Source organism: Zea mays, chromosome 3, assembly GCF_902167145.1.
Source record: "Zea mays cultivar B73 chromosome 3, Zm-B73-REFERENCE-NAM-5.0, whole genome shotgun sequence".
NCBI lineage: Eukaryota > Viridiplantae > Streptophyta > Magnoliopsida > Poales > Poaceae > Zea > Zea mays.
This window is the reverse complement of record NC_050098.1, coordinates 215,187,833-215,258,779: the sequence shown is the minus strand read 5'-3', so window position 1 is coordinate 215,258,779 and position 70,947 is coordinate 215,187,833. Positions and strand designations below refer to the sequence as shown.

The 70,947-nt window shown below is 42.9% G+C and overlaps 2 protein-coding genes and 1 long non-coding RNA gene across 3 annotated transcripts; 2 read left to right on the top strand and 1 right to left on the bottom strand.

The window, feature by feature from the left end:
• The first annotated feature begins 15,300 nt into the window (after positions 1–15,300).
• Positions 15,301–16,292, top strand: LOC103651368 (uncharacterized). Its single transcript, XM_008676992.4, has 2 exons — positions 15,301–15,711; positions 15,874–16,292. The coding sequence occupies exons 1-2, from the start codon at positions 15,537–15,539 to the stop codon at positions 15,996–15,998; spliced, it is 300 nt and encodes a 99-aa protein (XP_008675214.1). The 5' UTR covers positions 15,301–15,536; the 3' UTR covers positions 15,999–16,292.
• Positions 16,293–24,061: 7,769 nt separating this feature from the next.
• LOC103651367 (uncharacterized) lies at positions 24,062–25,277 on the top strand. The gene is made up of 2 exons (XR_002750366.1): positions 24,062–24,382; positions 24,855–25,277. It is a non-coding gene; the product is annotated as an uncharacterized lncRNA (long non-coding RNA).
• Positions 25,278–28,104: 2,827 nt separating this feature from the next.
• Positions 28,105–32,510, bottom strand: LOC100284076 (uncharacterized). Its single transcript, NM_001156974.1, is given in 4 exon segments — positions 28,105–28,865; positions 29,727–29,856; positions 30,627–30,711; positions 32,048–32,510. Coding segments are annotated over 4 exon segments (1,074 nt in total). The 5' UTR covers positions 32,348–32,510; the 3' UTR covers positions 28,105–28,306.
• Positions 32,511–70,947: the final 38,437 nt, after the last annotated feature.

Below are 70,947 nucleotides of genomic sequence, written 5' to 3'. Positions count from 1 at the left end.
CAAAACTTGGTCTTTTTATTGGCTGAGTGTGAACCTTTTATACCTGTATAATCTGTACACTTGGGCAAACTAGTTAGTCCAATTATTTGTGTTGGGCAATTCAACCACCAAAATTAAGTAGGGACTAGGTGTAAGCCTAATTCCCTTTCAGCTCTGAACCAGCTTCTCTTTGTCTTCGTCAACTTTGACATAAAACCATTCTGATTTCCAGCCTGCCGGCCATTTGCTTCGGTAGCTGATCACGGGAAACTTCGTGGTTTTCCGATAAGCAAAATTATAGCAACCAAAATTTTCATGCAGTCCATCTTTTCTGGCCTTAGTTTGGTAATGCAGCTCATGAACTCGACAGAAGCTGTCGGCAAACGGCTCCACTGTCTGGCTTCGGAGAGCCCAGATATAGACGCTGAGCCTGACAATCGCGTTGGGAGTCAGTTGGTGAAAATAGATACCAAATCTTTACAGCACATCAGAGATCATCCTATTTAAGGGGAATCTCAACCCAGCTTTTAGAAAGCTCTTGAAAATAACTATTTCATCCTTTTCTGGCTTCGGGGTAGTTTCTTCCCCCCCCCCGAAGCGAAGCAGCTTCTTCTCATTCTCACTGAAATAGCCCGACTTCACCATTTTGGAGAAATTGGCCTTGCAGACAGTCGACTTTCCGAAGTCCAAATGGCTGGGCTTGCTTGGCACGGCAACATGGTAATCATCATCGGAATCAGCTTCCTCAATATCTCCTTCTTCCGCTTCGGCAGCAACTTGTTCTGTATCGGCAACAGTCTGCTCTGTCTCGGCAGTACGGATTCCTTCCGAGGTCACCAGACCGGATCGTTGCATCGCTTTGGAGATAGGAACAGTCTCCGCTCCTTCGGCTTCGCCTCCCTCACGCTCAACTCTAGCGGTAGAGCGCACTCTGGCCATTTAATTCTGAATTTCTTGGGAACTAAAAAACTTTCTCTCCCGAAGCTTTTTCTTCTGACGAAGTAGGCTTTAAACTGGAGCTTCGTCTGATTGCGAGAGTCAAGCTTCGGCTATGATTAAAAATTTTGGCAGCAAAACAGTGCAATAGCAATGAATGTTGTGGTAACTTCACACCTACCCGTCTGTTTATATAGTACTGCAGGTAAGAAGGTGAATCGTCAGGATTTTTACACCGGGAAAACAGCTGCTCACACCCACTGCGCGGTGGACCGCAGAGACCAAATAGTAACCCTACAGGGTGGGACCGCTATCGTTTCTCGACAACGAGCTCAGGGAAGGTGTTTTTCGGACCTTCGGCTTCCTGAAGCCTAAGAGACTTTTTTCACGGATCAAGCTCGTTACGAAAAACGATCTAGCACCGCGAAGAGGCTACTGTTGGGACCATGCTTCGTCGCCGAAGGTCCTGCAGGAAGAAACAGCTTCGGCTGAAGCTGTTTACACGTAATGCCGAAGGGTGCCGTTCATGAAGCTTCGGAATTACAAACCGACTTAAAAGAAGAATGACCTTTTAGTCCATAAGTGTTTGAGTCGTTGTTGTAAACTTTTATGAGGGGTATGATTGTAATTGCTCACAGGCTGTGTCCTGTGCCTATAAATAGTGAACATTATTCCTTTATTGTTCAGGCATTCCTGTAATTGCAATAGCATCACTCGGGAATTATTCTTTTCCAAGGCAGAGGTATAAATGTATCTAATATTTGAATACATCAAGTTGGTATAATATGAAAATGATGTTGTTCATTTATAATTTACTTGTCTTTAATACTTCATATCTCGCATTATCTTATACAATCTATTAGAGTTCAATTACGAAGATTCAATCTTCGTAATTGTACCGTCTTAAACCCTTTGTCCGAAGTTCATTAAATCCTTAAGGAAATAATGCTTCAGCGGACGAAGGACATTAACATTTAACATTTTATGTTGCCTTGTTCTTAATTCATAGCATTTGAGAACGAGTCCCCAACACACCCCCTCTAGACGACTTTCAAGTTGATTTTAGTAAGGATGGATGCATGAAAAATCCATGATCACTCTTCATCAACACCTACTTTTGGTGTGCTTTTGACTAGTACCATGAATTCATACTTTAACTTCCCTTATAGAGTCATTAGGTACATAGTCCTCATCTTGGTCTGCTTTTGAGTGATGCATTTGTCCTAGATCAATGTACAAACCCTCTTCATCAACACCTACATGCTCATTTTATGGTTCAAGTTTTTGTAGGTATTTCTCATCAAAGTCAGTGGATACCTTTGGTTGAGTGAAAGCATCAGACTGTTGGGTATAATCACTAGCAACTTGGCTATGGTCATTAGGAAACACCTTATTTTCTATACCTTTTTGTTGAACCTGTGTTTACTCTGTTGCATACGTTTGGTGTATTGTTCTTTTGTTATTCCCCAAGTATGTTGAATGAATGATTGCTTTGCGTAGACAACGAGTAGTCTGTGATTCCCGAGGGACTTACAGGAGAAGTCCCTGAGCAGCAACTTGGTGAAGGCAAGTGTTCTCTAACCCATTATGCCCTACTTAGTTTATAATTTACTATCCTGCATACCATTATCAACCTAAGGATTGACTAGTTCTCTGTTATCCAGTCCATGAATTACCTTCTTGGGTTGAGCTATTATGATTAGTATCGTGCTAGTGCTTCACTTTAACCAATGAACATGATGAGAATACTTTATGGTACGATGATTGTATTCTGGATATGATGATGAACTTGTGACACTAAAGGGAACTCGAGTTGTTTCCCCAGTGTCTCTCCGTAAGAATCTGTTCGTTGGATTACCACCCGGGAAAACAGTACAACTATGAGGGTGGTATGCGGCGCTCTTAGCTGACTAATTAGAGGAACTTGAGGTGTAGTCTGCTCCGTCATCGTGCTATCAATGGGGTCCGGGCACAATACTTTCTCTACCAAGGTTGGTTGCCGAGGTTTTTTCGTTTTGCTTTTGTTGTCACCCTTCCTATGGGGAGAGGTATTGTGTTTATCAAATTGGAGAAACTTAACGGGCAGCTATGACCTCTAAGAAATCTTTGTAAAAACTACGCAGTGAAACCTTGTCGACTCACCTTGGGAGTGTTTAAGGGTCTGTACAACCCATGACAAAAAGAGATCACAGCTCGTAGATAAAGTGTGCGACCTCTGCAGAGGGTTAGAAACTGGTATATCAGTCGTGCTCATAGTTATGAGTAGCCTTAGGAGCTCCTTTGATTAGAGACATTCTAGACACATTTAGGATGGTGGTTTAATGACGATGATTATAATTATGGATCTTCTTGTACTTCCTCTCTAAGGGAGTACCTTTTGGGATAGTAACTTGGAGTTATTGCTAAAATTTGGTTTCTACTAATAATAAATAAATGACAAACTAAAAGCAACTGATTTGAACCTATCCCCATATACAACTAGTCCACTTTAGCCAAACGGGACATTTGTTGATATATATAGATTAATATTAGATAAAAAGATATATGTGGAGATTAAAATTTATCATATATATATAAATATACTAGGTAAATGCCCGTGCGTTGCAACGACATACAAAATATTCAATAAAATATAGCACCCTTATGATTATTTGTTTTTGTGTTAATGGTACATCCGGAGGAGCATGAAAAGAAGCGAGTGAGAGAGCATGAAATAGAGATAGATACAAGTGCCGTATATATGTACTGTGTACAATAGCTAGGATGTAAATATAATATCTAGCAAGTTTATACAAGAATAGAATACAAACAGTTTAATACATCTATAGCCGTTTTTCTAACGATCATCTTCTACAGACGAATATCAAAACATCATTCTAGCAAACAATTTAATACATCTAAAACAATTACAAGGAATTAGAAAAAAGGAAACATTCTTTTTTTGTTTTCATTCTCGTTCCTCCATTGCAAAAGAAACAAAAGGATCTTTTAGAGCCTCCCCCTTTCTAGCAACCTAATTGAACAGAATGAATCATAATGGATATCCAGATCCTATCAAAAACCTTGTTACTCTTACTTCTAAACACATAATAGACCCTAAACATGTCAGTACTAAAGTTGTATTCATTTACAGAAAACATATTAGAAGGTTAAAGAAGGCAATGACGGTTATGTTCATGTGTATCATAAGATATTATCTACTTTACATTCAGCTTAATAATTCATAAAAGACACGACCTGTGAGTGGTAACCCTGTAATGTTACAAAACAAACTTGTAGCTCCACAAGAATTACACCATACCTACCGAGGGGTTACCCTTCCAGAGATCAGGTTGTTGCTCGCGTCAAGACTCCTAGAGGCCTGTGACGAGACGAAGAGGGTCCCTGTCGTTGATGATGACGACTTAGTGACATCAGTCGAATATGTCTCTGAGGTTTATAGCAGAATCAGGTCCTCTTCAAGCATCATCCTCAAGATGAGCTCAAGTTCTCTAACAATCTCCCACATGGAAGGCCTTCCTCGCAACACTTCGTTGCTAGTGATACGAACCTCTCAAGTTGGTCAAGATTTTTCTTCTTAAATTAACTGGTTTGTTCTTCATTTTGCAAACTGATAGCAATGCTGCAATGGCACCATGAACCAGTAAATTCTCAACCAATATTTGATTTCTAGACTTCTAGTTGTAGATTGTAGCGGCATAAACAATAGAACAAGTGAATAACTCATTCTTAATCATTAAATAATCACTTTCACTGTCAAATGTCCTCACCAGAAGCTCAAAACCACTACAGACCTACCAATGTCGACCTGGAGTCATGGACTCGACTGGTCGCCACCCGCCATCGCCTGGCCCGCCACCTGCCGTACCGGCACATATCTCTACTACTATTAAGAACCTAAGGGGTAGCTTGTCTCTCCGTGGTTCTATCGAAAAGAATAGAAGAACAACCACAAGCCAATAAGTAACGAACCCACACCATAGTTCCATACTTGAAAATATGCTACCACTACTCCTGCCATCGTACTGCACGCGAGTTTTTTCTATTATAGCACTTGTTTTTATAGGCTTCTCTATTATGGTATTCTCAACTCCATCTTCTCCCTAATAGTATTTAAAACTGATCTCATCCTTCTAAATAGTATTATGCTCTTTTCTTAATTATTTCAATTGTATTTTTTATTCTTTCTCTCCTTAGCTGACCATATTACCCCTGTCTAATCTCCATACGTGTGCATGACATTCCCTCACAGCCTTCGCCCTTCTCCTTGCTACTAGTGCAGGTTCGCCTCATCGCCATACTACACAAATACTAACTGCAGTGTGGAGCTGCTATCTGACCGCTGAATCCTCTGAAAGATGCTTGGGTGGTTGAAACCGACATAAGATTTGTTGCTCCTGTAATGTCTAATTGTCTATGCTAGTTTCTAATTGACTATTGTAAGAAACTGAATCCTCTTCATGATTGTAACATCTTCAGTTCTAATTTGAGTTTTGACCCAGCAAGTTCCTGCTAGTGCTAGTGCCCAGCACGACATGCTTCAAGAAGCCAAATTTCATATTCAGTTTCAATTTTGTAACATCTTCAGTTCAATTCTGTAAAATTCATCGGGCAACAAGTAGATTTCAGTTTATTGTGCAGTTTTAGCATTTTGCAACTCGGTTTCAGAATTGTGCAATTTCAGAATGTGTACTTTCAGGCAACAGTTCTGTTATTGTGCAGTTTCAGAATTTTGCAACTCAACAGTGTTCCTATGAACCGGATAATGTCTATTGTCCGTGACAAATAATAACACTTATTGCCAATAATAATTAGTATATATATGATACAAATTGTTAGTTTAGTCTTAATGGGTCTCAAATTAGAAAAATATATCATATATTTACCCTCTATTTTCCTCATTGATGGTCCCCAATTATTTATTCCCGTCCTTAAGCACCATCAGTGTGTCTCGCCCAACAAGTATAGTGTAATCTTCCACCTAAGTATCATCAAGGAAGATGTATAAATAAAAATACCAAGTAAATTCTATAATAATGTATCAGTATTCAGGTCAGAAGCATCATATGATTCTGAATTCATTTTTCAGTATTTCAGGAGGCTATGAAACATGAAACTTTAAATTAGTACGTAATATCTTTCTCGCTTGTATTTCCGTTCTGTGAATGGAAATGGGGTTACCTCGATTAAAAACAGTCAAAACTGAAGGAAGTGTCAAGTTTAGGCATAAAAGATAGACCCCTACCAGGTTAAATTATAAATAAAGAAAAGTATTTACAAACATGGACAAGGAAAAGAAGGTAAAGGAAAAGGAAGATTACATGGACCAGCTATCTAACTAAAGCGGAATAGTATCTTGGAAACAAATTTTGGTACTATGGATGAGCAGGGACATTTTTTTCCTAAACGCCTTGACACAACTAAATCTGAATCATGATATTATTGGCCCTAATTTACACATACCTGTCTTGTGTCAAAAAGATTGCACACATAGATGTGGAACTCCCAATGGAATCTGTACCATGCATTACACGTTTGACCAAGAACGAACAAAAACCAGAAATCTGAGTACATATAGAAGGCATTATTTTGTAGTTCTTCAAAACTCTCTTTGTTGAACCTTTGAAAGGCTCTTGCAATTAGAGACCAATGTATATGTGTAGCTTAAGAGTGTCCACAAGAATGTCTTTTTTTCTTGTTGAAATCTGCATCAAGCAGGTCAAGCCGTGAAATGACCTATATTGATTATGCTCCAGATCGACCTGAAAATGGAGCAAAAACATTACATAGAGCAAAAAAAAAATTACATAAGCTATTCTATTGTATGTCAGATAGCCTAGAACATAAAAGGGCGTAAAAGTCTTCTATAAGATGAAGAAACAAAACATAGGAGGTATCTTGTTTATATAACAACTATAGTTGCACTGTGTTGTTCATCTCAAACAATTACAAAAGTAATATAGACTATGAACTTTTCGACAGTGCTAGTATAAAGACCGTCAAACAGTGCTAGTATAAAACTGTCAAGTCCAATGCACATTCCACAACCACTAACATATATCAGTAACTATAGACACATGTAACTAAAACATTTTTTTGAGAATTGTTGTGATATGTGTGCATGATATGCTAGCAGGGACAAAAAATTGCAGGGACGAAGGCATGCTGACAGTTCTTTCTGATAAAAAAAATGTATGCACCACAGGAATAAATACTTGGCAGACGAACTTCAATATTCAATATCAACATAAGAGGATGTAAGTATCATAGATTCCTTTGATAAAACGAAAACATTAGTTACAAATGCTTACAACAAATTCAGTTGTACTCTTCAACTTTTTAGCTAATTCTGGTAAGCCTTTGTGATCTTGAACCAACGTAAATAGTGTGTCCTCTAAATTAGCTGGCTTCTCTGGTTAACATAAATGTTGTATCCTTTAAATTAGCAGTCAATTTTTCTATATCGGGGACATCTCTGTCAACAAATTGTTCAACAGACAGTTTTTTCTGCAACAAAAAATAAGCTAAAACCCATAAATGACACTGACCAAAATATATAAAGATAAACATAGACTTAGAGCAGTCCTATGTTTTAAAAAGAAAAACACCGCACTGATTTTATTTTCGCATGGTAGTATGGTACATGTCATTATCTATGAGGAGACTACCTTCAGCTCTGAAAATACCAACATGCATACTAATTATCTCATATCAACATGCCTATGATTAACTATTGTTTGTCAAAAGCAGGTAATATCCTTGCAAAAATATGTTTCACATTTTCTCTTTCATTTACACACACGATCACATGCCATCATAAAACAATCTCCCGATGTTTTGCTGAAAAATTACCCCGAAAAAACAACAACCAGATTATTTGCACTCATTCCATGTCTCATAAACTTTGGGCACCATCCACCCAAAACATCCAGTCTAAACACACCAAACGATGGGGAATGGAAAGAGCAGTATTCGATTCAACAATGGCAAACAAATATTACTGAATTAGACCAAGAATAAACCTAATTAGACAACGATCTCCCAACCATCATTCGTCAGGCTGTAAAGAAGATAAGGCACCATCCCTGCTTGCCGTATGCAAGACAAAGCAGCCATGGAGCATGGATCAAGCAGAACACCAGAGATGAATCCCAAAAATCTGAAATTAATATGCCAGTACTTTTTTCTCGTGGAAACCAGAGAGGAGAGGTGGACCACGCCACTGCAGGATGTGGTCCAATCTTCCAATCCAAACTACTACCATCCGATCATCCAATCATATAATCCAAACTATAAAACATTCCTCGTTCCTCCTTCCTCTGCTACTCTGTGTGGAGGATGGAGAGGGATAAATAGGGAGGGCTGAGGCGGGGAGCGTCGTTGTTGCTGCGTACCTCAAAGCGTTCTGTGGGATCATGCCATACCACTGGAACGCTTGTTGCTTTCTGAGATGTTGGTCGATGTAGCAGAGAGGAGGTGGTGCGCCGCAGAGGAGGCGGAGAGGGGCGACGCGCGATTGCGGAGGAGGCGGCCCTAGCGGCGGTGGCCCGGAGGCTTCGCGCAATCGAGGAGGTGCGCGTGGGAGCCTGCGGAGGGACGCCGCGGTGGCCGGCAGAGCCGCGTCGGGGCCGGCGGAGCTGCGCGCTTCAGCGGCGAGAGTTGGGAGGGAGAGGCAGAGGGAGGAAGCGAGGCTGGTCGGGTTGGTGGCGGAGCTCTGCATCAGAGGATAGGGCACAAATCACGGGGAGGTGACAGTGGCGGCTGGGGGAGGGAATCACGGTGTTGTCTCGAACGTGCGCGGCGGGGGCGGCCTGACAACATGAGGGGGCGCGGGGCTGGGACATGGTGAAGGTGTGAACGCCCCCTTTTGTATCTTATAGAGTAGTAGAGATTATATAAAAGATATAATTTTCTTTTGTTCATCATAACCATTAGATTCAGTATTTTATTGGAATCGTACGGCAGAAACGCAGGAACTCTACGAGACAGAATACGTTCTTCTTCTTTCCGATCCTGGCTAGCACAGCGGCGTCCACGGGCGCGCGTCGATGGCCTAGAGAACGAGTTCAACTAGATCGACAAGCACGACTCCCTGCACGTCGTCGAGTCCATGCTCCATGCCCGCGTGAGCCAATTCACCCTGTTCCGCACGCAGACCCTAACCTTGCTGGTGCGTGTTGTGGCTGTCATCAGCTACCATTCAACTTCTGCCATGATGGTTACCTTCCGAATACTATTGAACATTAGTACTATCGATCAACTAACAGACTCTGCTACTTGCAGTGCTAGATACTAAATATCCTGTATGTAATATTTTCTTGTCACGCGTGTGTCGCACATACACTTCCACTACTAGTGGTAAAAAGGCATGGTTAGCATAAAGTCGATGCATGTTGATGGACCGATGACAACCACACCGTAGGTGACAAGGTTATTAGAAAAAGAATAATTGCCTTTAATTAACAAGCCCATAATCCTTAATAGCTTGTTTGGTTTCTAGAGAATGGTCACTTGGAACGATTTCTAGATGAATTACTTGGTTAATTTATATAAGCTTAATTTGATCAGTTGGAACAACTTTTAAGTGAATTTCGGCACGAACAAACAAGCCCTAAGCCGGATCCAACACAGCCACACGAGTTTACATGATCCTATATACGATTCCTCTTTGTCGGTGGCGACTGGCGATGGTCTCCGCCTAGCTAGCTCGGCTTAAGCCAGATCCACACACAAACATTTGGCGCGCGCGCGGGGTCATGCACGAGATGCATGAGTCTTTTGGCCCGATGTGGGAGTGGTCGTGCCTACTCCACCAAAGCATGCAAATAGTCAGCATCCACACAGTACCACGCAACACTCCTTTACCGTCTCCTCTTCACGGTTAAAAGTACTGACGCAGCATCGCCCCCCCACACGCAGCACTTTGTTGACAAGAAAGATGCATGGCACTGTTACTAGTCTACTACCCAACTAGTATATTAAATATATGGTCAAATAAAAGAATATATGTCTAAGAAGCCACCATAATAATAATCTAAAAACTATAGTAGCCTTTTGAAATTAGTAAAACTCTACCGTACACATAGACTAGCATATACAAGAGAGAATTAGTAAAAGTCCCGATTCCAAGAATTAGTATGCTGGAGAGAATCATCGTAACCATCTCACCGTCGTCTCTCTTCCAACAATTGCAGGTGTTTAAGACATTGCCGTTGTTTCTCTCGCTACACACGTGGTGCTAGCACAACGGGCGGCGGCGTGTTGTTGTTGTTGAGTTATTGATCAACAACGAAATTGGTGAGCATGAGTAAAATTAACATGCTCTTCATCTATCAGCAACGAAACATGCTATTGTTGTTTTTGATGCAAAACATGCTACCGTTGTTGGCGGTACGTAAGTAAGGACGTACGACCACTTTCTACATCAACGTATGTTTCTGTCGTTGTGCGCTGCGTGTCCAGTGTATTATACAGTCGCTCGTGCATTATATCGGTTGAATGAATGTGATAATTACTTACTGTAACAGGGTAGCAGCATATATAGTACATGTTTCTCTGTAACAGGGTAGCAGCATATATAGTACATCTGCGTGTCCAGTGTATTATGCTACGTACATGTGTTTATCTGTAACAGCCTAGCTTGATCTGCAGACGCGTCGCGCGCGCCTCACATGCGTCCTGCAGCCATCATTCACGGCCGGACGGACAGGGAGGCTGGGAGGGAGACGATCGATTCGATCGAGCTCGCCCCTCGCCTGCCCACGGAGTCCAGACACCGTCAGAATCCAAAGCAATTCAGCCGGGGCCATGCATGCATGGCGTCGTGTCGAGCGTCGAAGCCCGCCTCGCGGGACGGGAGGCAGGAGGCGGCGGGCGCGGCGTTGTTGCTGCCAACTTTGCCCCCGGCGTGTGATGACGACGTGGTAGTGTATAGTAGACGATGAGATGGGCCAGAAAGCAAAGCAGCGAGCGAGCACACGGGTGCATCCCGCATCCGACGGACCCATACGCATACGCCATCCATATTATCCACTCACCTGTCTCCTCCCCTCCCCCTCAAGCTTTTCTTCCTTTCTCCCCTGTGAGTCATGATGACCAATCGCTGGATTCCCTCGCTTTCGTTCTGCTTACTCACCCTTGTCACGTGCGGACTGACGCGGAAGGGCGCAGGTGGAGTGCGCGCGGGGTGGATCATGGAAACTCACCTGTCGGTGTGCGCTGAGGTGGAAAGGGTGGACGCGCTGCGTGCCCGGGGCGCCGGCCGCCACTCGAGATCACGTGCGCGCGGTCGCCGCCCCTAGCCCCCTACGGTGCCCTTTCCTTTTGGACGTGGCGGCAGATGGTGCGTCGCGGACTCGCGGGGCTAGCTCGCGATCCGGGTATGTTGCACATGATCCGATCGAGTACGATACCAACTAGCCCATCCGTTCTTTTTTAAAAATAAACGAACCAACTATAAATATTCAAGAACCGAAAGAATTCAGCTTCTCGGGCTAGGACCACGACCACCGCGGCTCTAGATGCTCCCTAGCTTGTAGAAGAACCCCGGGCCACCACTGCCACTGCCACTGCCCACTGACCACCGTAGAAGAACCCCGGCTTGCAAGTTGCCAAGTCTCCTAGCTTTAATTCGCAACACCAACCATATACTATATCTCATTGCAGATTGCGATCACAAAAAGGACGAATCGGCCATTGGCGGTGCTGCCAACTGTGGCGTACCTCCCCTGATCTTAACGATACGAAGCATGCGTCGGTGAGTCGAGTGCGTGCAGTACTTGAGCGTACCTCACACACACCGACGGGGCTTCCCTGGTCCTCGTGACGCTCGTGAGGAGCCAGAGCCAGACACCGTGTTTAGAAGCTGGCGTTCGTTCCGTTCAACGCCCAAGGATGCGTGAGTCGTGACTGCCTGCCAAGGAAGGTATCGTGGGTCCGTTGGCCTGCAGCTGTGACATTGGATTTGGGACTCCCCCATGTTCTTCGGTTGGGCTCACCCCCCTAGCTCTTGCAGTTGCAGCCATGTGCGAGACATCGTCTCCCTGGGCTCTCTCTCTTTTCTGGGGCCAGCGGCCCAATATGTCTCGAGCTAGCGTACGGGCTTGCGAGTTGGGACATTGCCACATTGGCGGCCTTTGGCTTTCCATCTGGTGGCGTCCGTCCCCGCCTTAAATAAACAAACGAATGAATTTCTTCTCAACCTACCAAGGGCTTGCTTGACGTACGTGTAAAGGTGATTCTGTATTGCGGTACTGGATGGAGGCCAGCAGCACCCACCTCTTGCATTTTTAGACCTTGTCTAGATCCATCCATCAGTATTGATCCTTAGCTGCTAGCCCTAATAGAGGAAATCACCTAAGCTAACAATAGTTTATTCGCTAGGTAGCTAATCCTAAGCAATTAGTTACATTATTAGCTACTTAGCTAGGGAGTTTGGTCTGACTATCACTGTTTTTAACTATTAGCAATTAGCTCTATGCAGAAGCATATAGCTCGCACTTGCCCATCGACGGGCCTATATAGAATTTGTGGCGGATCTAGAAATTGGTGACCACTAAGGATGCTGAAACTACAACATAGTAACGAGCCTTGGTCCTATGATTTTGGGGTCATTATGATAGACCTTTTATATTGTATATTTTTTATATAAAAATAATATGTGTTAATTTTACTTGCAAAAAACATACACAAAATACATTGATATATATTCAATTTAATATGTCTGATAATTATCGAGAAATAAAGTCGACCAAAATAACAATATATTTAGTGTTAGTTTGGCAAGCCTATTTTTCTAAGAAATTCCTATTTTTCATTTGAAAATAAACTAATTTCTCTTAAGCCCCGTTTGTTTCGTTGGAATTGAATTTCATTCTAATAGTTATAATTTCGATAAAACTAATTAAGCTACGAGCGTGTGGCATGCGATCGGCGACGACAGTAAAAACGAGACTGGTTCGGTGCAGCGGTGTAGAACGAAGGCCTTCAACCGACGCTTTAGTCAGACATGTGCGTCGTCTGTTCCACATCTATGTAATTTAGTAAGACAATAATTTAACATCAATCCTACTATTCTATTAGATATTGGGCCCCTTTCTTTCGTGGGCCCCCCGGCGGTCGCCTCCGCTGCATGACCCTAGGGCCGGCCGTGATAGTAACTAATAATATGAAGGGAAGTCCTCAAATTGACAATACGCATACGATATCTACGAACATATAAGAACATGACAAAAAAACTAGCGAATGATTTGGTACTCTTCACTGTGTACATGGTACAGAAAAAAAAATGCACATCTAAATAACTAAAGCTATAACTCCAGTATATAACTTGACACGAACTTAATCATGATTTAATTCTAGGTGGGGGAATTAGGGAAAAGAGATAAACCACAAATCACATTAGAGAGTAGGGGTAAAAACGGATCGGGTATACCCGTCACGTACCTGGTACCGGATACGAATTGTATAAATACAAGTTTTTTATACAAATTCAGATACTTTTATATTTTTGACGGATACAATTAGTATTTGGATAGTTTAGCTTCGAATTCGAGTCACTCAATGTCCATGGTGTAATAGTCTTACACATGAACTAAATTGTAGTGAATAATAAGCAATTCATGCACTATCCGGCAAGTATTCAGTATCCTCATATATCCAGTCAAATAATATTTGTATTTGTCACTTGTTTACCCGAATAAATAGTTGATCCATGTATCCATATCAATCCCATCTCTAACGATCCGTATCCGATCTAGAACCCGGTTAAAATACTTTAGGGTAGGATATAGAATGACCTACTATCTGTACGTACCCATTGTTTTCATCCCTACCAATAAGTACTAATGTATAACCGATTGAAGCCACCAACCGATACTAATCTATCAAGCATAGATTAGTATAGATTGGTGACTAACTGGTATTAAAGAGTCTACATAGTAATGGTTGGTAACAATAATTGATACTAAAGCTAGAGGAGATTTTAAAATTGATTGGTGACAAAAATTAGTACTAAAAGTTACCCTTTAGTACCGGTTAGTTGCAAAAATCGGTACTAAAGAGCTCTTTAGTCCCATTTTTGTCACTAACGACATTAAAGGCTCTTTCAGATGTAAAGTAAAAGGGAAATATCTTCTTGATAGTCACAAATAGCTCTATAGCAGAGTGGTAAGGAGGGAATACATGAAAGCCCGACCGTATGCTTTACTTTTAGGGTACCGTTTAGTACCATAACAAAAGAATATGATTTTTAGTCCTGTTTACATAGTATCGGTTAGGAATCTAGTACTATAGTCGGTTCCTAAAGGTTTTTTAGTTGTAGTGATAGTTTCATAGACAATCAATTATGTGGCTTATAGAGAGTTGATAATCACGTCAAGAGAGTTTCACTCTCGAAAAACTTATTTCTTCTCACTTTAGTAAAACATTGGCATGTCATAAAAAAATTCATATGTGGCAAGCTATTTTAAATACAAATAAAACTCTTGTGAAACTTTCGTTGAGACTGACTTTATGAGTTTTATGGTTTCACTTCCAAGATAGTCATATCATCCTTTGTGTTTGGTAAGTGGTAACAACAAGAAGTTTAACCAGATGAAACGACCTTTATCTCTTTTAAAGCATTACATATAAATACTTATAATATCCGGGGGTCAACGCAACGGGAGCCGTACGCAAGCAATGACGCAACGGGCTCCCTCCGGTTACGATGGATGCATGCACGTCCACCTCACGGCTTACGTGTTAAGGGACACGACAGTATTCATGCATCGCCATCTCCGAGGCCTCAAGATTTCCTGCCGCTGGATCAGCATGAAATATCGAGAGAGATCTCACACAGCCGCACAAAGGCACATGTGCGAATGGTGACCCATGCTGCCATGCATGTATAGTGTAGATCGGTTGATCCATCGATCGATCGTTTTAGGTCATATTTGCATACCTAGAGCTAATAATTAGCCAGCTAATAAATTATTAGCTGAGATAAACAATCTAATAAACTAATTGTTAGTTGTGTTGTAGATAACAATTAGTTAGGGATTATTTGAGAGCAAAAATATTGAAGGGGATTAATGGGCCTATAATCCCTTACTATTCAAATAGTAAGAGACTATAGTCACTTTAATTCTCTCTAATATATTTGCTTCCAATCAGACCCTTAGGATGATGTTTGAAATCCAACGACTAATTTTTAGTAGCTAACTATTAGTTTTAAAGGTTCCAAACAATACATTAGTTTGAGTTCACCCCTAAACGTCTATCTCATTATCTTTTTTAAAATATTATATACCATATTAGTTTATAGTATGTCTACAGTATCCCCACGTTATTTTGTATAGTATGCTTAGACTTACTAGTGAAGTAGTGAGTTTGGTCTCTCGGCCCGCGCAAGCCAATCTGAGGCCCCAATCCACGAGGTCCGGCGCGGCCCAACCCCTCCCCCAAGTCTCATGTCCACCCTTGCGCGCGCGTGTACAAAAAGCGGCTCGTCCCCACTCCAGCGGACACGTCTCCTGCCTCTAGATCCAAGCTAACGGACCACTGCTGTCATTGCTGCCTGGGACCGGGAGCAAGAGAACGACGACGAAGAGATCGGCTGAACAAGAGGGTCGCGTAGAGCCATGCTTGCGAGCGCGACGAGGGCAGGGACGTCGTCCACCAAGCCCGGCCTCGCGGAGGGCGCCGTCCGCAGAGCCAGAGCCAGAGCCAGAGCCGGAGACGGCGGCAGCGGCACCCCCATCGTCGTCACCGATGCCGGGCAGGAGGTCACCGTCTCGCAGTTCGTCGCGCAGCTAGGTTCGTTTCGTAAATACAGTAGAAGCCAGTAATGACAGCAATGATCGAGCTAGCGGGATCGTTCACACCCCATTATTATTAATTTAATCTGTAGCGATAGTGATATGAATAAACAGATGAGTGATCACCGCTGACTAGTTGCGTTGTTTTTTTTTTTGACAGATGAGGCGGCCCGGCGGAGGCTGGACAGCATGCACCAGAGGCTGAGGCTGCTGGAGCAGCAGATGGAGACGCTGGAGGCCGAGGTCGGCAAAGCCAGCAGCAGTAGAATTGACACCTACGCCTAGTTATTAGTAGTTACTTTGCTAGGCTCCTGGCAACATCGATCCAGCAGCAGACCGCAGTCCACAGATATTTTTTTCTCGATTAAACCTTTCTCATGTACATGTATAAGCGATTATGGATTATGATCCAAATACTTCCTCACAAAGTAGGACTCTAAATAAATTTTAGTTCAAAAATGAATAGAAAAGAGACACGATTTTAATCCGATCCTTAAATTTTATATTGTAAAATTTAAAACGTATTGTCACCCATATGTACATGAGCGATGATTAATAATATATATGATTGACAATATATAAAAAAGAGAAGCACGGTTGCACCTAATAAACTCATGTGCAGAGCAACCCTAGAACCAGGAGTCCAGGTTGAGGTTGAGAACCTCCACAATCTCTACTACTTATTAAGTAAGCAATAGTAGTCTGCCTCCCTGCGTTCTGCCGTTCTGCCGTTCTGCCTCCCATCTATTTGGACCGTCCGTTTCTATTACCTATGCCATCCAGCCGCACGCGCCATCCAGTCGTGCCCGCCCCCTTCCTCTCCCCCACCCCGCACCAACCGCTCGCCTCATCTGCACCACCCCTCCACAGACTCCCAGCCGAAACCCTATCTTGCGGTGGGCGGTAGCGACTGCGCGCGACGTGGAGGAGGCACCCCCACCCTCCACACGGCTCATCGCGCTCCAACCCGCTTGCCGGGCCGCATCGTCTCCGAGACGTTCCGCCTCGGCCTCCCCGGCGTGCGCTGGTTCGTCTTGGGCGACGACGACACCGTCTTCTTCCCGGACAACCTCCTCACCGTGCTCAACAAGTTCGACCACCGCCAGCCCTACTACATCGGCTCCCTCTCCGAGAGCCACCTGCAGAACATCTACTTTTCCGGCGTACGGCGGCGGCGGCTTCGCCATCAGCCGGCCGCTGGCCGAGGCGCTCGCGCGGATGCAGGATGGCTGCCTCCGCCGGTACCCGGCGCTATGCGGCAGCGACGACCGGATCCAGGCGTGCATGGCGGAGCTGGGCGTGCCGCTCACCAAGCACCCGGGGTTCCACCAGTACGAAGCCGCTCCAGATCTGCGCGTCCAGGTTGTGGCGGCGATGATCGAGGACTAGATCCACGTCCAGGCTGCTGCGGCGACGGCGGAGGCCTCAATCCGGGTCTAAACCAAGGTCATGGTGGCGACGAAGGTGGAGGCCGAGGTGGAGGGCGATGCTTCCACTCGCGATGGTTCTACTGCCCCTGCCCCTCTCCCACGCGTACATCTTGGTTCTACTGCCCCTCTCCCACTCCCCCGTCCACGCGGCACTGCCCCTCTCCCACTCCCCCGTCCACGCCTGCCACGGGGGAGAGGGAAGCAATCTCCACGATCATCGCCCCGCCTTGAATCGCGCTTGGATCCCCTTCCATCCTTGGCACCATTGGCCCTTCCATCCTTGGCGCCCTCCGTCCAACGGCAGCGATCCCATTCCATTGGCCGGCCATCTCCGCCTCCCTTCCACAAGAACACCTGCGCGCCTCCCTTCCATCCGCCATCTTCACTCTTGGATCCCCTTCTAGGCGTTAGAGCCCGCCATCTGCCTTAGGTCTACAGCAAGCACAGATTACAGCAAGCCCACCATCTATTTAAGAAATCCTCCTTGTGTAACACCCGTGGAACTTCCACAGGCAAGGCCGCCACCCGCCCACACCAACCTCATGCACAGGCAACCGTGATACGCTTGTAGCAAATAATGGTTATTGATTTTTAGAGATGTACTTTCAATTGAAATAGCTATGAACTTTGATACGCTTGTAGCAAATAATGGTGCCATGGATCCACCCTGTGTTGAAGCTAATTGCATTAGACCAATATTTTAGTCTTGACAACTCACAGGAAAACGATGTGCCCACAAAAGAAGCAAGAGGAACAAATCGAAGGATCCATTTCTCCAACCGAGGTGCCAAGTGATCCTTTACTTTAATCCAACTTTGACTAATAATTTTCTGCCTGCTCGAATTAAAGTCTGAGGTTGCCCGCCTATGATTTTTTTTAGAAAAAATATTGTCTTTAACTTTTCTATACCAAGAATCTAATTAAATCTGAGTTATCATGTTTTCAGTAGAACAATTCAACACATTCAGATTAGGGTCATGGATATGTTCTCAGTCAAGAGTCTCAATAACTACCTTTGGAACTGCATAGAATATCTCGACTCGGTAAATACTTTCTTCAGAGATCAATCTATTAACTTGTTTTTGAGGCTAGCAGATCACTTAACTGATTTTGTTCTGGCACATGTCCAGAGAAGTCGCACGGCGCACGGCGTACCATGAAATCTGAGGATAAGGTGGCTGAGATACTGAATAAGTCTCAGACGGCAGCCACCAGCAGGCATCAAGATCCCTGGTGCAGGTCAAGGTAACTTTGTTTGCTCCTTCTCCTTCCTTCGTCGTTAGTCAGATACATCATGTGTGGATTTTGGCTCGTGAATTCAGCATACCTTTTGCTCGGTGGAGGAATTGATGCCACCATTTTCTAAACTGGGACTTCTGGAGTAAATATTTGGGCTCATGAGAACACTTTATCTCCGTATTTAAGGTAGTCATGAGCTTGAATGCCACCACGGTAAATAATATGGTTCTTTCTTATATTAACTGAATTCATGTCAATGGAGTGCTGTATTGCCCTTCCAAGATGTAGTTTTGGGCTTGTTGTGTGTCTCAAAAACATAATAGCAGAGAGAACAAACTTTTTCGTTCTTTAGAGTGATCAAAATAAACAAATTGAAGATAGAGGAATCCTGAGACCTGATAGTGTAAAGGTGGAATGCAAAGTTCATTTCCTTTGGGAAGGATGATACTCTGCCTGTTTTCCTCATCATGAATTGAATGGTTATTAGAATTTGGACCTGCAAATTATTAGACTCTTGTGGCAGTGTCCACAATGGGGCTTGCGATTTATCTTAGGCAACCGGTCTTGTAAGTGCAAGTTTCTGTCCTTTTTTCTAGAGATGGCGCCCGTGGAGCCCCTTCCGGAGGCTCCCAACGACGGCAGGCCCATCGTGTGCCCCATGTCAGACTTCTGCCCTCTCACGGTGAGCGATTCAATCCCCGTCCACCTAGATTCGATTCGAATCCGACACCGCGATTTTCTTCCTCTCTCGGCTATGTCAGACTTCTGCCCTGTGGGCTATGGGGGTCTGGAGGCCCATCGGCAACCGGATAGGAAAACAGCAAGGCAGAAGGGCATTGCTCGGCCGCTGGTCCGATGAGTGGCACTGTGAGGGAGCGTGACAGGGGCGACAAATCTAGACCTCCACGCATGTATTTTTTTCTTGTGTTTATGTGATGCTAATTACTAGGATTGAGCTAAGATTGTGTGCACTTCGGTTTGCACATTCACATTATCATATAGGATGAGCAGAGCAATTGAAAGAAATTTAACCAATTTCTCCCTTGGAACATAGTAATGCATCTTTGGATTTCCTGGAGTCAACAACGTACTATGTTTTGTTGTTGTATATTTATGTTAAGTCACCACTTCCTCTTATGATAAATACATTCTTTTAAGATTTTTGTGTCCACATTTACTGTGATCTTTTTTGGACCCTGAAGCACGATCTACGTGCAGTTTCTTGAATCCTAGAATAACAAACTACATTATACTTGAACAGATGCAATTATAAGTGAGAATGATGATGCATTGCTCCAGCAGATGAATAGGAGGATGGTTGGCTATGCTTCTATGAGATTATTGCTAATCATTTCGTTAGAGTGCCTGAAAGTGGCAGGCTTATACTTGAGTTGATAGTGCAACTCTGGAGCAAGTCCTTCGCGACCAACATATTTGCACTTCTTTTTCACGAATGGGTATGCTGTGTTAGTAAGTTAACAAATGGTCTGAGGATGTATTAAATACATGCCATGTACATTATCAAGATATCATGGTTTCCGTTTCAAGTTCACGTCTTTTAAAAGTATCCATTTAAGTTATCAAAAAAAATCATGTAGTTTAGGTTGACATGTAACATAAATCATTGGTAAAAAAAGTTAATCTCAGGATGCAGTATAATTTAGTTTGATTTTTGATTGATTATTCCTTCACAAGACATGATTCTCTCAATTATAGATACATTCATATTTAAACTTAGTTTACTGATTACATTTTTGTTATGCAGTTGTTTGAAGCCCTCTTGACGAAAAAGAAATATTGCTACGATATAGCTCTGCTCTTGTTCAAGGTGCTACAAAAGTATTTTGGTACGGTTGCAAATATAAAAAACCATCATTATTTATTGTTAATTATTTTGAAACCTCAACTGTTTTCTGCTAATAGTTGAGAACAGATCGTTCTCAGTCTTCTTGGCCTATATTTGACGCAAACTTCAGGCGCATCGTTGTGGACCTATAGGCGGATCCCTCCGCCGCGAGCTCCGTATAGACAGGTCCGCATAATGGATCTCTCTTCTTCTTCCACATTTTTCATTTTGCTTGGAGCCAATGGCGGTGAGAGCAGCGAGATCTTCCCGGGCGGGTGGTTCTCGTCTCGATCTGATGCGGCCCCTACGATCCACACAGACCTCATTTTGATGAGATGAGGACTAGCGGCGCTTCTTGGCAGTTCGCTTGGGAATGAGACAAATCTTTGTTTGTTCAGTTGCTACTACTGTCCCTGCTTGTGTGCTGAGAATGTTTGGGATTTGATCTGTCCCTTCTTGTGGCCACTGATAAACTAAAATTGGATCGAAAATATGCACTGAGATTTTGTCTTCACCAACACATAATGAAATAGCTAGGGAATTTTGTTTAACATTGGTTTGGTTTAAACTTTGCACGGTTTGGCCCACAACAAATGCCATGGGTTTTCTATTTGCCCAGAGAAAACTTCCAGCGCACAAGTACTCTTGGTTTCTGCTTTGCTTCCAATCAGAACTGCAGTGTTTGAGACGACAGTACCATAATTTCAACTAAAATGTACATCTTCAATCTTCTTTGCAAGGCTATATATAAACACATGTACCATCATATATAGATTCGGTTGGTGGTTGCATCCAAAGTAGCACTTCTCATCCTATGAGTAGTATTCCCGTGTACAACCAACAGGATTGGTTCACCTGGGAAATTATCTCGAGACAATTAAGAATTGTGTTGCACTATAGTTATTACATATGTTGCTTTAAAATTACAAGCTTCTTTTGCAGTGTATAGGCTTTGTTTAAGTGAACTAAAAATAACTTGAAAGGAATTAACACAACCAGAGAAACGATTTGTTCAGTAGCAATGCCTTTTCAGTTATGATATTGTTTCAGCTATATTGAACTATATTCAACAGGCAACTACAAAGTAGTGAACTTATCAGGTGCTAATCCATCCCTTGTTCATTTCTTTGCCTAACCGTATTCAAATTTATTAATAAACTTGTAATCACGTCATTTGGGTACTCCACAGAAGACAATTGCTTTTGGCGTGCCAGCGTTGATGCACATAAGGAAGAAAGTAGGAGGAAAGCAGGGAAGTAAGCTAATGAGTACTGTTTTTTATTTATAATATTTAAGCAAGTCATTTTAAAGTATTGTCCTAAATACTGATGTGTTCTCTTCCAGTATTGATGTTATCTGTCTTCTTGGCCTATATTTGACGCAAACTTCAGTTCTCACAGAAACAAATGGTAGTGTGCTCTATTTGATCTTGTCAATTTGTTAGTTACTTGTTGCACAGGTCAGTGTGAGGTTTTCTCAATTCTTTTTATAGTTCTCATTTTTAATTGTAATTCCACCTAAATGATTATGATTCTGGGCTATTTTTATTTATTCTGACTGTTTTCTTTACTACTGTCTAATTTAGTTCTCAATTTCTTGTGCAGTGTCCATGTACTATCTTGTGCGGATTTCGCGCACCATATCACCTCCTACCGGATCTTTTCAGCTCTTCATCAGGTTACACTTTTTACCCTTGCTTTAGGTTGACTCATGCTACTTATGTTTCAGATTTTCATACAGTCATCGGGTGCTGTTTTTGGCTGAGTTAGAAGCCATGTTTAGGTCGGCAGAGCCTGCTTATCTTGCACATTTTCCTGCACTCACAAGGTACTATGCAATTTCACCATGGTTTAACCATTTGATTAACAACCTGCTTATGGATTATACATGTGTTACTCTGTTAATGCAGCATTCAACTATCTTTCACATGTCCATTTTAGTATATTTCTCATTCCATTGCAAATTCTGCTAATTGTAATAGCTTCAACCATTGAGATACCTTGTGAGGTTAATCCATAAATATGACACGATAGGAATGTGCCTGGATTCCAGTGCCTCGCCGGAGCATGGGGTCATCGACCCCATCGACGGCGGTTGTGGAGGAATGGAGGAAGATGATAAACAGCGGCGACGGCCAGAAGAGGCGCAACCCAAATATCATTCGCTTTCAACACCACATTGAGTTCGACCCCAAGTTCTTCGACAAGTCGTGGCGTAAGCTCCATGACGCCATCCACGAGATCTGCAACCACAATTGCATCGGCCTCTCCTTCGAGGAGCTCTACAGGTTAACATTGCATGCTTGCCCCTGGTCCCTTGGCTTTTTTGGTTGTCGCCCTGTTCCATCAGATTCTGTTCCAGACACTTAGGTCGCGCTATATGATCGCAGATGATTCGGATAGATAGCGGTCGTGAATGGATTGATTGTTGTGCTGATTGGTGATCTGTAATTTTCATGTTTTAATTTATAACCAATCCCTGTGTGGGCTTGTCAGCTTCTATGCATGTGAATAGATTAGTGTAGTAGGGCTTGTCCTGTTACCATAATTTATCAACATGATATTAGGATATTTTATTATTGGTAGTTGCTCGAAGCCTTTAGTTTAGGCCATTTGCGGTGTCATTTTCTCGGTCTCGTCATTAAATGCTTAAACGGTTGGAGATCTTCTTTCGATTCCATGTTATGCATACACCAGAGCTGAACTAACGAGAACTGCCATCTAGACATGCTTAAACATTATTTATTATCTAGAGAACTCCCTTAATAATCTTGTGCTCGTGTTCCTGTACTTCATAATATGTCTTGGCATCGATACTCCCTGCATAGTTTGCACTTAGCAGTCCAAGTAAATGGGTTGTACCATTCCCTTGTCTAATGATACGAGGAGATTCGACTATGGTGCTCCACCACTCTCCCTGCATAGTTGGCCCCTGCATTTCCTACCCCACCTACTACCACTCCTTCAAATTTGGCTCCATTGTTTACCCTAATTGCTGCTGGTGGTGGTTCGTTGCGAGCAAGGAGGGCTGGGAGAGCAGGACGTCACCACCATTACTTCCTGGTAAGCAATTCCACTACCACGACCGCTTTTCTGTTCTTTGCGTCATCTCATTCTCATGACTGAGTTGGATAGAATCGTGAGATGTGTGGTAGTACATTTGGTTAAAGTCTGTATTTGTGAGGTGACTATCTATTTGTTCCTTCGAAATGTCAGGGTGGCATTCAAAGAGTTCATATTATAAAAGGATGTGTAGATGGATCACTTCTATTAGAATTGTTTACAGGAGATGGAGAAGGAACAATGATCGCTAGGTATTTTGAAGCTCTTGTGTTTATAAACATTTTGCTCAAATTTGTTGTTTTAGTGCTCATTTCAATAATTCAGTGCTTGTATTATCTTTTATCAACATGGATGCATATCCTAGATTGCTAGGTATCTGGTGCTTATGCATTTGTTTGTCACTAAAGAAAGTGCTTCAGGAAGATGGCTTTTATACAATTAGGCTGCCATCTAATGTGTTGGACACTACAAAGAAACATAATGTTGTTTCTTCAATTAAAGTACCGGATCGCATGCGGTGGTGCATGTTTTTTACCTGTCATGTTTCTTTACGGTACAACATACATGACTGTCATAATGTTGTGTTTCAGCTTGGCACTCTCTCGTTTAATTGTTTGATGTTCTGTGCTTGCAGACTGGAATTGAAGGTTTGCAGGCAATAAAACCTCGTCTGAGAGATCAGTGCAATAAAAAAGGACCATCAAACAATCATGAGATGGGCAGAGATTTTAATAGTTCAAGTTATGTTGGTGACCATGGAGTTGATGTTGAAGCTACCATGGTCATTGGCGAAGTCGAGATTGAGGGTGCCAAATGGACAATGGATAATGTCAAATTTTCTATCAAAGAACCAGAATGAGCTCATTTTAGTCAATTGTCTAAACCTGTCGATTTGAATCTGCTTTCTGAACTATTTATCCATTTGAGCTTTGCAGATCGAGGCGGTTGCAACAAAAGAAGAACTAGAGCACCTTGTGATGCTTTGCAGATCTGAGGCTGATGCAATGGGGAGGATCACTGCTGGAATTCTTCGTCTCCTTAAACTTGACAAATCTCTTGGGCAAGGAACTATAGAACAACTACGTAACCTAGGTATGGAGCTCCCCTAAAGTAATCTAGATGATACGATTGTACATTCTCTGGGATCTAGAATTTTCTTTTCAGCTTAGTTTTGTCCTCTGTAGTTGTTCGCTATTTATTCGAGGTTTGGCATGTAGCACTGTTGCATTTTATGTTGGTCTCTACTCTTCTCACCAAAAGAAAAACGATGCTCAGTATGGTTTTTGCAAGCATGTCAAAAATCTATGTTTTCAGAACATTGGCATGACATGTTTTTTATGCTGAAAAGAACATACATACTGCAAATCAAAAGGTTTCTACTGAATTTCCGTAGCAAAGGTCAAGGACTTTTTTTTCGTTGTTCTCAGTGCTATAGCTTTATCGATGCTTATTGTTTCTATTCTATCGCTCCCCTTACACCGGAAACATTTTACCGAGAAAAAAAGGCTCAACAACTATCCTTTCCTAGAGGATTCAAATTTCGTTATGAATTGTGCTATTACAGGAAGTGGAGGCATGGACAATATCTTTTCACCCAGGAGGCTCAGCAGGCTGAACAGTTTTGGTAGCATAGGCACTCCTCGGACTCCAACTATGCAAGCCATTGCAGACGTCATGAGTTCGAAAACCACACTGGAAGCAACTATTTCCTCATTACAAGGCGAGATTTCCGAATCCAAGGCCAAATGTATGGCACTGATTTCTCAGGCAAGCAGCACTGAGGATCAAAACCGTGCCGAGGACATCAGGCAGCTTAGCGAAAAGCTCGAGAGCATGCAATCGTTGGTGACACAATTAAAGAACTTTGATCTGACTATCTGAGTTGTGCATGTTTTTTGTGTGTACAGTACACAAGGTCGTTCTGTTCAAACTCGGAAGTGGCAAATGCTGCTTCCTGGTGGCTGGTTGAGTTATTCTTTTGTGTACATTTAAGGGGGTGTGTAAAGATTGGGTGGAATAATCGGTTGATAGGCAGCTCGAGGAAATTTTGTAGGCAGCTGGTACCAGCAATATGCTTTGTAGCACGACATCATGATCAAACAGGTCACTAAGAAGAGTGCAGTGCCATTTATATCATTGTATGTATAAAATGTGCACAGAACGTTGCTTTTCGCGCACAAAAACTTTGTTCCTCCTGAGTCACTGAAGTGTTTCTTGCCATTGTGTCAACTATCGAAGTGTTTCTTGCCATGCCGTATTGTCAAATATTCAGTTTAGCCTCGTTCGCTTTATCAGGTAGTAAGGCGGCCCTGTTTGAATCTGTGTTTGAATCTCACGGGATAAACTTTAGTTTTTTACTGAACAATTTAGCCATATGAATTCAAGTGCTAAAGTTTAGCTCTTTGGAGTGTTTGTACTACTCTAATAAAGTTTAGCATATTAGAATAAAAAGACACACATGCCCCTAATGCGGAGACAGAGAGAACGGGGTTGGAGGGTATGGGGTGGAAAATAGGGTTCTCTGGCCCACGTTTAACTCCTTTTAGCACCCATTGAGCAGCTTATGTGATAATGGGTGCTAAATTTTATCACAACACCATTAGACCTCCTGTTTAGATCATCAAATGACTAAAAGTAGCTAAAAAGTTGCTAAAGTTTATCTCGTGGAATTGAAACAGAGCCTAAGCCGTTTTTGTCAGCAGTAGTGTCTTAGTGACTGCATAACTTAGATATTTTCATTTATGCGGTTCGTCCGTGATATATCGATATAATTAATGAGCACCCTAACCCTACAATATATTAGCATTTTTAGAAGTCTTTACAATATATTAGCAAATGCAAGAAAAAAATTAAGAGTCTGTTTTGGAACACGATATTTTCTTAGGGTATATTTGGGAACACAATATTTTCTTAGTTCCAAGACAATAATATGTTATTTGATCATACCATGGTATTTTATACCAAAAATTGTTTGGGAACATATACAATAATTTTGTATTTTAAATCATGATTTTGACAATACTATGGTCGTGGTATTTTTTAGGGTCAGGCCAAAAATTTTTTTTGCTTGCACGTAGCTATAGTCTTCTCTTCTCCAAACAAGTCTTGGATTGGACTGATATAAATATACCATAGTTATATCATAACATTAATTAAAAACTATAGTATTATAAATTGTTGTTTTGAGAAATAAAGTTCTCAAACAAGCTCTAAAAAGCCAAGAAACAGTGAAAAGGCCCGCCTAATATGAGCCAAAGCCCACATAGCAGGTTAGGTACTTGAACTGGACCCGAGGCCAGTGAAAACCCTATCCAGATCGAATCAGCCCGATACCCGGCCCAATCTAACGGATGGGTTACCCTTGCCCGCCCGCCCGCTGACCCAGCTCGATGTCCTAAGGCTCTCTTCAGCAAGACCCTGTAAAAGCTCTTGTACTCTAAATTTACCGGTTCATTCTCTCCTCTTTCCCTCCAGCAATGTTCGGTATAGGCTGTGATAAATTTTACCGGGAGTCGATGATCCGCTAAATGCAGCGGCTTTCTGGCGCACACTATACGCCTATGTGCGTTGTCTTCTTCGGCTTCTAATGTTTGTTTATTTGGTCAATAGTCATTCTGGCTCGTTTTTTTGTTTTTTTCTTGAATGAGCATCGTAAAAGGTTGCATAACTTTGGTTTTATCCATTATTCTCATAATCAAAATATCGTATTGTGGAAGTTCATTATTCTCATAATCAAAATATGATTTAGGAAATATCATTTTTTTGTAAAAACATTTCAATTGCGTACTAATACGATATTCAAATTTATCAAATTCGAAAATAAAAATTACTTCATTTTTGCATTGCTTATGTAAGTATAAATTGTATGAATATGAATATTACAAAAAAAATATAGTATATGAATTCTGTTAACACTATAGATTTAGAAGATCGAATTTAGAGGACGTTGCTGGTGATGAAGAAAATATAGAGGATGAAATCTTTTAGAGTGTTTTGCAGAAGACAAAGAATATTCATTTAAAAGATAAAATTTAAAGTACGCAACAGTCTCGTTCCCCTCCGACTGTGGACCCAAGCCTCAAGGTTCTCCATCTCCAGGTGACCCCTCCACCTCGATCCCGTAGGATTTTCCAGCTGATTTCTTCACCAAGCGGCATGTATACCCGTGTTTGTGAACGATTTGTGCTTGCCGCCCGCCGCTTGTGATGCGATCCGGTACTTTTTGGTGAATATTGCGGAGTGCTATGCGTACAAAGAAACATCACACGGAGAGCACAATGGAGCCACATTCAGTTATATTTTACATAGCTTCTTTTAAAGGGTAAAGGGTAGATGGATGATAATTCTGCATGTTTTTGTTCTGCTCTTTATGTTACATTCAACGACTTCTCCATACTTCACGCTTGTATTTGTTGGGGGACAAACAGTAGGTGGCTACTTTTGCCTCTCTTTTCTTATTTTCTTGCTTCTTGGCTGCAATACCAGTCTCCCTCTACCTATCCAACTCCATGTTTAAGAAAGTATTGTCAATGTAAATTGTCTGTTTTCATCCTAACATATTGTCACAAAACATTGTAATCGTTGTGAACTAACATTTTATCAAATAATTGACATGCCGTAGCAACGCACGGTCACTATACTAGTGAAATCATAAGAAGATTTCCCTAAGATGCGCTCAGCATCCCAGCACTAGTAGCAGTAGTTACCCAAACAAAACAAAAATAATATTTATCAAGAAGGGGAAAATATCACTTCACCATGAGCATATATGAGCACCGGAATGCCTTTTGCATGGAATCAGAGCAAAAAGTTTATGACACAGTATTTCCTTCTTGAACAAGTCCTTTTGACAAGACAGCAGTAATGCAGTATAGTGCATCTCTTGTACAACAGCATGGTACAAATAGTACGTCGATACTCAACTAAAAAAAAAGAACAGATCACATTGTAACAACGGCGAGCAAGCACCCACCACCGCAAACCATATAGCCACGCGACGAGCATCGAACCGTATCGCTATTCACAGGCTAGCTTGTTCCCAAAGCTGCTAAGGCTGATGGCAAAAGCTTGGAACGCAGAGAGCGGTTGCCGGTAATCCATTGTGAAAATATCATCGTCGACCTTACCAAACTGCAGCAGAACCGTTTCCTCGTCCACGTTGCTAGTAGGGTCACTGGGGCCGGCAGCAGTCACAAGCTGGAAATTCTTGACCGATGCAACTGTTACCCGCCCATGGAAGTTTAAGCACCAGCACTGCAGCTGCTCATGCCAGCGGGGCGCTTTGTTTCGTAAAGTTGTGGGACCCAAGGGCCTCCTGAACTTTGTCTTGAGTGAGTTTTCCCAGGTCTCTTGCGCTGAAGGGCATTCAAGAGTGCAATTCATTCTCCTGGGGCCTCTGGATTTGAGCAAGTTGTATTTGTATGAAACCTGTCCAACTTCATAGTTACCAGACGATACTTGGGGACTAATCCTTCTGCTTCCGAAACGACGACTAGATCGACTACTTGATGCTTTAGCGCCGTCATATGGTGGCTTGCTATCATATATTTTGAAGTTTGTCCCCCAGAAATCAGATCTAAACAGGGTGCAGAATTAGAATTGTATATTAAGGTGGGGAAACAGGTTTCAATACAAGCATTAAAACATAACAGGAGAACAATAATCTACTCCCTCCGTCCTGAAATGTAATGGATTTTGAGTTGTCCTCTAGTCAAAACTGTCCAAAGTTTGACCAAGTTTATAGAGAAGAGTATTAACATCTACCATATCAAAGAGGTAAATTAAGAAAATATATTCATAATGTATCTAATGATTCTAATTTTGTGTCATAAATATTGTTCTGTGTAAACTCGTTCAAACTTATGACAGTACTTAGGAGTTAGGACAACTCAAACTCCCTTATATTCAGGAGGGAGAGAGTATGTTGTCTGCACAGAGAATTTAAACAAGGGAAAGTGACATATAAACCAACCTAAGACAATGAAGTGCTGACTTTTCCAACTAGACGGTCAATGAATTTTTGCAATATCAAATACATCGGCAGTGCAAAGACACAACCAGTCAATTGCAAAGTTGCAACGGTTTCCATGTACTGCAAGCCCTAAGGCCAAGTAATGTACTAGGCATGCTAGCAGGTTCTGGGAGTTTGTTCTTCGATAGGAGTACATAAACACTTAAACAGTGTACCATGTAAACTATGAACTATCAGAAAATATTACCAGGTAGTTGAAGAGCAAGGCATATCAAAACACAGGTACCAGTTAGAACTCACAAATCTTGCAATTTTATTCATTTTGTGTATCTTAAGTTATGCTTTCAAAAATCTTTTGTCATGTGCCACCTAATTGCACCAGAACACATCACTTTCAGAACCAATTCATAAGTAGAGCTAATACAAGAAGATTCAGGAGAACTCTGGAATCCTATTGAACCTCACCTCAGTTTTCCCATGTATGAATTGCTCCCTTGTGATAAGTCCTCTGCATCAAGAGATATAATGTACTCAGTATGGGGACCACGCCTTAATCTTCTAGCAGCCATGAGAAACTTCCCTTTATACACAGGTGCTATCAGATGCCCAAGAAAAGAGAAAGAAAAAGGTCTTAGTCATAGTATATCTGATGGTGAAGAGGCTGAAGAAAAAAATACATCTGATGTAAAAAGAAGTTACAAAGGGACATCTATGTAGACATAAAAGTACAAATCCACACCCAGCTTGGAATGTGTAGCTGTGCACTTCAAAAGAATTCTACATAAAAAACATGTAGCATTTGATGGAATATGCACACAAGCATAAATTATACAAAAATATGATCATTATGTGTATTATGAGACTTCTTTTAGCCTAAACTTAGGTGTAAATGCACCTCAGTTCACAAGATACAGTCAGAAAATCTAAGATAATAACAGGGAGTCTCGTAAGAAAACAATTAGCCAGGTCATCCCTGAGCTCTTGAGGGTAAGAGCTTGTAAGAGATAATGTGAAGAACTGTCACTACCCATGATTACATGTATGTCACAGGACTACAAGGGCTACAAGTAACTATCCTAGTATTGTGTTCAAGTAAACTGCTTGTTCTGTTTCATTATTCAATCTACCATGTTTCCCCATGATCACAAATGAGCTAAACCCAAATGCATCCTATTGTCCAGCAAATTTAATCTATCATGTTGGTCCAATAAATATCCTGATGACAGGAAGCAATTAGGTAGGGAAGTGAAATTGCCAGAGTTACATAAGAAAGAATATATCATGCATTATTTAACAATGAAAAAAGGTGCTAGATTCTCTTAAAGTGGATTTCAAATGAACGTGCACATCATATCTTGTACTTACAACTTGTGAAGCCAAGGTAGAGGTAGAATGTAGAGTTCTTATTCCGCATGATAAAGCATTGCATTGGGTTCTCCCTAGGCCCTGGCTGTGTTTTGAGAAATGGTGTAAGATTTAGGAACACAGATGTCAAATAAGAAACACTATGACACTGAATTTGCAAAGAAACTTCTCAAACTATGTCCTAAATATCTGAATGGCTGATCGTATAAAAAATACTGATGTCGCCATATAACGCAAACCATGCAATCGACCTGCCTGGTTATTTATCTCATTAGAATCTTAAATAACCAAAGTAACTGAAGCTAACAAAAATATGCAAACGAGCACTACCACAAGCCCCCAGAAAATGCTAACCCCCGCATTTCCATCTGCTAGGTTAATTTGTAGCAAAAACTAGACACTTCTGGATTCTGATTGTGGAATATTTTTGTAAACCCATGGCCAGTATCAAACGTCACCCAATGCATTAGATAAACTAATGAACCAGATTGATTCACCTCCAAAAGCAAATTCTGAGACAGATTGTTGTGCCCAAAGTACGTCAGATTTGGACCTTTATGACGGACATCCAGTGACCTGTTTTCTTTTCCATATTGCTACTGCAATGATACCTGTACACCAGATTCAATGGGCCAAATGAAGCACCCCGCCTGCCGCCTTCCTGTCATCTGCGTGTCATGGTGTCGCACACCATGAGCACCAAGCCGTACGACTCCTTTCGCTTCTCCCATAGTTTTCCTCCTGGCTCTAGCACCCCCACTGTGCCTGCCTCCTCTGTCTCTAGCGGCTCCTGCCACTGCATCTGTCATCACTGCTAGTCCCTCGCTAACTAGAATGAAACATACCTCCCCCATCATCAATTCCCACCACCACAATGAGCGGTGCCATTGTCAAGAACAAATTCCTCCCCACCAAAACCCCCAGCCCCTAACCCTAAACTCCTCCGCAGTTCATGGACTTCATGAGTTTTCCTGAGAATGAGATCAGCTCGAATTATTTTGCATAATCGTGAGGTCAGTAATTTGATCGATCTTGCATTCTAGAACTGTTAACAGATATGTAGCAATTATCGTATATAAAACAATACAAATCTATTAACCCCACCAGTGCTCCAATTTCTCGAACTCGCAAGAGTAAGCGACCACATGGTTTCATGGCCAGAACTGACGGTCCAAAAGCATGCAGAGGCGAGATTCGCCCTCAATTTTTACAGGACTACCTATTCCGATGCGTGGATATCATCATCCATCACGGAGGCTTCGCCAATAAGGACCAAAGTCGCATATCGCGTCTCTCCTCAAAGACGACATGGATATACACAGACCAACGCCGCCGCACACGCTGAATCGGCAGGTAAGTGCCTAAGACACTCTACTGACCATGTGCGAGCGAACAGCTGAAACCGAAGCTTTCGTCATCACCTGCTTGAGCGAGGAGGGGAAGGTGATCTTGGCGGACTCCGCCGGAGGACGCACAACGGAGACTGCGGCCTTCCGCCACCAGCGGCACACGCAGGCGAAAGAGACGATGTCCTTCCGCGCCGGCCACTGCTCGGCGCCGGAGGCCTCGACGCGCAGCAACACGTCGGAGAGCAACTCTGGTAGCAGCGTCGCCCACCTCTCCTCCTGATCCTCCGCCTCCGTGTCCGGATCCGCCTCTACCACCTCGTCCATCTCGCCGCGCTCCGATGGCGGCGCCGCGGGCGCAGTATGCCGAGGCATCTCCCCACTACAGTCGCGGCCCTCCCCTTCTTTTCTTTTCTTTTCTTTCTCTCTCTCCCTCTCTTTGCTCGCTTGTGCAAAACCGCGTTCAGCCGAAGAGAGAAAGAAACGCTCGACCACCCTCGATCTACTTGTATGGACCGTAGAATTGTAGCTGACGAGTACCTACTCAGCTAGTCCGTCGTATTTTTTTTATAAAAACGGCTTGTCGTGTACGGTATACTCATATTGTTTAACTAGGTGTGTGGCCGTGCGTTGCAACGAGAATACGCTGGTGGGCATCGACACATATCTAATCGGATCTTATGGGCCTGTTTGGTTCAGTTTTTTTCTGACCAGCTTTTCCAAGAATCTAGTTGTGTGGAGAATCTGGCTGTGGTGAGAATCTGAGTATCATTAGGATTACGTGTGCGGAGGAAGATAAAGTTGATCATGGGTCAGGATCTATAAAATGATGGATTACTATTATTGTGATGATTCAACCGATTATATGTTTATGTTGATTTTGAATGATTTTTACCCAAACGAATTTTATAGAAGTTGACTGAAAAGCTGAGTGTTTGGCAGTCCGCAGCAGTTTTTTGTGGCCAAAAGCTACGAAAAGTCGAAACAAACAGGGGCTATATTTCCTTGGGGGTCTAGAGAAAGTTTACTCGAAAACCAAATATGTTAAGACCTGAGCATGTGTTACCCTTATGCCCCATCAGCACACTGTCCCGCGCTTGTATGAGTCTTGTTAATTTACATGTCTCGTGCATAGTCTCTCATGTCTCGGTAGCAGTATCAGATTCCTTCAACCGTGGTCAAACCAACTGAAAGATTACAGAACAGTGGGAAAACGAACTCACTATAAGTCGAGACCTTTTTGTTTTACACTTCTCCTTTACATAAGCAACATATATATTTTCTTATCATCAGTTGCTCTTACCACAGCATGCTATCCAGAGTTCCAGACAACAACTCCAACAGAAATTTCAAATCCAAGAACAACAACCAGTGTAATGAGATATCTGTAATGAGATATCTACTCTTGTAAAACTGACAATATAAACTATTAAGGACAAATATTCAAGACCTCCTCCTTTAATTCTCAAGAAATTAATAGATAAGTAGTCCAGATGCGCTGCCATCTCACGAACAACGTCGTCGCCCCACACAACTGCTCGCCCACAAACCTGGTCGTGAATCTGATGTCAAATGGTTTTGCTTCACACTTGATCCGCAAACTGTCTCAACTGAACCATAAAACCCTCCCTTAACCACGGGAAATGATGTGTTTTACCTGCTTGTAACCTTGCCCAACGAACCGGGCTCGCCACGAGACAGCTGATGGAGTAGATGTAGAATTCTCACTACTACTGACAATAACAACATCGCCTCCATCTGAAGGAGTGTCAACTGCGAGGATCTCATCAGAAGCAGCTGCAGAGTTCCCCAGAAGAGGAGCACCTTGAATGTACCTGCGGTACGATCAATAAATGGTATGATGCATGAACCGTGAAGGTATGTGGTCACAAAAAACGAGGACATGCTGGAACCTGCACCTATCTCATCTGTTAAAACATTAAAAAAATAAGAAAACCCTTAAATCCTAGCCTGAAGAAAGGTACCTTCCAGCAATGCACACTTATCTTAATTCTGGTGTATAAACTGCTGGAGCACAATTCTCCTCGACGTAGTTCAGTAGTTCCTTGTAGTGTTGAAGGAAACATGATCTGAAAGCACCTTCAAATCAATAAGCATTTCACAAAAAAGAGTGCTTGCAAGAAATGAGAGTTCGCAAGCGCCACAAACATAGTATTGAAATAATAGTATTGAAATATTACTGTTCAAATCAGTGATGTTGCTGATAATGCATTTAGTGGGGGCATATTTTCTGGTATAGGCTTTTCAGTTACTCTGAGCCAGCTGTATGTTCAGAACAACAACTTCATCGTGTGCTGAGGGTGGCGAAGCAACAACAGAAATTACTGACTGCCGAGGCTCTGCTACTCGCTTCAAAAACCTTGCCACAACGATTATGTGCAGTTACCACTCCCTTAGCACCTGCTCCCCTCCTTCACTCCCTTTCCTATCTCTTACCACTGTCCATTGTAATCCTATAGTTCACACTTCACAGGATGTCTGTAGACTGCATAGTTCAGTGAAGTGTGAACTATAGGCGCCTGGTTGGTCCTATAGCACGACCAGCTGGTCGCCCGACTTGTAATCACTTCTATCAATGCTGACGCATTCGAGAAATGTATCAATGCTTAAAGGCAAACAAAAGGTTGGATGGGCATCGCGGATACATACCTATGATAGCACCACAATGCATATTTGCATACGGTTCCTCACCAGTCAAGATCTTCCATAAAATTATCCCAAAAGAGAACACATCCACCTGCATGTGTAAAACCAAATATTTGCCCCTGGAACCGAAGCGCCTGCCGCCCACTCCAAGTCCAAGCCTTGCATCCCTAGAAAGAGAATAGAAATGTTCAGAAACAACGTGGCGAGAAACACTGCTCAGATTTCTGAAAAGAATGCAGAGAGTGGACACACAAAAAAGGAAGGTACTTGCCACCGCCGCCGCTGCTGGCCGCAGGGACGACCACACTGGGGCTGCTCCAGCCGATGGAACCGTGATGGGCGACGGCGTCGAGCTCGACCAGACCTGGCATGGCGACCGGCGCGCAAGTAGGTTGCCGGCCGTGCAGCAGCGGCATGGCGGCCGCGCTGCTACCACCGGCCACCGAGCTCTGCTGCTGCTGCTGCATGGCGAAGTGGCGCCTCGGGTACATCGGCGGCAGCCCAACAGCCAGCCCAAGCTTCTGGACCTTGAGGAAGTATTTCTGGGCGTGGCTCCGTATCTGTGGTGCGCATTGTGTCGTGTTGATTCAGAGCTGAGTTTCAGCTGAGATCAAAAGGTCATACTGTTCAGGGCACGTGAGCTTGTACTGATGAGTAGGAAATGGGCATGTGGCAAACCTCGTTTATGAAATTCCACGACGTAGACGTAGGCTCGGACTTTACCGAGAATATCCAGTTTAGTCAACCTATGCTTTAGCTCCTGTAGTTTCGCATGAAAGACACGCACTATAAGATCCGGACGATCTTGCGATGTCTGTCCAGGTAGAAGCTCTCTCCTTATCTCATCCCAGTTAGGGTTACATGTCATGGTAAGAAAGATGTCTGGTTTACCAAACTTCCGCACCAGAGCCATAGCATCCATATATCGACGTCTCATGTCACGAGGACCGCCAATAAATGACGGTGACAACACAGTTCGCTTTCCAACCTTCTCTCCTCTAACATCTCCATCTAACATGCTATCCACCAAGCCCTGGTATAGGTCTGCCCTTAACCGATCCTGGTTCTTACGTATGAAATCTAAACGGGAGCTCTCAATCTTAATGTATGTGTCGACCGCGAACTGCTGGAAAAGTCATTTACCATGAAGTATTGGATTGAATACACCTAGACATATCTGAAATTTGTAGCAGTAGTAATCACGCACGGACACACATAGATGGGTAGGAGGTTCTGCATACGCAAGAATTGATTATTTAGTGATGCCGAAAACATATTTAATAATGCGAACAACTTAGAAATTACAAAGAAACAACTAACATATTTAATAATGTTGTAGGGTGTACAACCTCAGAGGTATATGTTGGGACCTCCATGGCGATGGACCCCTGATTCGAAGTGCTAGCTTGCAGTGCTCTACGTTTTCTTATGTACTCTAACTTTCCCTCTTTCCGCCTTGGTGTCTGATTATACAACATAAGTTGTTCATTTTGGTCACCTATAAAATATGAACACAATTACTTTCCAATTGTAGGTTTATGCGCAGATTTATTAATTAAAATTGGACGTTTTTCATCACCTCCTGACACATTGGGCATGACATTGTGTCCCTTGTTTCGTTGACGTGCTTCACGACGCTTCCTATTCTTCTCGTTTTTTTGTTCAACGGACATCGCTGCATATCTTTCCCTATCCCTTTTCCTCTTACGCTCCTTAGCATCGACCATTGGTCCGAGCAATTCATTTTGATAACCTATAATGTAAGTTTGTGTATTAGTGTTCCCTACATACTACGTTTCGATGATGTATGGTCAGTTTGTGTATTGACCTTTACCTCTAATGATATTGCTAGAGATGTCTATGAATGGTTTGCGACCGGCATTATGTCCCATCTGATCTATAACAAGAACAGTACCCGAGAAAACATGAGCATAAAAAATAATACTGCAAGAACCAAGGGTGCAATGATATGACTGCAATAAACCAAGCGAATAGAAGATAAAAAAAGATGCCCTTGGTAATAGAGGTTGTAGAAACAAGCATCATAACCGAGAGTACAGAGATAAAACCTAGAGAGAGGTGATAGGAGAACGATTTTGGTGTCCGTATAAGATATTTTATTATATTACAAGTTTGAACTGCATAGATGGATATGGGTGACACGCTAAGTAATTGTTTTCAAAACTCTGGTGATGTGGAATATCTTCCTAGAGCACGCCTAGCTCCTATAGATGGGCTTCGGTATACCGAATGTACATTAAATTTGTTCCAGATTTGATCTGTATATTTGACGTAATTTCACGAGCGAAGTTACGATTTTAATGTCAAACATGACACAACATGAAACCAATATAGTGTTCTAAATGGAAAACGTACGGACTAAACAATTTGATGTTCCACTTATTCATTGATATTTCCCAGTAGAACAAAATGTTTTACAAATCTTGACACATGTAAGTTGCATCAATAACAGTACATGTATTCCATCATAAAATTCAGATTTGCAAAAGTTACAGACTCTATCTACGCCTTTGGTCGTCAAGATATCTAACGGCAAACCGACGATCGTTCCGTGCCACCAAAGCCTTTTGAATTGCTGCAATGAGTGCAACATTTAATCACATGTATACTCAGTTCACAATATAATGAAAACAAGTACATAATTTTGATGTAGGTAATCTTATAAAATACTTACGTTCAAAATAATGGGTGTTGTGATGAAACAGTTTGAAGTGTATTGTTGTATGGTCAGTTGATTCGAGACACTCTAGAATAGCATATTTAAATATTCAATATGAATCATTATAAAAGAAAAATTAGTGAATAATGTGTTTGCAAGGCGTAAACATATGTTGTACCTTGTTTTCGAAACCGCTGAAACATGGTCCCAATTATGATACTATAATTCTCACTAGCCAACGCCCAACGGAGTGCATTTTTGTTTAGTAAATCGCCCCAAACTTTAATGGTATGTAAAGACCACCTTGTGACATTGATTTTGTGAATAATAGATTAGTACTAATAGATTTAACATCATATCAGTAATATTAATGCAATATACCTAGCATCCATTATAACAATCTTCCTTAATGTACCTTACATTGTGCGATGTATTGTATCCAAGTGGACTACAATAGCCATAATATCTAAAAAAGCACAATTAAATATGGATTAATACTCAATTTTGTGTAAAGGAATTTTTAATAGAGTTAGTAGATCGATATATTCTTACCAACTAAAGTCCTGTTTGGCAGCTCGGCAATATCATCAAGGTTCAAGAATATATCTTTTGGAAATGGCGGCATTTGAACTGGGACAGGGTATGGCTCTACGACAGTTTGTTGGGTGAAATACAACTCCATGGTACCATTTAGATGTCGAAAATTAAATGCACCCGGATTAAGACCAAACCATACGTTGTGCATCTTGTAGACATGCTTTTCATGGAGCAAACTGTTGAAGTATTTGACTATCTCATACCGAGTTGCAATGGCCTCGATCTTGGCTCCCTAAATTGATTTCAGCACAAAATAGATTGTGGTACGGACATTATATATAGTTATGTAAATGAAACCTAAAGAGGGGTTGTCTTACATTGATGTCAGACAAAATGTAATGTTGCCTGTCACGATAACGTGGTTCAATCGGGAATTTAACTTCAACTCGAGCGACAATACTATACTTCCGTTGTACCCCATAAAAATCTTCATCGCTATAGTCGTCGAACAACCTGAAGCTATATTAAACATGCGACTAAATAACGTTCATATAAATTTGATAGCGAAATATTGTGTTAATTGTGTTTATAATATAACTTACATAGGCATCCTGTTTTTCTGTCCAATGCAACTCTTTCACGGTTCAATACGGCTGGCTCCATCAAAACCTTTTATCATTTGAAAATATTTTAAATAAATTGTAAAATGGTCTAATGCATTGATATAACACGACATCAATAAGTTGAATGATGGGATTGGATGTGCCCAATAAGGTAGTTGATGATTTCTGTGTGATAAAGCTACAATGTCCAAAGCAAGGGCTGATAGAAATTCAGTTGGTATAACGTCTACTAATGACACACGGTCGTCTTGTGCAGCCCCATTAATGCACGATAAGGAAGACATTTCCTCAACAATATCAGACCCAGGACCTATTTGGGACTGTGAACCAAAGTGGGACATAGGTCCAAAATAGGATGGAGATCATTGCTATAGCTGGGTATATAACTGATGAGAAGATGCATATTGCTCGGGACTATCTAGATAAGAATACAAGACAGGTTTGTGGCATTAAGCCTGATCAGGTATCTTGAACAGTTTTCTTCCTTTAATTCAATATTATGTGCATAAGAATAGAACATTTGTTTTAAAAGCAACCTTGGAATTTGTTGTGAACTCTGTGCTTTTATAATGTATGTATGCTTAAACCACCTGATCATACTAACACAGTTTCAGCAGTACGTGAAGTGTCCCAATAGGCCAGTGCACTTGCTTCTTGTTTCTGGTTCCACATTATTACCAATTTTGGACTTAACTGATCAACCGTGCACATCTACAGGTTGAAGTTACAGATACTGCTCTTCTTGCTCTCATTGAAAACTATTGTCGAGAAGCTGGAGTGAGGAACCTTCAAAAGTAGATTGAGAAAATTTATCGTAAGGTGTGTAAAATAACTGCTTCATACTGATCTAACCCCTCTATCAGGGAAGGGGAAAATGTTGGCTGATTGTTGATAATGGTTAAGCAACCCCAAGGCATTGGTATGGTATAAAAGGTTACTGTTAGTTTTAGAGCCAATGCCTCCATTGATATCTTATGCTCGCCAATATAATGATGCCATACAGCCTTTGCTGGTCGATATTATCATACTGACTTTTAAAATGCCTTGCAAACTTTTTACCTCTACAGATAGTTCTGCAGATTGTTCGCCAAAGAGTATCGAATGAGCCAGACCATGAGTCTGTCGGTGCCACTGTAACTGAGGAATCTGGTAGTGGTGAATTCTATTGAAGCAGAAATTTGATAGTTAGATGGTGTTTTCTATTTGAGCAGTAAATGGTGTTTGTTCTTGTACTTAATGGCAGATCCAAAATCGAAGGAAGAGAAGCATGCGAGAAAAAAAATTGTGAACGGATGCAACTCACCGTACACAAATCATACTATTAGCTAAGCCTTACCACTATCATTAGATAAATAGCATCAACCTCTATATACAGGAAGTATGCATATAAACTTCACACTACCCCAATAAATACCCAAAATACACACAAGTTTGGAATATTATATTATAGAAAAGCCAAAGTGACCAATAATTAGGAACACAGGGAGTAGATAATAACGTAAATAACAAAAATCACCTCCCATGGTGCAGGATAGGTACAATAGTTTTACATGTTATAGTAGTAAGAAAAATCTTTTTAAGAAATAAATGGAATCCAAAATAAAATTAACAATAGCATAATATTGTGTGAACTGCGAGCACTTTAATGCTTAACACATGTATAAATTAGTGAATAGTGAACAGATCAATGTATTACGTATTCCTATTAATGAAAGCACTAAAAACTCAATCAGTAAAATTAAACAAATCCAACCAGCAGACAGCTTGATACCTTCACCGCAAGGGGACACGAGAGTGGTGATGTGGAGAACCTTAGTAGGGATCCTGGCATGTCCCTTAACCCTCAAATGCTTGTCCTTGGCTCCCTTTACCAAATCCGCACAATCTGAAATGCACCAGAAATCACACAAATTTGTCACTTCAATAATTCATTGAAAATAACTCTGCAATGACAGTCCAATACTATGGTGTAGCATGCATCATAGCCAATGAACAAATGCAGAATAATCAGCCTAATGACACTGTTTTGGTTAATAATCACACGCCAAAATCAGTGCACCCATCAACTGCAAGCAAACAGCTATGAGAAACAATTTTATCATCTGCAAGAGAAAAAACATTATATGGAGGAGGTGCTTCAACAGGAAGACGGAGACCTAGCATGGACAGTCGTCTGAAATTTGACCGTGGCAGTAACAAAGAACATGATAAAGCTGAGAGAGATGGATGCACATATGGTAGAGGCGATCACTCTCCAAGCTGTGATGGGCCTGATGATCAGATGTTTGATGGCAGTAATTAAAAATTCAGTAGTGATTTTTTATTACTTCAATGTGGCCATAAATTCTGTTTTTTGTCCCCCCCCCCTCAGTTTCGTCTGTAATCAGTTGCAGTTGTTGCTGGCACTTCTTTTTCTGTCAAAAATATATAGCACCAAAAAATTAAAAGCCAGCATGATAGGTATTCTTTCATGCTCCAATTGGTGGTTTTAAACAAGTGTATGGAAATGAATTGGGAAATGATTGACTCCTTTTGCTTATGTAGAATTGCAGATATAAGTGCATTATCATTTGGTTTTCTGTAGCATAGTTGACTTTTGTAGCCTTAGTTACATCTAACATTATGTATCCAAAATATTCCACCTAGACACACTAAACATTTCAGTTACATTTTGTATCCTAAATATTTGTTGCTCTGAATCCAATACATCGTGGGTTGACATTTTTTAAATATTGCAATGTGCTTTACATGCTAGCAGTTTGAAGTTGACTTGATTTTTCATTCAAGTTCTGCGAGCTTTATCTTTTTCAATGGTGGACTTTGAGTTTTGAACTAACACAATGATGATTTGATATTGCAGGAGTATAGCAGCTACTTAGCAGTCAATACTACCACATCTGTGATCGATGATAGGAGTTCAGATGGGGAGTTTTTACGGATAGATGTCAATATGAGGTAAGCCCTATGGCATCCCTCAAGTGTTGTTCAGTTTGGTGTTAAATATAGCAATATGTTATCTACTTATGTGCCCGTATGGCCGTATGGTTGGATGTATTACATTGCAAACCCAACTAACTTGTAAATTACATAGTAAGCTTGGTCACAGATAACTTGTAACTTGTAATTTACAAGTTAGTTGGGTTGGACCAAGCTTACTATGTAGGTATACTTATGTCTGCTCTGCTGATAATAATTATTCGATGTCATAATTATAATAAGCTAATGCAAATGCCGGCTTAAGACAAATGAGTTCATGATTCTGAGTAGCATACATCACTCTAAAGAGAATCATGTAACCTTAGACTTAGAGAATAACTTCTAGTTTTTAGTGGCTATTATTCTTCAGGATCAGATCAGCCGGGGAGTGGCAACAACTGTTTTGGTGCTATTATTCTTCAGGATCAGATCAGCCGGGGTTGGGAGGATGCAATAAATCTGCTTGGTAAGCTGGTTGAGGAACTGCTGCTGTTCAGGTGACAGGGCAATTCCAGCAGACTGCGGAGCTGGTCTTCCAACATCAACGCAGTTTGTCGGTTTAAATAGGATTTGTCCTGCGCTCATTACAGTCCTCTCCACTGCATCCCCTACCTCTTCTACTAATGTCTGAATAATCTGATGGGTCGATTCCTCCTCTCTTTCCTTGTCTTCCACCAACCTTGTCTTCTGTAATTGTCTTCTTGAGTATACCATCAGCTGCGGGGTAGCCTGGAATGAACTAAAATGAGGCGGCTTTAGTGAATCAAGGTCTGGAAGGCCTTTTTCAATTAAGCCATCAGATCCATAGACCAGCTCCACAGACTGGGATGCATCAACTCCACATAGATGAATTTAGGAAATGATTCACCATGACTCTTGTGTGTCCATAGATGAATTTAGGAACTTCCTTCAGCTGATAGATTTTAAACTTAAGGATGAAGAACCTAAAGAAAGGATGGATGAGATATGTAATTGGGCGTCTTATAGGGGTCAAACTCTCACCAGCACAGGTAAAATGAGTAGTGCAATCATGTGATTCATCAAAAAATAACTTGTTCTCTGACTATTTTCATAGTAAGAGGAATGATGTAATACAGAAAGGCACTTGAAATCCAATGCCTTCAAGATCTGATAGATCCTGGTAAGATCAATGTGTCTCATGTCAAGTTTATGGCATGCAAAAGACATCAAAGTATTTAAATGAAAAAAGGCGCTATCAGAATATCCTCAGTCTCATGATAATGTACAGAAGCTAATGCTCTATACGAGTATACCTACATAGTAAGCTTGGTCCAACCCAACTAACTTGTAAATTACACAGGAACCCATCACTACGAGTTGCTTTCATTGTTCTATTTCTCATAGCTTTATCAAGTATATACAATTATCAAGTTAGTTTCATGCCACTAATCTGTAATTTACATATGTCAGCTATGTACAGTATAGCTGTTGTCAGCTATGTACAGTAAATCTGTAACTTGGAAATAAAGATTCACATATGTCATAGAATTTTTGGATTTGGTAAATCCAGTTATATGAAAAATCCAGTTATTATAACAGATAGACAGGGTTAAATTGGATCCCTGACTACCAACCTTTAACGGCAACAACTTGTAGAAGTGAAATGACCATTATTTTGCTTTATTTGATTATAGACCACTCGTATGTTGTAGAAGGCAACCTCCAACAAACCTGACTCAAATTTAGATTCTATTAAAGGATGCTAGCACACCACAGATAACAAAATTTAAGGTCTATTCAAGGACAAAATATCACCTGGCTAACTCTGCATGCTCTTCAACAAGTATTAACTGATGATGTTGATTTCAATGTGATGCTTTCTTTTCTAGAATTCTATGAGGTAAACAAATATGGACCACTATTTAGTTCTTGTGTGTTTCATGTTTGTGCAACTGTCAGTAAATTTCAGGCCAAGACTTAATGATATGGCAATATATTTTTATCTAATTTTAAATTAGTGGTTATTTGTTTTGTTTTTCATCAAAGATGAGCTTGTTATAGACAAAAGCTTGCTGTGGTTTTCCTTGGTGCATAAGCCTTCTTTAGTCCTTTAACCCCTAATCATGGAATCCTGTAGGCTCTTGATCAAGACACAGTGTTGATATTGTAGTGCTTGCATTTCCATTGTAGGGTTGCTGATCAATTCATTGTCAATCAAGATACCGTATTTGATAGTCGCCTAGAGGGGGGGGTGAATAGGGCGAAACTGAAATTTACAAATATAAACACAACTACAAGTCGGGTTAGCGTTAGAAATATAAACGAGTCCGCGAGAGAGGGTGCAAAACAAATCGTAGGCAAATAAAGAGTGTGACACGCGGATTTGTTTTACCGAGGTTCGGTTCTCGCAAACCTACTCCCCGTTGAGGAGGCCACAAAGGCCGGGTCTCTTTCAACCCTTCCCTCTCTCAAACGGTCCCTCGGACCGAGTGAGCTTCTCTTCTCAAATCAAAGCCGGGAACAAAACTTCCCCGCAAGGGCCACCACACAATTGGTGCCTCTTGCCTTGATTACAATTGAGTGTTGATCACAAGAGCAAGTGAGAAAGAAAAGAAGCAATCCAAGCGCAAGAGCTCAAAAGAACACGGCAAATCTCTCTCGCTAATCACTAAAGACTTGTGTGGAGTTGGAGAAGATTTGATCTCTTTGGGTGTGTCTAGAATTGAATGCCTAGCTCTTGTAAGTGGTTGAGAGGTGGAAAACTTGGATGCAATGAATGGTGGGGTGGTTGGGGTATTTATAGCCCCAACCACCAACTTGACCGTTGGTGGAGGTCGTCTGTTCGATGGCGCACCGGACAATCCGGTGCACACCGGACAGTCCGGTGCCCCAGCCACGTCATTAGTACCGTTGGAAATTGACCGTTGGAGTTCTGACTTCTGGGCCCGCCTTGATGTCCGGTGGCGCACCGGACATGCACTGTTCACTGTCCGGTGCGCCGGCATGGGCGACTCTGACTTCTGCGCGCGCTGCGCGCGCATTAAATGCCGTCGCAGGTAGCCGTTGGCGCGAAGTAGCCGTTGCCCCGAGGATGCACCGGACAGTCCGGTGAATTTTAGCGGAGCAGCTGAAGTGAAAACCCGAGGCTGGCAAGTTCCGGAGGCCGCCCTTCCTTGGAGCACCGGACATGTCCGGTGTACACCGGACAGTCCGGTGAATTATAGCGGAGTTGCCTCTGGAAATTCCCGAATGTAGCGAGTTTGTGTTGAAGTCCTCTGGTGCACCGGACATGTCCGGTGGTGCACCGGACACTGTCCGGTGTACACCGGACAGTCCGGTGCCCCCAGACCAAAGGTGCCTTCGGTTGCCTTTAGCTCTCTATTTGAACCCAACTTTGGTCTTTTTAATTGGCTTGATGTGAACCTTTTGCACCTGTATAACTTATACACTAGAACAAATTAGTTAGTCCAATATTTGTGTTGGGCAATTCAACCACCAAAATTATATAGGAACTAGGTGTAAGCCTAATTCCCTTTCAATCTCCCCCTTTTTGGTGATTGATGCCAACACAAACCAAAGCAAATATAAAAGTGCATAATTGAACTAGTTTGTATGATGTAAGTGCAAAGGTTGCTTGGAATTGAGCCAATATAAATACTTACAAGATATGCATGGATTGTTTCTTCATTTTTAACATTTTGGACCACGTTTGCACCACATGTTTTGTTTTTGCAAAAAATCTTTTGTAAATCTTTTCTAAGTTCTTTTGCAAATGGTCAAGGGTAAATGAATAATAGTTTGCAAAGCATTTTCAAGTTTTGAAATTTTCTCCCCCTGTTTCAAATGCCTTTCCTTTGACTAAACAAAACTCCCCCTAAATGAAATCATCCTCTTAGTGTTCAAGAGGGTTTTGATGATTAAGGTTGAAAAACTATTTTCTCCCCCTTTTGAACTCAATAAGATACCAATTGAAAAATACTCTTGGAAAACACTAATTTTTTTGAAATTGGTGGTGGTGCGGTCCTTTTGCTTTGGGCTCAACCTTTCTCCCCCTTTGGCATGAATCGCCAAAAACGGAATCATTAGAGCCCTTTAAGTAATTTCTTCCCCTTTGGTCATAAACAAATGAGTTAAGATTATACCAAAGATGAAGTCCTTTTTGCTCTCTCCCCCAAAGATGGAGAGTGGCTTGGAGCGACGACGAAGGATGAGTTACGGAGTGGAAGCCTTTGTCTTTGCCGAAGACTCCAATTCCCTTTCAATACACCTACGACTTGGTTTAAAATAGACTTGAAAACACATTAGTCATAGCATATGAAAGAGATATGATCAAAAGTATATAAATGAGCTATGTGTGCAATCTAGCAAAAGAAGTTGCGAGAATCAAGAATATTGAGCTCATGCCTAAGTTTGGTAAAAGTTTGTTCGTCAAGAGGCTTGGTAAAGATATCGGCTAATTGATCTTTAGTATTAATGTATGCAATCTCGATATCTCCCTTTTGTTGGTGATCCCTAAGAAAATGATACCGAATGGCTATGTGTTTAGTGCGGCTATGCTCGACGGGATTGTCGGCCATTTTAATTGCACTCTCATTATCACATAGCAAAGGGACTTTGGTTAATTTGTAACCGTAGTCCCGCAGGGTTTGCCTCATCCAAAGCAATTGCGCGCAACAATGACCTGCGGCGATATATTCGGCTTCGGCGGTAGAAAGAGCGACCGAATTTTGCTTCTTTGAAGCCCAAGACACCAAGGATCTTCCCAAGAACTGGCAAGTCCCCGATGTGCTCTTTCTATTAATCTTACACCCTGCCCAATCGGCATCCGAATAACCAATCAAATCAAATGTGGATCCCCGAGGGTAGGCCTGGGCGTTCGGGTTACCCGAAAATTTCGGGTCGGGTAATCCGGGTAAATAAAATTTCGGGTTTTAGAAAGTGTTACCCGAATTTACAGTGGGTATTATAGTACCCGACAGTTCGGGTACCCGATACTTCGGGTTCGGGTATCGGGTACTCCCGAAGTAACCTGGATGGCAGGAGCAGGATGGCGTGGCGTCCCGGGATCCCTGTGATGCGAGCCCTGTACCGTTGTACGGGTACGGCTGTGGCATGGCTGCCTGGCTCGGCTGGACCTGGACGTTGGAGGCTTGGCTGCCGCATGGAGATGTCGCGGCGCCGGCGGAGAAGTGGAGTGGAGATGAGATGGAACGTGACTGCATGAGCGTCACTGAGGAAGCATGGAGAGGAGGTACTGGACGAGGCAATTTCCTTCGCTAGACGACGTTGCCTTGAAGCAGGCATCGTCCCGCTTGAACACACGGAATCGCCATTTGCAAGGGAGCTGGTGTCTTCTTCCCTTGGCAGTGCTAGGCCTGGGCCCTGGAGATGTCGTGTGGCGCCGCTGTGCGCCAGTGCCAGTGCCTGTGCGGTGTGCGGCTGTGTGCGCAGCGCTAGCCGCTAGGGTTTGCATCTTTGCCTAGGTGGGCCTGGGCCGTTGCCAGCCGTTGTGTTTCGTGTGGTTGTGAACAGTGGGCCGCGGGCAGCCGTTGTAAATTTCGGGTATGGGTTGTTCGAGTACCGGTAGGTGCTACCCGAATTACCCAGAATAATTTCGGGTTTCACAAGTTAGTACCCGAAATTCCCAAACAAATTTCGGGTACCCGACATTACGGGTTCGGGTTCGGGTATTCCGGGTTCGGGTAACGGGTAACGGGTTTTTTGCCCAGTCCTACCCGAGGGTACCAAAGCCCAAACTTAGGTGTATAAGCCAAATATCTCAAGATTCGTTTTACGGCCGTAAGGTGTGATTCCTTAGGGTCGGCTTGGAATCTTGCACACATGCAAACGGAAAGCATAATGTCCGGTCGAGATGCACATAAATAAAGTAATGAACCAATCATCGACCGGTATACCTTTTGATCCACGGACTTACCTCCCGTGTCGAGGTCGAGATGCCCATTGGTTCCCATGGGTGTCTTGATGGGCTTGGCATCCTTCATCCCAAACTTGTTTAGAATGTCTTGAGTGTACTTCGTTTGGCTAATGAAGGTGCCCTCTTGGAGTTGCTTTACTTGGAATCCTAAGAAATACTTCAACTCCCCCATCATAGACATCTCGAATTTCTGTGTCATAATCCTACTAAACTCTTCACATGTAGACTCGTTAGTAGACCCAAATATAATATCATCAACATAAATTTGGCATACAAACAAGTCATTTTTAAGAGTTTTAGTAAAAAGTGTAGGATCGGCTTTTCCGACTTTGAAGTCATTAGCAATAAGGAAATCTCTAAGGCATTCATACCATGCTCTTGGGGCTTGCTTTAGCCCATAAAGCGCCTTAGAGAGCCTGTAGACATGGTTAGGATACTTACTATCTTCAAAGCCGGGAGGTTGCTCAACATAGACCTCTTCTTTGATTGGTCCATTGAGGAAGGCACTTTTCACGTCCATTTGATAAAGCTTAAAGCCATGGTAAGTAGCATAGGCCAATAATATGCGAATTGACTCAAGCCTAGCTACGGGTGCATAGGTTTCACCGAAATCCAAACCTTCGACTTGGGAGTATCCCTTGGCCACAAGTCGAGCTTTGTTCCTTGTCACCACACCATGCTCATCTTGCTTGTTGCGGAAGACCCATTTGGTTCCTACAACATTTTGGTTAGGACGTGGAACTAAATGCCATACCTCATTTCTAGTGAAGTTGTTGAGCTCCTCTTGCATCGCCACTACCCAATCCAAATCTTGTAGTGCTTCCTCTACCCTGTGTGGCTCAATAGAGGAAACAAACGAGTAATGTTCACAAAAATGTGCAATACGAGATCTAGTGGTTACCCCCTTATGAATGTCGCCGAGGATGGTGTCGACGGGGTGATCTCGTTGGATTGCTTGGTGGACTCTTGGGTGTGGCGGCCTTTGCTCTTCATCCTCCTTGTCTTGATCATTTGCATCTTCCCCTTGATTATTGCCGTCATCTTGAGGTGGCTCATTTGCTTGATCTTCTACTTCATCAACTTGAGCTTCATCCTCATTTTGAGTCGGTGGAGATGCTAGCGTGGAGGAGGATGGTTGATCTTGTGCATGTGGAGGCTCTTCGGATTCCTTAGGACACACATCCCCAATGGACATGTTCCTTAGCGCTATGCATGGAGCCTGTTCTTCACCTATCTCATCAAGATCAACTTGCTCTACTTGAGAGCCGTTAGTCTCATCAAACACAACGTCACAAGAAACTTCAACAAGTCCTGAGGACTTGTTAAAGACTCTATATGCCCTTGTGTTTGAGTCATATCCTAGTAAAAAGCCTTCTACAGTTTTAGGAGCAAATTTAGATTTTCTACCTCTTTTAACAAGAATAAAACATTTGCTACCAAAAACTCTAAAATATGAAATATTTGGCTTTTTACCGGTTAGGAGTTCATAGGATGTCTTCTTGAGGATTCGGTGTAGATATAACCGATTGATGGCGTAGCAGGCGGTGTTGACCGCCTCGGCCCAAAACCGATCCGGAGTCTTGTACTCATCAAGCATGGTTCTTGCCATGTCCAATAGAGTTCGATTCTTCCTCTCTACTACACCATTTTGTTGTGGAGTGTAGGGAGAAGAGAACTCATGCTTGATGCCCTCCTCCTCAAGGAAGCCTTCAATTTGAGAGTTCTTGAACTCCGTCCCGTTGTCGCTTCTAATTTTCTTGATCCTTAAGCCGAACTCATTTTGAGCCCGTCTCAAGAATCCCTTTAAGGTCTCTTGGGTTTGAGATTTTTCCTGCAAAAAGAACACCCAAGTGAAGCGAGAATAATCATCCACTATTACAAGACAATACTTACTCCCGCCGATGCTTATGTAAGCAATCGGGCCGAATAGATCCATGTGGAGTAGCTCAAGCGGCCTGTCGGTCGTCATGATGTTCTTGTGTGGATGTTGGGTTCCAACTTGCTTCCCGGCTTGACATGCGCTACAAATCCTGTCTTTCTCAAAATGAACATTTGTTAATCCTAAAATGTGTTCTCCCTTTAGAAGCTTATGAAGATTCTTCATCCCAACATGGGCTAGTCGGCGGTGCCAGAGCCAACCCATGTTAGTCTTAGCAATTAAGCAGGCGTCGAGTTCAGCTCTATCAAAATTTACCAAGTATAGCTGACCCTCTAACACTCCCTTAAATGCTATTGAATCATCACTTCTTCTAAAGACAGTGACACCTACATTAGTGAATAGATAATTGTAGCCCATTTGACATAATTGAGAAACGGAAAGCAAATTGTAATCTAATGAATCAACAAGAAAAACATTGGAAATGGAATGGTCAGGTGAAATAGCAATTTTACCCAAACCTTTGACCAAACCTTGATTTCCATCCCCGAATGTGATCGCTCTTTGGGGATCTTGGTTTTTCTCATATGAGGAGAACATCTTCTTCTCCCCTGTCATGTGGTTTGTGCACCCGCTGTCGAGTATCCAAGTTGAGCCCCCGGATGCATAAACCTGCAAAACAATTTTAGTTCTTGACTTTAGGTACCCAAACGGTTTTGGGTCCTTTGGCATTAGACACAAGAACTTTGGGTACCCAAACACAAGTCTTTGACCCCTTGTGTTTGCCCCCAACAAATTTGGCAACTACCTTGCCGGATTTGCTAGTAAGCACATAAGAAGCATCAAAAGTTTTAAATGAAATAGCATGATCATTTGATGCATTAGGAGTTTTCTTTCTAGGCAACTTGGCATGGGTTGGTTGCCTAGAGCTAGATGTCTCACCCTTATACATAAAAGCATGGTTAGGGCCAGAGTGAGACTTCCTAGAATGAGTTCTCCTAATTTTGTTCTCAGGATAGCCGGCAGGGTATAAAATGTAACCCTCGTTATCCTGAGGCATGGGAGCCTTGCCCTTAACAAAGTTGGATAAGTTCTTTGGAGGGGCATTAAGTTTGACATTGTCTCCCCTTTGGAAGCCAATGCCATCCTTGATGCCAGGGCGTCTCCCATTATAGAGCATACTTCTAGCAAATTTAAACTTTTCATTTTCCAAGTTATGCTCGGCAATTTTTGCATCTAATAATGCTATATGATCATTTTGTTGTTTAATTAAAGACATGTGATCATGAATAGCATTGATATCAACATCTCTACATCTAGTACAAATAGAAACATGCTCAATATTAGATGTAGAGGGTTTGCATGAATTAAGTTCAACGATCTTAGCACGCAAGATATCATTATTATCTCTAAGATCGGAAATTGTAACATTGCAAACATCAAAGTTCTTAGCCTTAGCAATCAAATTTTCATTTTCTACTTTAAGGCTAGCAAGAGAAATGTTTAATTCTTCAATCCTAGCAAGCAAATTATCATTATTATCTCTAGGATTGGGAATTGAAACATCACAAACATGAGAATCAACCTTAGCATTTAATCTAGCATTTTCATTTCTAAGGTTGTCAATGGTGTCATGGCAAGTGCTTAGCTCACTAGATAGTTTTTGACATTTTTCTACTTCTAGAGCATAAGCATTTTTAACCTTAACATGTTTCTTGTTTTCTTTAATTAGAAAATCCTCTTGGGAATCCAAAAGGTCATCTTTTTCATGAATAGCACTAATCAATTCATTTAACTTTTCTTTTTGTTCCATGTTAAGGTTGGCAAAAAGAATGCGCAAGTTATCCTCCTCATTGCTAGCATCATCCTCATCACTAGAGGTTTCATATTTAGTGGAGGATCTTGATTTTACCTTCTTCCTTTTGCCGTCCTTTGCCATGAGGCACTTGTGGCCGATGTTGGGGAAGAGAAGTCCCTTGGTGACGGCGATGTTGGCGGCGTCCTCGTCGGAGGAGGAGTCGGTGGAGCTCTCGTCCGAGTCCCACTCCCGGCAAACATGGGCATTGCCGCCCTTCTTCTTGTGGTACCTCTTCTTTTCTCTCCTCTTTCCCTTCTTGTCGTTATCCCTGTCACTGTCACTTGATAATGGACATTTAGCGATAAAGTGACCGGGCTTACCACACTTGTAGCAAACCTTCTTGGAACGGGATTTGTAGTCCTTCCCCTTCCGTTGCTTGAGGATTTGGCAAAAGCTTTTGATGATTAAAGCCATCTCCTCATTGTCGAGCTTGGAGGCGTCAATTGGTTGTCTACTTGGTGTAGACTCCTCCTTCTTTTCCTCCGTCGCCTTAAATGCCACCGGTTGTGCTTCGGACGTGGAGGTTTCATCAAGCTCGTTGATCTTCTTGGAGCTTTTGATCATGCATTCAAAGCTCACAAAATTTCCGATAACTTCCTCGGGGGTCATTTGAGTATATCTAGGATTACCACAAATTAATTGAACTTGAGTAGGGTTAAGGAAAATGAGTGATCTAAGAATAACCTTAACCACCTCGTGGTCATCCCACTTTTGCTCCCGAGGTTGCGTACTTGGTTCACCAAAGTCTTGAGCCGGTTGTACATGTCTTGTGGCTCTTCCCCTTGGCGAAGTCGAAAGCGACCGAGCTCCCCCTCGATCGTTTCCCGCTTGGTGATCTTTGTTAGTTCATCACCCTCGTGCGCGGTCTTGAGGAGGTCCCAAATTTCCTTTGCATTCTTCAACCCTTGCACCTTGTTGTATTCCTCTCTATTTAGAGAGGCCAAGAGTATGGTTGTGGCTTGTGAGTTGAAGTGCTCGATTTGGGCCACCTCGTCCTCATCATAATCCTCATCCCCTACGGATGGTACCTGTGCTCCAAACTCAACAACGTTCCATATACTTTTGTGGAGTGAGGTTAGATGAAATTTCATTAAATCACTCCACCTAGCATAATCTTCACCGTCAAAGGTTGGCGGTTTGCCTAATGGGACGAAAAGTAATGGAGTATGTCTAGATGTACGAGGATAGTGTAAGGGGATCTTACTAAACTTCTTGCGCTCTTGGCGCTTAGAAGTTACGGACGATGCATCGGAGTCGGAGGTAGATGTTGATGAAGTGTCGGTCTCGTAGTAGACCACCTTCCTCATCCTTTTGTGCTTGTCTCCTTTCCGATGCGACTTGTGAGAAGAAGATTTCTCCTTCTTCTCCTTGTGGTGTGAGGAAGAAGATCTTTTCTCCATCCGTTTGGAGGAGTCCTTCTTCTTCTCCTTCTTCTTGGTGCGGGACTCTTCCGATGAAGTGCTCCCTTGGCTTGTAGTGGGCTTTTCGCTGGTCTCCATCTCCTTCTTGGCGTGATCTCCCGACATCACTTCGAGCGGTTAGGCTCTAATGAAGCACCGGGCTCTGATACCAATTGATAGTCGCCTAGAGGGGGGGTGAATAGGGCGAAACTGAAATTTACAAATATAAACACAACTACAAGCCGGGTTAGCGTTAGAAATATAAACGAGTCCGCGAGAGAGGATGCAAAACAAATCGTAGGCAAATAAAGAGTGTGACACGCGGATTTGTTTTACCGAGGTTCGGTTCTCGCAAACCTACTCCCCGTTGAGGAGGCCACAAAGGCCGGGTCTCTTTCAACCCTTCCCTCTCTCAAACGGTCCCTCGGACCGAGTGAGCTTCTCTTCTCAAATCAAAGCCGGGAACAAAACTTCCCCGCAAGGGCCACCACACAATTGGTGCCTCTTGCCTTGATTACAATTGAGTGTTGATCACAAGAGCAAGTGAGAAAGAAAAGAAGCAATCCAAGCGCAAGAGCTCAAAAGAACACGGCAAATCTCTCTCGCTAATCACTAAAGACTTGTGTGGAGTTGGAGAAGATTTGATCTCTTTGGGTGTGTCTAGAATTGAATGCCTAGCTCTTGTAAGTGGTTGAGAGGTGGAAAACTTGGATGCAATGAATGGTGGGGTGGTTGGGGTATTTATAGCCCCAACCACCAACTTGACCGTTGGTGGAGGCCGTCTGTTCGATGGCGCACCGGACAGTCCGGTGCACACCGGACAGTCCGGTGCACACCGGACAGTCCGGTGCCCCAGCCATGTCATCAGTACCGTTGGAAATTGACCGTTGGAGTTCTGACTTCTGGGCCCACCTTGATGTCCGGTGGCGCACCGGACATGCACTGTTCACTGTCCGGTGCGCCGGCATGGGCGACTCTGACTTCTGCGCGCGCTGCGCGCGCATTAAATGCCGTCGCAGGTAGCCGTTGGCGCGAAGTAGTCGTTGCCCCGAGGATGCACCGGACAGTCCGGTGTACACCGGACAGTCCGGTGAATTTTAGCGGAGCAGCTGAAGTGAAAACCCGAGGCTGGCGAGTTCTGGAGGCCGCCCTTCCTTGGAGCACCGGACATGTCCGGTGTACACCGGACAGTCCGGTGAATTATAGCGGAGTTGCCTCTGGAAATTCCCGAAGGTAGCGAGTTTGTGTTGAAGTCCTCTGGTGCACCGGACATGTCCGGTGGTGCACCGGACACTGTCCGGTGTACACCGGACAGTCCGGTGCCCCCAGACCAGAGGTGCCTTCGGTTGCCTTTAGCTCTCTATTTGAACCCAACTTTGGTCTTTTTAATTGGCTTGATGTGAACCTTTTGCACCTGTATAACTTATACACTAGAACAAATTAGTTAGTCCAATATTTGTGTTGGGCAATTCAACCACCAAAATTATATAGGAACTAGGTGTAAGCCTAATTCCCTTTCAATCTCCCCCTTTTTGGTGATTGATGCCAACACAAACCAAAGCAAATATAAAAGTGCATAATTGAACTAGTTTGTATGATGTAAGTGCAAAGGTTGCTTGGAATTGAGCCAATATAAATACTTACAAGATATGCATGGATTGTTTCTTCATTTTTAACATTTTGGACCACGTTTGCACCACATGTTTTGTTTTTGCAAAAAATCTTTTGTAAATCTTTTCTAAGTTCTTTTGCAAATGGTCAAGGGTAAATGAATAATAGTTTGCAAAGCATTTTCAAGTTTTGAAATTTTCTCCCCCTGTTTCAAATGCCTTTCCTTTGACTAAACAAAACTCCCCCTAAATGAAATCATCCTCTTAGTGTTCAAGAGGGTTTTGATGATTAAGGTTGAAAAACTATTTTCTCCCCCTTTTGAACTCAATAAGATACCAATTGAAAAATACTCTTGGAAAACACTAATTTTTTTGAAATTGGTGGTGGTGCGGTCCTTTTGCTTTGGGCTCAACCTTTCTCCCCCTTTGGCATGAATCGCCAAAAACGGAATCATTAGAGCCCTTTAAGTAATTTCTTCCCCTTTGGTCATAAACAAATGAGTTAAGATTATACCAAAGATGAAGTCCTTTTTGCTCTCTCCCCCAAAGATGGAGAGTGGCTTGGAGCGACGGCGAAGGATGAGTTACAGAGTGGAAGCCTTTGTCTTTGCCGAAGACTCCAATTCCCTTTCAATACACCTACGACTTGGTTTGAAATAGACTTGAAAACACATTAGTCATAGCATATGAAAGAGATATGATCAAAAGTATATAAATGAGCTATGTGTGCAATCTAGCAAAAGAAGTTGCGAGAATCAAGAATATTGAGCTCATGCCTAAGTTTGGTAAAAGTTTGTTCGTCAAGAGGCTTGGTAAAGATATCGGCTAATTGATCTTTAGTATTAATGTATGCAATCTCGATATCTCCCTTTTGTTGGTGATCCCTAAGAAAATGATACCGAATGGCTATGTGTTTAGTGCGGCTATGCTCGACGGGATTGTCGGCCATTTTAATTGCACTCTCATTATCACATAGCAAAGGGACTTTGGTTAATTTGTAACCGTAGTCCCGCAGGGTTTGCCTCATCCAAAGCAATTGCGCGCAACAATGACCTGCGGCGATAATTCGGCTTCGGCGGTAGAAAGAGCGACCGAATTTTGCTTCTTTGAAGCCCAAGACACCAAGGATCTTCCCAAGAACTGGCAAGTCCCCGATGTGCTCTTTCTATTAATCTTACACCCTGCCCAATCGGCATCCGAATAACCAATCAAATCAAATGTGGATCCCCGAGGGTACCAAAGCCCAAACTTAGGTGTATAAGCCAAATATCTCAAGATTCGTTTTACGGCCGTAAGGTGTGATTCCTTAGGGTCGGCTTGAAATCTTGCACACATGCAAACGGAAAGCATAATGTCCGGTCGAGATGCACATAAATAAAGTAATGAACCAATCATCGACCGGTATACCTTTTGATCCACGGACTTACCTCCCGTGTCGAGGTCGAGATGCCCATTGGTTCCCATGGGTGTCTTGATGGGCTTGGCATCCTTCATCCCAAACTTGTTTAGAATGTCTTGAGTGTACTTCGTTTGGCTAATGAAGGTGCCCTCTTGGAGTTGCTTTACTTGGAATCCTAAGAAATACTTCAACTCCCCCATCATAGACATCTCGAATTTCTGTGTCATAATCCTACTAAACTCTTCACATGTAGACTCGTTAGTAGACCCAAATATAATTTCATCAACATAAATTTGGCATACAAACAAGTCATTTTTAAGAGTTTTAGTAAAAAGTGTAGGATCGGCTTTTCCGACTTTGAAGTCATTAGCAATAAGGAAATCTCTAAGGCATTCATACCATGCTCTTGGGGCTTGCTTTAGCCCATAAAGCGCCTTAGAGAGCCTGTAGACATGGTTAGGATACTTACTATCTTCAAAGCCGGGAGGTTGCTCAACATAGACCTCTTCTTTGATTGGTCCATTGAGGAAGGCACTTTTCACGTCCATTTGATAAAGCTTAAAGCCATGGTAAGTAGCATAGGCCAATAATATGCGAATTGACTCAAGCCTAGCTACGGGTGCATAGGTTTCACCGAAATCCAAACCTTCGACTTGGGAGTATCCCTTGGCCACAAGTCGAGCTTTGTTCCTTGTCACCACACCATGCTCATCTTGCTTGTTGCGGAAGACCCATTTGGTTCCTACAACATTTTGGTTAGGACGTGGAACTAAATGCCATACCTAATTTCTAGTGAAGTTGTTGAGCTCCTCTTGCATCGCCACTACCCAATCCGAATCTTGTAGTGCTTCCTCTACCCTGTGTGGCTCAATAGAGGAAACAAACGAGTAATGTTCACAAAAATGTGCAATACGAGATCTAGTGGTTACCCCCTTATGAATGTCGCCGAGGATGGTGTCGACGGGGTGATCTCGTTGGATTGCTTGGTGGACTCTTGGGTGTGGCGGCCTTTGCTCTTCATCCTCCTTGTCTTGATCATTTGCATCTTCCCCTTGATTATTGCCGTCATCTTGAGGTGGCTCATTTGCTTGATCTTCTACTTCATCAACTTGAGCTTCATCCTCATTTTGAGTCGGTGGAGATGCTAGCGTGGAGGAGGATGGTTGATCTTGTGCATGTGGAGGCTCTTCGGATTCCTTAGGACACACATCCCCAATGGACATGTTCCTTAGCGCTATGCATGGAGCCTGTTCTTCACCTATCTCATCAAGATCAACTTGCTCTACTTGAGAGCCGTTAGTCTCATCAAACACAACGTCACAAGAAACTTCAACAAGTCCTGAGGACTTGTTAAAGACTCTATATGCCCTTGTGTTTGAGTCATATCCTAGTAAAAAGCCTTCTACAGTTTTAGGAGCAAATTTAGATTTTCTACCTCTTTTAACAAGAATAAAACATTTGCTACCAAAAACTCTAAAATATGAAATATTTGGCTTTTTACCGGTTAGGAGTTCATAGGATGTCTTCTTGAGGATTCGGTGTAGATATAACCGATTGATGGCGTAGCAGGCGGTGTTGACCGCCTCGGCCCAAAACCGATCCGGAGTCTTGTACTCATCAAGCATGGTTCTTGCCATGTCCAATAGAGTTCGATTCTTCCTCTCTACTACACCATTTTGTTGTGGAGTGTAGGGAGAAGAGAACTCATGCTTGATGCCCTCCTCCTCAAGGAAGCCTTCAATTTGAGAGTTCTTGAACTCCGTCCCGTTGTCGCTTCTAATTTTCTTGATCCTTAAGCCGAACTCATTTTGAGCCCGTCTCAAGAATCCCTTTAAGGTCTCTTGGGTTTGAGATTTTTCCTGCAAAAAGAACACCCAAGTGAAGCGAGAATAATCATCCACTATTACAAGACAATACTTACTCCCGCCGATGCTTATGTAAGCAATCGGGCCGAATAGATCCATGTGGAGTAGCTCAAGCGGCCTGTCGGTCGTCATGATGTTCTTGTGTGGATGTTGGGTTCCAACTTGCTTCCCGGCTTGACATGCGCTACAAATCCTGTCTTTCTCAAAATGAACATTTGTTAATCCTAAAATGTGTTCTCCCTTTAGAAGCTTATGAAGATTCTTCATCCCAACATGGGCTAGTCGGCGGTGCCAGAGCCAACCCATGTTAGTCTTAGCAATTAAGCAGGCGTCGAGTTCAGCTCTATCAAAATTTACCAAGTATAGCTGACCCTCTAACACTCCCTTAAATGCTATTGAATCATCACTTCTTCTAAAGACAGTGACACCTACATTAGTGAATAGACAGTTGTAGCCCATTTGACATAATTGAGAAACGGAAAGCAAATTGTAATCTAATGAATCAACAAGAAAAACATTGGAAATGGAATGGTCAGGTGAAATAGCAATTTTACCCAAACCTTTGACCAAACCTTGATTTCCATCCCCGAATGTGATCGCTCTTTGGGGATCTTGGTTTTTCTCATATGAGGAGAACATCTTCTTCTCCCCTGTCATGTGGTTTGTACACCCGCTGTCGAGTATCCAACTTGAGCCCCCGGATGCATAAACCTACAAAACAATTTTAGTTCTTGACTTTAGGTACCCAAACGGTTTTGGGTCCTTTGGCATTAGACACAAGAACTTTGGGTACCCAAACACAAGTCTTTGACCCCTTGTGTTTGCCCCCAACAAATTTGGCAACTACCTTGCCGGATTTGCTAGTAAGCACATAAGAAGCATCAAAAGTTTTAAATGAAATAGCATGATCATTTGATGCATTAGGAGTTTTCTTTCTAGGCAACTTGGCATGGGTTGGTTGCCTAGAGCTAGATGTCTCACCCTTATACATAAAAGCATGGTTAGGGCCAGAGTGAGACTTCCTAGAATGAGTTCTCCTAATTTTGTTCTCAGGATAGCCGGCAGGGTATAAAATGTAACCCTCGTTATCCTGAGGCATGGGAGCCTTGCCCTTAACAAAGTTGGATAAGTTCTTTGGAGGGGCATTAAGTTTGACATTGTCTCCCCTTTGGAAGCCAATGTCATCCTTGATGCCAGGGCGTCTCCCATTATAGAGCATACTTCTAGCAAATTTAAACTTTTCATTTTCCAAGTTATGCTCGGCAATTTTTGCATCTAATAATGCTATATGATCATTTTGTTGTTTAATTAAAGACATGTGATCATGAATAGCATTGATATCAACATCTCTACATCTAGTACAAATAGAAACATGCTCAATATTAGATGTAGAGGGTTTGCATGAATTAAGTTCAACGATCTTAGCACGCAAGATATCATTATTATCTCTAAGATCGGAAATTGTAACATTGCAAACATCAAAGTTCTTAGCCTTAGCAATCAAATTTTCATTTTCTACTTTAAGGCTAGCAAGAGAAATGTTTAATTCTTCAATCCTAGCAAGCAAATTATCATTATTATCTCTAGGATTGGGAATTGAAACATCACAAACATGAGAATCAACCTTAGCATTTAATCTAGCATTTTCATTTCTAAGGTTGTCAATGGTGTCATGGCAAGTGCTTAGCTCACTAGATAGTTTTTGACATTTTTCTACTTCTAGAGCATAAGCATTTTTAACCTTAACATGTTTCTTGTTTTCTTTAATTAGAAAATCCTCTTGGGAATCCAAAAGGTCATCTTTTTCATGAATAGCACTAATCAATTCATTTAACTTTTCTTTTTGTTCCATGTTAAGGTTGGCAAAAAGAATGCGCAAGTTATCCTCCTCATTGCTAGCATCATCCTCATCACTAGAGGTTTCATATTTAGTGGAGGATCTTGATTTTACCTTCTTCCTTTTGCCGTCCTTTGCCATGAGGCACTTGTGGCCGACGTTGGGGAAGAGAAGTCCCTTGGTGACGGCGATGTTGGCGGCGTCCTCGTCGGAGGAGGAGTCGGTGGAGCTCTCGTCCGAGTCCCACTCCCGACAAACATGGGCATCGCCGCCCTTCTTCTTGTGGTACCTCTTCTTTTCTCTCCTCTTTCCCTTCTTGTCGTTATCCCTGTCACTGTCACTTGATAATGGACATTTAGCGATAAAGTGACCGGGCTTACCACACTTGTAGCAAACCTTCTTGGAACGGGATTTGTAGTCCTTCCCCTTCCGTTGCTTGAGGATTTGGCGAAAGCTTTTGATGATTAAAGCCATCTCCTCATTATCAAGCTTGGAGGCGTCAATTGGTTGTCTACTTGGTGTAGACTCCTCCTTCTTTTCCTCCGTCGCCTTAAATGCCACCGGTTGTGCTTCGGACGTGGAGGTTTCATCAAGCTCGTTGATCTTCTTGGAGCCTTTGATCATGCATTCAAAGCTCACAAAATTTCCGATAACTTCCTCGGGGGTCATTTGAGTATATCTAGGATTACCACGAATTAATTGAACTTGAGTAGGGTTAAGGAAAATGAGTGATCTAAGAATAACCTTAACCACCTCGTGGTCATCCCACTTCTTGCTCCCGAGGTTGCGTACTTGGTTCACCAAAGTCTTGAGCCGGTTGTACATGTCTTGTGGCTCTTCCCCTTGGCGAAGTCGAAAGCGGCCGAGCTCCCCCTCGATCGTTTCCCGCTTGGTGATCTTTGTTAGTTCATCACCCTCGTGCGCGGTCTTGAGGAGGTCCCAAATTTCCTTTGCATTCTTCAACCCTTGCACCTTGTTGTATTCCTCTCTATTTAGAGAGGCCAAGAGTATGGTTGTGGCTTGTGAGTTGAAGTGCTCGATTTGGGCCACCTCGTCCTCATCATAATCCTCATCCCCTACGGATGGTACCTGTGCTCCAAACTCAACAACGTTCCATATACTTTTGTGGAGTGAGGTTAGATGAAATTTCATTAAATCACTCCACCTAGCATAATCTTCACCGTCAAAGGTTGGCGGTTTGCCTAATGGGACGGAAAGTAATGGAGTATGTCTAGATGTACGAGGATAGTGTAAGGGGATCTTACTAAACTTCTTGCGCTCTTGGCGCTTAGAAGTTACGGACGGTGCATCGGAGTCGGAGGTAGATGTTGATGAAGTGTCGGTCTCGTAGTAGACCACCTTCCTCATCCTTTTGTGCTTGTCTCCTTTCCGATGCGACTTGTGAGAAGAAGATTTCTCCTTCTTCTCCTTGTGGTGTGAGGAAGAAGATCTTTTCTCCATCCGTTTGGAGGAGTCCTTCTTCTTCTCCTTCTTCTTGGTGCGGGACTCTTCCGATGAAGTGCTCCCTTGGCTTGTAGTGGGCTTTTCGCCGGTCTCCATCTCCTTCTTGGCGTGATCTCCCGACATCACTTCGAGCGGTTAGGCTCTAATGAAGCACCGGGCTCTGATACCAATTGATAGTCGCCTAGAGGGGGGGGGGTGAATAGGGCGAAACTGAAATTTACAAATATAAACACAACTACAAGCCGGGTTAGCGTTAGAAATATAAACGAGTCCGCGAGAGAGGGTGCAAAACAAATCGTAGGCAAATAAAGAGTGTGACACGCGGATTTGTTTTACCGAGGTTCGGTTCTCGCAAACCTACTCCCCGTTGAGGAGGCCACAAAGGCCGGGTCTCTTTCAACCCTTCCCTCTCTCAAACGGTCCCTCGGACCGAGTGAGCTTCTCTTCTCAAATCAAAGCCGGGAACAAAACTTCCCCGCAAGGGCCACCACACAATTGGTGCCTCTTGCCTTGATTACAATTGAGTGTTGATCACAAGAGCAAGTGAGAAAGAAAAGAAGCAATCCAAGCGCAAGAGCTCAAAAGAACACGGCAAATCTCTCTCGCTAATCACTAAAGACTTGTGTGGAGTTGGAGAAGATTTGATCTCTTTGGGTGTGTCTAGAATTGAATGCCTAGCTCTTGTAAGTGGTTGAGAGGTGGAAAACTTGGATGCAATGAATGGTGGGGTGGTTGGGGTATTTATAGCCCCAACCACCAACTTGACCGTTGGTGGAGGCCGTCTGTTCGATGGCGCACCGGACAGTCCGGTGCACACCGGACAGTCCGGTGCCCCAGCCACGTCATCAGTACCGTTGGAAATTGACCGTTGGAGTTCTGACTTCTGGGCCCGCCTTGATGTCCGGTGGCGCACCGGACATGCACTGTTCACTGTCCGGTGCGCCGACATGGGCGACTCTGACTTCTGCGCGCGCTGCGCGCGCATTAAATGCCGTCGCAGGTAGCCGTTGCCCCGAGGATGCACCGGACAGTCCGGTGTACACCGGACAGTCCGGTGAATTTTATCGGAGCAGCTGAAGTGAAAACCCGAGGCTGGCGAGTTCCGGAGGCCGCCCTTCCTTGGAGCACCGGACATGTCCGGTGTACACCGGACAGTCCGGTGAATTATTGCGGAGTTGCCTCTGGAAATTCCCGAAGGTAGCGAGTTTGTGTTGAAGTCCTCTGGTGCACCGGACATGTCCGGTGGTGCACCGGACACTGTCCGGTGTACACCGGACAGTCCGGTGCCCCCAGACCAGAGGTGCCTTCGGTTGCCTTTAGCTCTCTATTTGAACCCAACTTTGGTCTTTTAAATTGGCTTGATGTGAACCTTTTGCACCTGTATAACTTATACACTAGAACAAATTAGTTAGTCCAATATTTGTGTTGGGCAATTCAACCACCAAAATTATATAGGAACTAGGTGTAAGCCTAATTCCCTTTCAGTATTATGATGTCCAATAACTATTACAAACTATATACCAGTATTCCATGGGTTTTTGTTGTTATCGTCATGTCCCTTTTCCATGAGCATAGTTTCAATCAGAGGGAAACCTATAGTCCATGAATCATTAGTGAGCTATCCAAGAGTTCTAAAAATTTAAGGTCTATTAACTGGGTCTCCATTAGTTTGTAGTCAAACACCATTGTTTATGGTTAAGGTGATCTACACCGCATAACTACCTTCCTGCCTGCTTAGCTAGCCACAAACAATTTTAGGGAGCGATTGGTGCCAAATATTGCTCCACATGAGAATTAAATGCTCAGAATCAATCAAAACAGTACATGGTATACAATTAAACCATAGCGGAATGATGAGTACATCATACCTTGGTCGAGGCCTGCGCGATTGAGCAATAGCAGTTCCTATCCGTCGGTGGGGCACGATACTTCACCTTCGTCCTTCCTCTCCAGCGGCACAATGTCGGGGCAATGAACGGGCGGGGCAAAGAAGTGGCGCGTGCTTGATGGGGCGGTTGTCTGCGGCTTGTTCGGGGCCGCGCGGGGTATTGAGATTGGGGCGAATCGCGCGCGTGCGTACGGAGGGCACGACGCGTGGGGTATCTCCGCGGTTGTTCCGCGGACGTTTGCGGCTGGGGTGGGGTTAGCGAGGGCACAGCGCGTGAGGGTTTATGCAAGGTTGTTCCGTGGGCGTAGGGAGGCGGTCGTTACGCGCCATGGCTGGCTGCGTGGGCGCGGAATCCGCGGCGGTCGTGCGGAATCCATGGCTGGCGGCGCGAGCGGGAGGCAGTTGCTGGCGCGTGCGGGAGCGGCGGGTTGATGGCGCGCGGACGTTGCGGGAGCGGCGGGTTGCTGGCGGGCGGACATTCCGGGAGCGGTGAGTTGCTGGCGCGCGGGCGTTGCGGGAGCGGGGGCAGTCTACACTGCCCCACTTAATAGTTAGTAGAGATGTATTTTCTATTTCATTTCATATATTCACTGCAGAGAAGCAGGATGTGTAATTTGTCTTAAGGTGGTTTTGACAAAAAGGAATATAGTGACATCATCAAAACAAATGCACTATTGTTGGCGTCTTTTTAGTCAAACACCCGATGAACCCTAGGTCGCCATGAGGATCTTTGGATCCTCTGCGGAAGCGTGGATCATTCGTGAATCATGATGGAGAGTCGGACAGTCTGCGACTACGCAGAGAGATGTGCTTCTCCGCTGCAGGCGCGTGGACTATCCGCGATGGTGTAGAGAGCTCCGATAAAACCAAGATCTCGCCTCCAGGTAGGAACAAGGGAGAACAGATCTTGGGGTTGCTTTGATGTCGGCAGGCCATCCATAGCTCCCATATGCGACATAGAGTCGAAGATTGGAGGTTGGGACTACAACTAGGGCTAAAACTACTCCCTCCTAAGGCTAATGCATGAGGTAAATAAGATAATTGATGTTTGTGTTCGATTGTTGGATCCTTCAATTGGTCGTACCCCTTCATATATATAAGGGGAAGGTCTGGACCTGTTCTTAGGCGAATTTCAACAGTTTCTCGCGAGTTGTTAAGATAACCATGCAAGATATAAGGATTCTGGACTGGATTAATCTAATCGCGGACCGTCCGACAATGTCATGTTGGACCGTCCGGACCGCAACGCCGGACCGTCTGGTCATTCAGGTGCCATATTTGGTGCTCAACACATGCCCCTGCCTTTTGGCGGAGTTTGGCAAGTCAAAAGCATATGGTTCCTTACATGTTTTCTGGAATATAACTTGATGTGAGAACATCGACTTTCTATGTCTCCTGCCACACCCTAGGATAGTATTGTTTTAGAAAACAACCGTTAAATGCTTTAGGTAACTTCACTCCTAGCAATGTTTCCAACATGTATGCATTGCCAGAAATTACCAACATCACCTTATAAGGCCCTTTTTAACTTAGAGACTATTTGCCAAACTTGTGATCCTTAGTCTTCAATGGCAGAATTGTCTTCCACACCAAATCTCTGACTTGGAATGATTTAGCATTTACCTTCTTGTTATAGGCTCCACTTACTATAAGTTTGTCTTTCTCAATCTCTTTTGAAGCAATCAACCTCTTATCGGTCACCTCATCAGTAGGGGTGAAAACGGTCGGAAACGATCGGTAAACACTAAAATCATTTTCGTTTTCATATTTTTCCTCGGAAACGAGATCGGAAACGGTAACTCCGGAAACGAAAACGACATCGGTAATTCGAAAACATCGGAAACGAAAGTTCGATACGAAAATTACACCGGTTATGATCGGAATCTAAAATTCGATCGATAAAAACTTTAACATGTACCCTCAATTGACTTCAAAAAATCACGCATGTCATACATTCATATAAAATTAGTAATAATATATAAGGTAGGAGGTCACAATAAATATATAAGGTAAGAAGTATACAATAATAAAATCATTATTATGCATTTAAATAAAATAGAATCAAGATATGTATATTGATACGACACTGACATTCTATTTGCACCCCTAATACTCGACATAGTCAATATAATTAGTGTTCTCTTAGTCCTTCTTAAGTTATCGTGCAAATTATGAATATATGTATCAAGAGTAATAATAGATAAGAAATCATAAATAAGATTTATAAAAGTTTCAAAAGATTCTAAACTATATATCATTAGATAGATCTTGATTTTAGAAAAAATAATAAAATTAGTTTCACATTTTTCTAAGCTAAGATGAATTTATTATGAATTTAAAAAGGTCAGCTCAGATTTAATATTTTTCTAAAAAATACTGAATTTATTATCGACGGTAAAATACCGGATGAAAACGGTAATTTTCGGAAACGGTCGGAAAAAGCCTAAACCGTTTCCGTTTCCGATTCCGATTTTTTCTACCGATTTCGTTTCCGTATTTTCGGTAACCGTTTCCGTTTCCGTTTAGATCTAAATTTCGGTAAAATTTCGAAAACGATTTCAGGTATCCGAAAATTACCGTTTCCGTTTTCATCCCTACTCATCAGTATTATCCATCATCAAATCATGATAGTCACTAACAGTCAAATCATTTTGTCTAGCGAACCTGATAGCATTTAGGCTTATCTCCCTTATCTCCAAAGGCAAAATAGCTTCCTACCCATATACAAGCTCAAAAGGAGAAACCTTAGTAGCATGATGCTTAAATACTCTATGAGCACATAAAGCCTCAGACAAAACTCATGTCATTGTCTAGGATAATCAAATATCTTCTTTTTATAGGCTAATAAATCTCCTATTACTTGACTCGGCCTCACCATTGGCATGATTATTGTTGGGGGAACGACCCCCCGGTCTCTAGGACCCACCGGTCCGTGAACGCGCTGAGGAAAGAGCCCCTGATTGTTGGGGCCCATTAGTCAGTCGGAAGAGGCATATACATCAACCCGAAAAGGACCCGCCCCGGTCGAACCTCGTCGCACCGAGCCCACGGTCGGGCGTGGCAAAAACCTAACAAGGGAGTCTTGGTGTGTTGGAAGGGAACCACTCAAGTGGATCTCGTGCTACAGACTAACCCACCATAAATGATTGGTCGCATTAACCACGCCTAGCACTGAGCCACAACGTGGGTGTCGGCCCGCTTTCCACTCATGACCTATGGACCCCTCGGGCCGCATAGTGCTCATGACCTATGAGTCCTCGGACTGCGGCGCATTAATGGCCTGCGCGCCCCTCGGCCTGCGGTGCACTTATGACCTATCGGATTAGGTCTAAGTGCACATACCTCCCCGCAGGGCACTACACGCGGGCGACACTGAGCCCCATGCTACGGAAGCCAGGGTTTGACATAGCCCGAATGATGGCGCCTGGTACTAGACCTTTTCAAACGTCGGGTCGGATCGGGTTCGGGTCGGATCAAGGTCGGGTCGTGGGCCATCTATCACGACCCATACCCGACCCGTGCCTAGTGTCGAGTCGAGTCGGGTTGGCCCGTGCCTCCATGTTTGACATGTCAGGTTTTTTTGGATTGGATCGGGTTTTTGGCTTTAGGACGGTTGTTTTCGGGTTGGATCGGGTTTTGGGTCAAAAATCACGTCCGTATCCGACTCGTGAATTATTTCGAGTAAAAAATTATGGCTCGTACCTGCTCGTTGCATTGATTGGGTTGGGTTGGGCCGAGTTTTTTTTGGGCGGGGTCGAATCAGGTTGGTCGGGTCTGGTGGTCCATGATGAGGTCTACCGGGTACCATCGTCGCCCCCACCACGTCATCCACCACGATAAATGCGCGATAGCTATGCAGCCTCGGGCATCACGAGTACGCGTGGACTCACCCAGACTAAAATGCTGGTTTTACCCTTGCCTTACAACTCTTTCCCGAGAAAGCCACCGCTGGGCGACCTTGTCCCGACCTATAAAAGGGAGAGTCTCGCCTTAGGATAATGGGGATCAAGGATGAGAGCACCTAGAGGGGGGGTGAATAGGTGATCCTGTAAAAACTTGAAACTTATAGCCACAAAACTTGGTTAAGTGTTAGTAGGCTAAATAGCGAGCTCTTGTGAACACAAGTACCACAGAAAAGCAGTCACAAAAGACACGCGAGTTATCCCGTGGTTCGGCCAAGTACAACACTTGCCTACTCCACGTTGTGGCGTCCCAATGGACGAGGGTTGCACTCAACCCCTTTCAAGTGATCCAAGGATCCACTTGAATACCACGATGTTTCTTTCTTTTCACTATATCCCGTTCGCGAGGAATCTCCACAACTTGGAGCCTCTCGCCCTTACAAATGATGATCACAAAGAAGCACAGATGTAAGGGAGGGAAAAGCAACACACACAAGTCTCAAAAGCAACAGCTCAAACACGCACACTAGTCACAACTTGAGCTCTAAGTTCACACACGGAGTTCTCAACTCAAGAGGAGCTCAAATTGCTATCACAAAGAATCAAACGCGCTAGAATGAAGACTTGGCGCTTAGAGATGATCAAAGAATGCTTGGTGTATTCCTCCATGCGCCTAGGGGTCCCTTTTATAGCCCCAAGGCAGCTAGGAGCCGTTGAGAGCAATCCAGGAAGGCAATTCTTGCCTTCTGTCGGGTGGCGCACCGGACAGTCCGGTGCACCACCGGACACTGTCCGGTGCTGATTGCTTTCCTATTCTGGCGCAGCCGACCGTTGAAGATTTGGAGCCGTTGGCGCACCGGACAGTCCTGTGCCCCCATCAGACCGTTGTCTCGGCCACGCGTCACGCGCGGATTGCGCGGTCGACCGTTGGCGCAGTCGACCGTTGGCTCACCGGACAGTCCAGTGCACCACCAGACAGTCTGGTGAATTATAGCCATACGCCGTTGATCGCTTCCCGAGAGCGACGACTTCGCCGTGGATGGCTCACCAGACAGTCCGGTGATTTATAGTCGTACACCGTCGTCGAGTCCCGAGAGTGGACTGTTCACCGAGACTGGTCCTGGCACACCGGACACTGTCCAGTGCACCACCGGACAGTCCGGTGCACCCAGACCGAAGCTGTAATTGGCTGCTCCAGCCAAGTCCTTTTCCTTTTGTATTTTCTCTGATTCTAGCACTTAGACAAATATGTTAGTACACAAAATACAATGTACTAAGTCTAGAATCATACATTATTGATTATTTGCACTTCATCCACCATTTTGCACAGTTTACACTTAAACCATTTGTGTTGGACACTTAATCACCAAAATACTTAGAAATGGCCCAATGGCACATTTCCCTTTCAAAGGAGAGAAAGAGAAGGATGGATCGAGGAGGGAGCTCTCGCACGCAACCAGACGCCTTTAGATGGAGATGAACCCACAAGGACGAACATGAGGAGGAGCGTCGACGAGGACCAGGAGACCGGAGCCCCGCCAAGCCAAGACTTAGTTAGGACTCCACCTTGCAGATTTTAAGCTCCACTTCCACCCCGATAAGAGATCTGGGAGTCTCTCCTCCATCTCTCGACTACTTCTAACCCCTACTACGAGTTTGATCATCAATGATGCCAGTAGCGCAAGTCACCAGTGACTAGAAGTAGGGACATTCTACCCAACCTAGTATAAATCTTATGCCCTCCACCTACACCCTCTAAAGCACGGAACACGTACAATAAATTTACTTGTCGAAGCGATGTACGAAACACTGACACATGTATACCAAGTATATTTGTATTTTGGACTCTAATTTTTTTCATTAGGTATATTTATATCTTGGACTCTAAAAATCCCAAAAATGTAATGTATTTACAAAGTTTTTTTAATAATAATTAATATTATCATTGTATATCACTAGTAATGTAATATTACTATAATTTTGTATTTATCGTATAAATATTTATTTAAAATTTTGAATGATGTACATAATTTTTCTAACATATTATGAAAAATAAAATCATTTTCAATTAGTAATAAAAAATAAAAATTTAATGATTTCATCGAATACTTTTTTCTTCTCGGATACGGATAGTAGGGTACAGATAGTATCGAACATTTCACGGTTTTGTCGAATACGAATATGGATTCAGATAGAGGAAAATAATAGAAATCAATTTCGGATACATCCATTTTATATCATATTAAAATCGAATACGAATACATATATCCATATTAACACTTTCAGCAAATATGAATATCGATGATTCAGTTCTCCAGACATCTGAATCCATCTTTAAGACCGTCTCTAGCGGGTAGTGTAAAATAGGGGTTGTGAAACTGTAGATGACGTTGTTTGATACTGTTTGTAGAGTGATGTTTAAAATATGAGATACAATAGGTAGGGCTGAAAATGATCCGAGCCAATCTCGGCTCGGCTCGGTGCGGCACGTTGGATGATGGAGCTCGGCTCAATTCGTCCACTCAACGAGTTGAAGGAGGAGGCTCTGCTCGACTCGCGAGCTACACCTTGATAAATAATATTGTATTATATAACGATTTAATAATATATAAATGTGAAAAATATAATCATCATTTAAAATTATCTAATATCCATCATTATTCTATAATTTGATTAATTTGACACAGCTTGCGAGCCGAAACGAGCCGACTCGACTCGGCTCGCTAGACCAACAACCTCGAAAACCTAGCTCGGTTCCAAAAAATTTTTGATTTTTACTCCTCACGCCCAGGATTACGTCCTGGGTCATTAGATAAGAATCCAAAGATAAAGAGGGAAACAAAAAATATCACTACTGTATAAACAAAAAGTTTGAGAGTAAGCATTACATAATCTCCAAAATTTTTTTGTTAAGGAATAGATTACCCATTTTTCCTTACCACACGGATCCACTAGGATGGGTTTTCTTTATTTTGACACCTAAAAATGCAAAAATCAATTCTTTCGCCTGGCGAGCCACTTCAAGCCGAACCGTCTCGAGCTAGCCCTTAAGCCTCAAGCTTTCTTTCCAGCCCTAAAAATAGGAGATAGAATAAGAGTTGAACTATACCTCCAACAATCAAACAATTAAGAGCAACTTCAAGTGCACCGCTAAAACAATCGAAAAAACAATTTTAGGGTTAGTTTAGAAACCCTGTTTATTAAGAGATTTCTATTTTCCAAAAAAATTAGTTTATTTTCACTTGCCAAAAACAAGAATTCTTCCAAAAAAATTGAGTTCGAGACTAGCCGAGGTAAAACATGTTTTCCCCCGGCTCCAACATCTCCTTCAATTTTCCCCAATCTTTTCGTCATCACCAAATCAGCTGGCTCACCTCCTGCATATTCGCGGGATCTCCCCCTATCCTCTCGTTCGTGCGCGTCGCATCCGAAGCTCCGAACTCGCACGGGATTCAATCGAGCCCCCTAGGACCGAAGTTGGAGCAGCAGTTCTGGTCCATTCTATTCCTGCGCCGGCGTCAAGGGCGAGAGGTGGGTGGGGCCGACGATGGACTTCTCGGAGGCGAGACGAGCGACACTGCGGTGGGCAGCGCTTAGAGATGGCAATAGGTAAAAACCCGCTGGGCATTACTTGCTCAAACCCGTACCCGCGAAGAAAAAATACGGCCGCTAAAAAACTCATATCATGACGGGTATAAAATTTTGCCCAAACCCATACCCATGCGGGTTTCGGATACCCAACGAGTTTCCCATACCCACTAACATTAACATAAAAAATAATTCATCATGTAAATGATAATCAATACATTAATAAGCTAGCATAAAAGGAACAAGTGATAACTAATTTTAGCCTAAAAATTGTTACATGAAGTTTATTTCAATTAGAACATATTCAATTAATAATATTATGAGATATTTATAAGGAATGTTGATTTTAAGGCGGGTTTTAAAAATCCATGGGTTTGCGGGTATGGGTAGTGGAAGAACAAACCCATGCCCACGTACCCGTTGGGTTTTTATTTGAACTCATTAACAAACCCATGGGTAGAGAAATTGACTCAAACCTATACCCTAATAGAGCAAAAAACCACCAGGTTTCGGGTAGCGGGTACCCATTGCCATCTCTAACCGCGGCCAACCCGTTGCACGACGGCGACCACATGTTGCTACTGCGCATCATCAAGGAGTCTGATACGAGTCGATCAGCAGAGCGAGGTCATCCTCTAGGAATCCACTGGCTTCCGTACTCCAGTCTCCGTCTCCTCCTACTGCTACTCTTTGCTTGGTGCTCATGCACTTTCTCTCCTTGTATTTGCTTTATTTGTGTCTGTACTCAGTTTGATGTTGTTTTTAGCAGCGCATAGCATGCCGTGTAGTCATAATAGGCATGTTTATTTCAATGACGGGAGTACATGATGACCGGATCCTGTCGTTGTACATGCGGCAAGGCAAGCAAAAACGATCGTTTGCCGTGGAGCTTGTTTCAATTTTTTAGAG

What these genes read in the sequence shown, in the direction of transcription:
- LOC103651368 (XM_008676992.4), top strand. Translation starts at nt 15,537, where the DNA reads ATGCTTGCGAGCGCGACGAGGGCAGGGACGTCGTCCACCAAGCCCGGC. An exon ending in GCAGTTCGTCGCGCAGCTAG is followed by an intron (nt 15,712 to 15,873) that starts GTTCGTTTCGTA and finishes TTTTTTTGACAG; the next exon opens with ATGAGGCGGCCCGGCGGAGG.